Source organism: Juglans regia, chromosome 4 (assembly GCF_001411555.2).
Source record: "Juglans regia cultivar Chandler chromosome 4, Walnut 2.0, whole genome shotgun sequence".
Lineage (NCBI taxonomy): Eukaryota > Viridiplantae > Streptophyta > Magnoliopsida > Fagales > Juglandaceae > Juglans > Juglans regia.
This window is the reverse complement of record NC_049904.1, coordinates 7,725-79,813: the sequence shown is the minus strand read 5'-3', so window position 1 is coordinate 79,813 and position 72,089 is coordinate 7,725. Positions and strand designations below refer to the sequence as shown.

The following is a 72,089-nucleotide window of genomic DNA, read 5'->3' as shown; positions in this document are numbered from 1 at the left end:
TGACCCAAGCTTTGCATAATAGAGTAAACTTTATCAGCACCACCCAGCCGTATAAGCAAGTTGAAATCCCATGCAACCTGATACATAAAAGCATAGTCTAAGCAAAAGTTAGCTTACTTGAATACATATCATGATCACAAAATAGAGCATTTGTTTTTATTTGGTTTTCTTACATAAAAAGATCAACTAATACAGCACGTTGCAGCACTGCAGCTGAGTTAACTTGATATGGATTCAAAATGTGGTCCAGCCAACATAAATTTTTATGCTAGAGTCTAGACAGAGAAGCCATAAAGTCCTTTGATAATGTAAAGGGCATGTGCAAGGCACGTACTTGATTCCTCTTGTTAAATACACTCCATCCAGCCTTTACCGAAACTTGGGATAATAACATAATAGTAGAAATAAGAGCTGAAACATCATAAGAGTGTAATGTGCAGATTTTTGTACTTAAAGGACCTTGAAAATCTGAAGTATAAATACAAACCTCAAAGAAGTTAGGATATATTTGAGATGCTTTGAAACAGAAGGTAGCACAAATTAATCCACTCATAAGAGGATTTCATCCCAAACTCATTTGCATCTACGACAGTTATTGCCCTACATGTTCCACAAAAGGTACCTCAACTCATTAAGAATTTTAGCCAATATAATAAGAATTGTTTAACTAATTTCCGTGATCACATACTCCTTATAATTCACACACGATTTTTGAATGACTAATAATAAAAATACATTTTTCTTTTATGAGTAAGAGACTTTGGATCCACCGTCACTCTCTCCACAGTTGATTTGGAGAACCTCATCAATCAGGTCCGGGTCTGGTCTGGTAATTCATCATCCTCCTTTGCTATTTTTGTTCTACCTAGGAAGTCTCTCTCTTGGCTTATGGATTCTACTTATCACAATCATATGACACCCTCCTAGTCCTTGTTCACTAAAATGCATTTTGCACATCCATCACTTGCTATACACACTACCAATGGATCAACTATGCTTGCTCCTAGTATAGGCTCTATTTCTACATCCAACATTTCAATTTTTGAGGTGCTTTATGTTTCTAAACTTTCTTATAACTTGCTCTTCGTGGGGCAGTTGACTCAACTTGGCTACTGTGTTATTTTTTACTACTATGATTGTACTGTGCAGGATCCATGGACAGGCCCTAGAGTGGAGTGTATGTTTCCAATGAGCACTTTGTATCTTCCTTCAAGACCTCTGGGTCCACTTTTTGGTGTTTCTGCTATCACATATGTTTCTGCTAGTTTTTTTATTTGATACACTCTGATGTTTGGGGACCTGCCCCTATAACTAGTATCGGTGGATGTCGTTACCTTTTTATAGTCATTGATGATTTCACTCGTTACAGTTTGATCTATCTTATGCACTTTTGTTATGGACTATTGCATATTTACTATAATTTTGCAAAAATGGTTGAAACTCAATATTCTAAACTATCAAGATTTCAATATGACAATGTAATTGAATACAAACAATTTGTCGTTCAAAGTATCTTGCAAACATATGACACTATCCATCAAACCTCTTGTTCAGGCACCTCCTAGTAGAATGGACGAGCCAAACGAAAACTTCATCATATCCTTGACACGATTCAAACTCTTCTTATAACAACCCGATCCAGTATTATTAGGGATGAAATATGGATAATTTTACCAAACCCAAATTAGGTTTAATAGGCCATATTGGATAAGGCCACAAGCTATTAATTTATTATTATTGTCCAGAAATTAAAATTAGGCTCTTACGCTCAAAAGTTTATTTCAGTGGTATATGGAATTTTATTGAGTCAATAATTGGATTTAAAGTCCATTTAATATTTGTGGACTAAGTAGACCCTATTTAATTGGTATTAAGTCCAAGAATTAATTCATAAGTCCCAAAAGGATTTATTGGACGAGTTAAACTCATTTTAAAATTAAGATCGGCCATTAGAATTTTCCTCATTTTAAAATTATCACTGATAGAGGTCCCTTACACACTCTTATTTACTCCTAGTTCTATGTTAAATGAAATGCTAGATTATGTTTTCAAATTTCAACCTCTCCTCTCTATTGCTCACCACCTGAGTCCAAATCGAATTCTCCATCACCCTCCCTATCTTTTCGATAACCATGAGCATGGCACACTGATAAACTATTACTTTAATAATCCGAACATACCACAAGTTCCCCTCGAAATAATGAGTCTATTTGAAACTCTTCCAGTTATTAGAATCTTACCAAGTCTTCATCTGATCGACTTCGAGCGAAACACGTCATTGAACATTTTCCTTTATATATACACCTCCTCTTATGCAATCCCAAAAAACACAGCAAAGCACCCACACCCAAACAAATGATCACAAATCATGGCGTCACATACTTCTTCAGCCAAGTTACCTCTCAGAAACTGCATGAAGAAACAACTGGCCGACCATCACCTTCACCGTCGCACCACACCGATAAGCCACGTCCTCTCTCTCTCTCTCTCTCTCTCTCTCTCTCTCTCTCTCTCTCTCTCTCTCTCTCTCTCTCTCTCTCTCTCTCTCTCTCTCTCTGCATTATTGACTTCCTCTATTTAATGGCACTATTTTGTTTCTATCACCATTCCAAAGACTTCACTCCGTAGCATGTACCTTCCTCTTTCTCTATCGCTCGGTGAGCTTTGTCTTTGATTTTCTCCCGTTGCCAAACACATGCCTAAAATATCTTTAGGCCTCATTTGATTACACAACACAAACCATCTCATTTAATCATTATAACTTTTTCAAATTCTCACACAAAACACAATAAACAATTCAATTTTTTCAAATTCCAAAATAAAAGCAATATTAAAAAAATAAAATTTTAACAATATTTTATTCAACTTTCATTTTATTTCATCTCATTTGTGTAACCAACCGAGGCCTTAGCCTTTCCATAACACATGATCTGACTTTGTCCAGTTATTACAATTATGCCATAAAGGTTTGAATCACCATAACGCCCTCTAATGTATAGACCTAAATTACATACATGCTTTTTGATTAAATTACTTTACTACCCATTATTCCATAAGTCATAGCAATAGCCATTTTTGTGCCTCTTTTCACGTTCAACTTGTTATTACGATGGGCTTACTTTTATGGGCATAGTATTTATTAAGTTTGGATAAAATTGGTTAATTATTAAACTTATTTTTCTTAGTAGGTATTTAATTAAATAAAACATTATGACATGTTTTTTTAAAACATTAGTGACATATGATACTTCGTATAGGTAACGATTGTATTTTGGAATTAGTGATATGAGATAAGTAGTTTGATCATAAATTATAATTAGTATACTTTAGCTTTTTATGTAAGCTAATTTTTTGGAAGCCAATGTTTATGTACCACGCATGTTATGATATCTGCAAGCACACCATCATCATAATTCATGATCATGTTTCATTTTGCATATTATATATATATATATATTATGCATTTCACGTTGCATAAGACACATAAACTTTCATAAGATCAAGTGTAAGATATAGATTAAGATTAATTAGATGACCATTTAGATGCATGGTACTAATGTAGTCAGGGTAGATGTGCAAGCCACAGACACAATCATGATACACCACAGTATTCTCATATCAGATCAATGGTTCCCCTTGTGGCCACAGTATGTGTAGCTGGTGCACAATTTCGAACACAAGGTTAAGTGTGTTGGCCAGTCAAATAACTCAGATCAATAAGATAAATAAGATTATTCAAAGCAAGTCATGCATAGCATAAATATACATATGAACAATCATGACTTTAAATTCTCAGGATGAAATATTTTATGAAAAACCTTATATTTAGTATGTTTACGTTATGATGGATTTCTTATTGAGTTTTCAATTCATGTTAATTTATTTTATGTTTTTAAACCACTCAGGTCAAAATATTTATGAAGGTGGGGCAATAGGATGGGACTTGGCCTAGGGAGATAAAGCAGAGACCTAAATCATTCATAGAGAGTTTAAGTTATGGTTTGTATAGCATAGAATTCAAAGGAATTTTAATAAATACATCCGTGTACTCTATTATATGATTTTAGTATTTTAATACAAAACAATTTTATTTATTATAGAGAATCTTTGTACTTGGTGCTAAGAATAAGAAAATAAATTTTTAATTAAGGTTAGTAGTAGTACTCCGGCTCTCTCGAGTTCATAAAAATGACGTCGCTCTTAATGGTGGAAGAGCGAGGTTTTATACTTCTCCTCTCTGCTAAAGACCCTACACCATTTTGGGGGTGAAGCTATCCTTACTGTGGTTCATACTTCATACCATTAATTGCCTTCCAAGTCTGGTCGTGCTAAATCAATCTCCATATGAGCACCTATTTGGATCTCTCCCTAACTATCAACACCTTTGTTCCTTTGGTTCTACTTACTTTGTCCTTCTTCAGTATCATGTACACACAAAGCTGGAGCCCCCCGTTCTCACATTTGTTGCTTTTTTGGCTACGGTCAGACTTAAGGGCTATCGGTATTATGATCCTATTGCTCATTGCCTTCGCATTTTTCGTCATGTTGTGTTCTGGGACCATCACCTGTTTACTGAGGGATCCACTTTTAGTCCCTATATTTCTCAATCCTATACCTTAGAAATTTTTCCAAATGAGCCGTCCAATCATTCTTCACCTGTGTCCATGCATTCCACCTACTCATTCTTTGGACACTCTTAAGCTAGAATCTCCGTCTCTTGAGCTGCCTTCCTCTTTGGTTGCAGTCCCGATTCCTGCCTCACATGCAGATCACACAGCCGACCTTTCCCTTCGTCATTCTTCTCGAGAAAGATCTCTTCCTACCCATTTGCTTAATTTTCATTGTTACACTACCCTTGTTACTTCAATCCTATCATGAGGCCTCCATTAATCCTTTATGGACAGATGCAATGACTGAGGAACTTAATGTATTATCTAAGAACCACACATGGGATCTGGTTGATTTGCCCCTGGAAAGTTTGTGATTTGTTGTAAGTAGATCTAGAAGATCAAGACTCGCTCAGGTGGTTCTGTTAAAAGGTATAAAGTTCGACTTGCTGCCAAAGGTTTCACATAGAAATACGACATTGACTATGAGGAGACTTTTGCCCTAGTTGTCTGTCTCTCCTATTCACACTATCTTGCTTGTTGGAGCATTTCGTTAGTGGAAGCTCTTTCAGATGGATGTAAAAAATGCATTCTTGAATTGCGATTTGTGTGAAGAAGTATATATGCAGCCTTCGTCGTGTTTCTATGGCCTTAAGCAAGCCCCTCGTGCCTGGTTTACAAAATTCACCTCAACGGTTTCTCGCTTGGGCTACTCTCTCAGTTCCTATGATTCAGCTCTCTTCATTTTTCACTTTGACAGAGGTCCCATTTTGCTATTATTATATGTGGATGGCATGATTAGTATCGATGATGATCTTAACGACATTTAGGAACTTAAGGACTTCCTCAATTAGCTTGAGATGAAAGATCTTGCCACCTCAATTATTTTCTCGACTTGGATGTCACTTTCTCAGCAGATGGATTTTGCCTCACCCAAGCCAAGTATGTCTCTAATCTTTTGTCTCAAGCTAGCCTTATTGGCAGCAAGGTTGCTGATACACCCATCGAGGTTCATGCACATTTGACCCCTTCGCATGGGGAACTATTGTCTGACTTCACACTTTCTCGACAGTTGGTGTACAGCCTAGTTTACCTGACAGTCACTTGTCTAGACATTTATTATGTTGTGCATCAGGTCACCCAGTTCATGTCTGCCCCTCGATCAATCCACTATACTGCCATCCTACACATTCTTCAGTATCTTAAGGGCACTCTCTTACAATGTCTACTAGTTCTTCGAGCATCCTCTGATGCTGACTGGGCAGGTGATCCCACTGATCGATGTTCCACCACAGGGTACTGCTTCCTTCTCGATTCCTTATTAATCTCTCGGTGTAGCAAGAAATAGACTATTACCTCTCGATCCAACACTAAGGAGTGGTTCAGATTCAGAGATGAGTTGAGATGGTTTGTGAATAGTAGAATAAAAGTTGAATTATTTATTATATTTTGTGTGAAAATTTGGGAAAGTTGTTTTGGGATTTGAAAAAGTTGAATTGTTTATTATATTTTGTGTAAGAATTTGAAAAAGTTGCAATTATGAGATGAGATGAGTTGAAATGAGTTGAGATGAGTTGATGTGGGTTTTGAATACAAACGTCGCCTAAGGCTGAGTATTGTGCCTTGGTAAACACCACCGCTAAACTCCTTTGGCTCCGATGGTTACTACAGGATTTAGGTGTACCTCTCACTTCTTCAACTTCTCTTTAATGTGACAATCGCATTGCCATGCAGGTTACTCATAATGATGTTTTCCATGAGCTGACCAAACACATCCAAGCACATCTAGATTGATTTTCATTTCGTTCACCATCATTTGCTTCAGGGTTCTTTTCAGTTGCTCTCTGTCTCCTCTCAAGATCAGTTTGCCGACATCTTTACAAAGTCTCAACCTACGGCTCGATTTCATTATCTGATTGATAGCCTCGAGTTGGTTTCTCATCCACCTTGAGTTTTTTTTTTTTTTTTTGGGGGGGGGGGGGGGTTATTAGTGTATATGTAAAGTAGAGAATCTCACGTTGCTTGATAACCATCTTGTATAACCTTTGGCCTCTTATATACATGCTACATCGTATAGCCTTTAAGCATAGAATTGAGAAATAGAAAGAATTGCATTACAATTCTAACATCAATAAAGAAGCAAACCAATCAACAAGGTTAGGCATTCTTACTTCTCTCAAGAAGCCAACCCAATGAACCGATGCTAAGGTAAATTTGCAATTACCAAGTCGCATCCCTGCTGGTCGAATATTCATAACTAAACAACGATGAGACTTTCATGGTTAGCCCCCAAGAAATTGCTATCATGCTATGCATCCGATGTCTCATCTCAGCTTTTTCTTTCTTTCTTACTATACTTCCCAACCTCAATACGCCTTCCAAATCCATATTCAAGAAAAGATTAATACTAAAGCCTCACAAAAGTTCGATAAGCCCACCAAAAGCCACTTAAAAAATAACACTTAAATGACACATTAAGTGTCATTTAAGTGTTATCTTTTTTATATATGTGCTCATGATATAAAAAAGACAACCAAATGAACCATTTTACTCAAAAAGAAGAACAAAATTATTGTGGGACCAACCAAATAAGTTGAGAAAAAGAGCCACTGGAAAATGCCACGAAAGGAAAGAAGATGAATGAAGAAGTTAAAGTGTGCCTATGATTTAATGGTGTAAAATAACAAAAAAATTCGCATAAGACCAAAAAAAATAAAAAAAATAAAAAAGAAGCAATAACTCATATTAGGAGATAGAAAAAGAGAAGGAAAGAGTAAGGGACCTCCACATTGCATCCAAAACCAAAGGACTGTTGAAAGGATGCCATATTTTTCATCCAACAAGAAAACCCTAAAAATTTTATTCTCTCCTTCCACCAAGCAATCAAATAACGAAAACAATATGTGATTTAACATAAATTCCAAAAAGAATCTATTAGTTAGTAAATTGCTGAGTTCGGTATAGACATGAAAGAAAAATCGGTGAAAGCATGTTAAAAAATCACCTTTAGGTTTAGGCATATAATAGAAGGTCACAGTGGAGAATACTATACATGATGGAACCGAGAAAGGGAATAAAATAATTTAGAAGAAAGTTTGAGAGAAAGAAAGAGATTAATGTAAATATAGATCGATTGAGGTGGGAATGATAATTTTTGGAGATGTGTTGTGGTGCAGGCAATAGAGATGGTGTCATGAATCAAGAATTGAGCTGAAGATGGAGAGCACAATAATGAGAATAAGGAAAAAGAAAAGGGAAATGGCAGCTAGTTTCATTAAGTCTTTGTACTGAGTATGGTATCGTTTTGATTTGTAAGAACGATGTCGTTTACTATGCTGATTTCTTTAATAAGTAGAGTGATGTTGTTTTGTTATACTAATCTCTGTAAACATAAGGAACGACTTCTTATAGCATGATAAGGAAGTTTGTTATAGAAGGGAGAAAAAAAAGGAGGGAAATGCATCTCGGTTTTGCATTCAACCTGTTCTCGATCTCTCTCTCTCTCTCTCTCTTAATTCTTGGTTCTTGGAGATTGACTATGTCGAATTAAGTCTTCTGAAGAGGGCCCATTATAGTTGGTATTAGTTGTCATGGTGGAAGGAACTCAATCCTATGCTCAGTTAGCTGAATCGTTGAATCACCTTCAACAACAACAAGAAACACTACATAAGCAAGTTGAAGATACAATTACTATCTTGTTGCCGCAATAGAAGATTGCCCATGTAGATAGAGAAAATCAGGACAAGAGATTTAATGAAATGTTGCATTAAATTTCAAGAGTTTCAATCAATGCTTCAATGGGTAATGAAGCAACATGATGGAATTGTCATGGTAATCACACTTTTGGTAGGAATGATGATGTCAATGAAGGGGTCGGTGAGGTAAACCATTGGGAGACTTTTGATAGAGGATTTACCAAGGGAATTAAGCTGAAATTCCCAAGGTTTGGTGACAAGAACCCTTCGACTTAGGTGTACAGAGCAAACCAGTATTTCTTGTATCATTAAGTTCCTCCAAGGAGTTTGTACAAAGAATTTTCATAACCTCATTTTATGTGGATGAAAATGCACTGATATAGTTTCAGGATGTTGGTGAGGCAAGGGCTTTCCATAGGAGTTTGTGTAGCTTGTCCATATTAGATTTGGTTCATCTCCTTAAGATGATGCAATGGAGGTCCTTACAAGATAAAAGTATGTTAGTACGATAATTGCTTATAAAGCTAAATTTAATGTACTTTCTAATAAAATTAGAGGTATTTCTAAAAATAATAAACTTAGCTGTTTCTTGAGTGGTTCTCAAACCCAGACAAAAACCCATTGGGGCAAGCAAACTATGCTCCTCTCGAATGATGACCAAAAGATGCCCCAAAAAGTGCTCGTCCAAGGAGCGAGCATTCAAGAAGATTTTATGGTGTTTGCAAAAGGGCTCATCCATGAATCGCAAAAGTGTAAAGTGCTCATTCAATAGGAGCATGACAAAAACTCCCACAAGAAATCTCCATCTTAGAACCATCAAGTTGATGACACAAATACCCACAAAAAATCCATCTCCAACCCACGACAATGGCAACGCCATGGGTCTTTGGTACGAAAGTGAAGATATTTCTGGTTATTTCCACCACAGGTCGTGCCGTGATTAGATCCGATCACCTCGATGTGGTCGTCCATCTCTATCGTGTCTTACACCATGGTTGATGAATAAACATGACTCTGCAATTTCTTTGAAGAAGAAGAAGACTGAAGTAGAATGAGAAGAGAAAGAATAGAAAAAGATGGTAGATGTAGAGTGGGAAGTGTGAGAGAAGATGAAGATGAAGCTTGGTCTGGAGATTTCTAGTTGTCATCAACTAGTTTGATTTGGATCAGGGATGTTTCTGTCTAATTCGATTTGTTGTAGAGATATTTTAGTCAGTTCAGATATGTGGCAAGGGAATTTTAGCCTAATTTTGGTCTCTTGTAGGGACACCTAGGTCGGGTCAGCATCTATAGTAAGGGCATTTCAATCTAACATAACATTTATAGAGGGGCACTTTTGTCCAAGCGATCACATGAATTCCCATGAAGTAAGATCTAAACTCGCTATTTTATTATAGATTAAATATGAATTACGTTATTTGCAATAATGATCAAAGTCTGTTGTTTCATTAGCAACAAGATCATGAAATTGTCTTAATCATAGAGAATATTGTTTTTTAAGAGAGCACTTCCCTCATCTGCTTATAACTCTGGGTGCATGTTTTGTTTTGCGTTTGGAAACTTAGAAAATACTTTTAATAATCTAAAACTCTTTTATTAAAAAAATAGTATGTTTAATAAATTTATAAAAAATACTTCAAGGCTTTAAGGCTTTAAGCACTTTAAAAAAAGTTGAAAATTCATTTTTTAAAAAAAAAAAACACAAAATTGAAGCTTTTATTAAAAAAACTCTTACAGGAAATGTTAAAATTTATGGTAACTAACTTAACAGTGCTTTAGGCTTACCTTTACCAAACAGTAAACATTGAACATTTTACCAAAAATTAACAATTAAAAAGCCACATATAAAACCCATCGACCACCAGTTTAATTAGAACGTTGTGTTTTGTTATTTTGATGCCCTCATGTTGTCCGCATGGGAGAGTCAGTTAGCATTTTGTTATTTTCTCTATAACCAATATAAGAAAGAATAGGGGAGCGGGGGACCAGAGGTCTAGAGGGGATTTTATCGGTTGTCTTGTATCTGGAATATTATATCCTAGAGTTTGGGATTTGCCTCGAATCAATCCTATAGAATTATGAACAGTGAATGAATATTTTCCATTCCTTTCTCACAAATTACACTAGTGTCTCTACAATTTCCATTACAATCATAATATATACTGCCTAATATTATAAGATACATAATAAGTTGGTACCAGATCCCAATGATCCTCATGGCTGATGGAACGAGATTCAAACAACAACAAGAACTCCTGCAGCACCAAGTGGAGAATCATGAAGAAAACATCAACGACATTAAAGAGCGCATAGATCAACTAGCTGATATGATGATGACCCTTATAAGTAACCAGATCAATGGAGCTTCTCGGGAACCACACAATGAGCAAGAGTTTGAGCTTTATGATGCACGAAGGAGCTTCAACAGAGGAATCAGAATGGACTTTCTACACTTTGAAGGTGAGAACCCTGCTGCTTGGATCTTTAAAGCCAACCAATATTTGACTATCATCAAACCCCACCTGCTCAACGCCTTTTGATGGCCTCTTTTCACATGAATGGGGAGGTGCTGGTCTGGTACCAGGATGCCCTTCAGAGTGTTTTGTTCAACAGCTGGGAAGCTTATACTCGTGCCCTGCATACCTCTACGGTGGCTGCATACAAGGCTCAATTCGAGTCTTTATCCATTAGGTTTAGAGGCCTCTCGGATCACCACAAACTAAGCTAGTTTTTAGGCGGTTTGAAAGACGAATCTGCCTTCCAAATCGCATGCTAAACTCTATCAACTTGAATCCAGCGTTTGGGTTAACAAAAATACAGGAAGAATATTTAATGAGCACTAAGAAAACTTGGAACTCAGGGACTGATACACTTCAACATTTAGCTAAGTCTGGCCCTAGTTCACTCGGTCAGCAAGGATAAAACTCAACAATGTAGAAGAATTTCAACCCATAAAGGAAAGTATCCTCAACACAAATGGATGATAAGTGAAGGAAAGACCTATGCTACCATTACGATGAGAAGTGGAATCTGTCCCATTTGTGCAAACAACCCAAAATTTATTTGCTCCAAAGTTGTGAGGAGAATGGAGTCGAGAAGGGGATGAAGTGTATTATGACTCAAAAGAGGCAGAAGATACCTTGCAACCTGAGTCAGTGGTTGAACCTGAAATTTCAATACATGCCATTGCTAGCACACACAATGGTAACACAATGAGATTGGAAGGTGTCACAATTCCCGAATATTGAAGGACATGGGCTATGGGCCTTGGGCCAGTTTCAATTACAATTTCAATTCAACATGTATTTGGACTACAAGATAGCTAGTGGGCCTTGAGCCTTAGTTTTATTTCCCTGTATGTTTTTAATGTTAGCCTGGGCCCATGTAAGGGTCATCTCCTTTATGCATGAGCCAAAGGCTCTAGGGTTTGATCATCCAGAAAGTTATTGAATATTCTATTTCTCTCTTCTATCATCTTCTTCATTTCTTCAATGGAGGTGCTCCCCTCGATATAGAGGTGTGTTATAAGTGGTATCTAGAGCCAGCATTTCCTTGGCAGCTACTTCATCAATCCATGGAGATGGAAAAAATTATCTCATCACTACTCAAAATTAAAGAGATGGTCGAGCAGTCGCAACAACATTATGAAGTTATTTTACTGACATTCAGAGATGTGAAAAATAATTTTGAAAAATTCAAGAACAACTTCGACAAAGAGTTCACTTATCTGGAGCAAGAGCTCCATGCATTGCAGGAAGAGGAAGAGGAAGACCAAGCCTAGGGTCATCCCATCGATATCCTTTTTCTCAGAAATTCCCTTACGATCCTGAAACTAATTTTCCCACACTCAAATTCCCATCTCCGACTTTCGTTTCCATCACTTTCCAGAAATTATTTCTCCTCTCGTTCCCTTCCGTCAGAAGTTCCAAGCAAATGACCTCATCTAATTTGGCATCCTCCATGGCCAGGAGGCGTCACTCACTCACTCACCCACGGTCCAACAATTCCCAAACTCCCAAAACCGAGCTTCTCACTTCCTTAAATTAACATCCTCATCTCCTCAAGCAACTTTCGGGCATATGAGAAAGGAGATTCCTCAGATTTATTTATTTTCCTACACTTTCTCGAGAAACAAACACATATTTTCAAGGCCAACAACTCTTCTTCCACTCCTTTCTATCTTTCTCTCGTTCATTTCCTCTCTTTCCCGTGTCTTTCTTCATTTCCATTTTCTTGATTGCCGAAAGATTATCAGTGTGAGAGCTGCATATAATATGTTTGATAAAAGGCCAGAGAAACTACCAGAAGCTAAGGCACGACTCACAAGAGCTACGGAAGCGATGGAATACATAACTTTTCATGGTGTAATGTGTAATGTGTTTGATTACGAAAGTTATGTAATGTGTTTTATTTTCTCAGAAGTCACGGCATCCAATTTGAGCTCTCCGTCGAATACTAGCCCGCTTAGGCCCTTGAAAGAGAGTCGGGAGTTGATCGGACAATATATACCTTCTTATGGTGGTGTTGTCATAGCTGAAGAACTTGCTCCATATCTCGATGTAGAAACTACAGAAGGGACTACAAATGATGAATCATACATCTTACTTGCTCTTTTTCGGTTTGATGGTCAGCCTGAAATAGATGAAGAGGGAACTATCCTTTATCGTTTTCCATCTCTACGGCATACTACCCCTCGAAGGTGGACTGGTTAGGTTGGAGGGGTTGTGAAGTTTTTCAAGAGGAGAAAATGGGAATTCAGTAAAATTAGCACTTCACAGAAAGTTATGGTAATTGGGCTGGGTGGGCCTAACTACTTGTTGTCATTATTCTCAGAAGCATGTTAAAGGAAATTGCACTTAAACCTAGTGGGTTAATTAGATTTGTTTCCGATATATTGCCTCTCCTTCAGATCTATGCTGGTTCTTTCTTTGCAATTCCTTTGATTCGGTGGTTCTTCATCCGCAATGATAATGCTAAAATAGAAAAGAGAAATCGAGCTCGGCAACAGCATGCTCAGGAGCTTGAATTGCTTGATATTTCACTAAGACGGAAGCTCCTCAGTGCTCAGAACATGGCTTAGGAGAACTTCTTGCAAAATGTCAAGTTGCCAGAACCTGTTCTCTACATTGGAGGGATTCTGCAGGTCGAGTTATTGGGTCGAGGTAATTTTGAGGGATATGAGATGTTTTATACTTTGTTTGTAACCTCTGGTGCAGGGGAAATACTCTTGCATTTGCAAGTTTTAGGAGATACGAAAATTGCCCATCAACTACTTGATGTTTTGCCACTTAAAGTTGTTTTCAAACCTTTTGATAGAGGAAAAGGAAGAAATCCTTTGGAAATGAATTGTAAGGGCAGGGACACCATTGAGCTACTAGAAGAGCCCAAAGAATTTTTTGTAGCACATACTTTAGTGCAGGAGAGAAATTATTCGGGTTATATGGTGGAGAAAGGGGTGTGGTTAGATGTGGCTATCTACAATACACTTTGGTTTGATGTGGTGTTGGGTTCCCTTCACTCTGAGTTTGAACCCACTATTAGTCAGGGAGAGAGTCTTACTGCAGAGTTTGTGGCTAGTCAGCAAGGCAACGAATATTTTAATGAGGGTTCGGGACAATCACTTTCTCTAGAAAAAGTGTCACATAGGGTAAATGCTTGTGAATGGTTCTTCGTGGATAGGCCTGTCAAATATCATGGGAAATGGCAATTTCAATGTGTTTATGGGATTCAGGAACCTGTTGTAGTTGCTCTGTCTGCCCTGAATCTTGCTATGCAATTTCATGGTTGGCTATCCTTTTTCATCATTTTATACTACAAATTGCCTTTGAGGCTTGATAAGAAGGAATTTTATGAGTATACTGGCTTGTGGCATATCTATGGAATTTTATCGATGAATGCTTGGTTCTGGAGTGCTGTTTTTCACAGTCAAGATGTGGAGTTGACAGAGAAGCTAGATTTTTCATCTGCTGTGGCCTTTCTTGGGTTTAGCTTGATTGTAGCATTACTGTGAGCTTTTAATGTGAGGGATGAAGCTACAAGGGTCATGGTCGCTGTTTCACTACTCGTTATTGTGACAACACATATCTTGCATCTGAACTTCTACAAACTTGATTATGCTTTGAATATGAAACATGAGGAGGCTGTTGGTACCAAGAAAATTCTCTTTTTTGACTCGATTGGTGGGACAATGGTGGGCAAGGATACCGCACCTTGTGGAAAAGGTGCTTCTATGGGGGATGATTTGTCACAATTCCCGAATATTGAAGGACATGGGCTATGGGTCTTGGGCCAGTTTCAATTACAATTTCAATTCAACATGTATTTGGACTACAAGATAGCTAGTGGGCCTTGGGCCTTAGTTTTATTTCCCTGTATGTTTTTAGTGTTAGCCTGGGCCCATGTAAGGGTCATCTCCTTTATGTATGAGCCAAGGGCTCTAGGGTTTGATCATCCAGAAAGTTATTGAATATTCTATTTCTCTCTTTTATCATCTTCTTTATTTCTTCAATGAAGGTGCTCCCCTCGAAGTGGGCTATTTTTGTGTATTTCTCTTTTAAGTAATAGAGGTGTGTTACAGAAGGATGGATCAAGGGCATACTAGTGTTCATTCTAATTGATTCACACAACTTCCTGAACCCTTCTATAGCCAAGGGAACTCAGTTACAAGTGGAGAAATTTGAACAGCTTTCTATTCGAGTGGCTAATGGTGAAATTACAAGGAGTGTAGGGCTATGTAGGAAGGTGGGGCTAGCAGCAGATGGTAATAAGTTCTCTACTTCATTTTTTGTACTAAATATGAGAGGTTGTGATGAGAGTCCTATGGCTTAAAACTTTAGGCAAATTATGTGGGATTTCTCAAAACTATTAATGAAGTTTTCATTTAATGGAATGAAGTTGTGTTTATGGGGACTGCCCTTAAGAACTTGACATTTGAAGGTAGCCCCGAGCTGTTGAAGGATGCAATAAATAGGGGAAGTGGGTTACTTTTGTAGCTAGTACCCGAAACCAGTATGCAGCCAAAAAGGAGCCATGAGGGCATACATGAATTAATTCAAATGTTTATAGGGGTTTTTGATGAACCAAAGGGGCTCACACCCGCTAGAACACATGTAACGCCCCAATGGAAGACCCAAACCACATGGCCTATACTCCAAAAGGACTAGTCAATGATACAATTGGAGCCCACTAGAACCTTATAAAGAGCAAGAATTTCTCTTTCCTAAGCAATGTGGGATCCCATACACCACCTACCCTTATCCATATCATATGGGGTATCATAATCTACCTCCCTTAAATTCTCGACGTACTTGTCGGGCCTGTCCATTGTAGGTGGCACGACTCAAGTCCCACATTTCTGGTTGAGATAGGCTCTGATACCATTTGTAACTCCCCAATGGAAGACTCAAACCACATGGCCTATACTCCAAAAGGACTAGTCAATGATACAATTGGAGCCATTCTAGAACCTTATAAAGAGCAAGAACTTCTCCTTCCCAAGCAATGTGGGATCCTATACACCACCTACCCTTATCCATATCATATGGGGTCCGACACAATCTTAGAGGGAATTCTGTGCAGTCTGACGATTTCGTGTACATACAGTTCCGCCAACCTGTCTGTAGAATACGTCATCTGAATTGGAATGAAGTGAGTTGTCTTTGACAACCTATCGACAATTACCCAAGCTGCATCCTGTCCTCCTAGTGCCTTAGGAAAACCTGACACAAAATCCATACCAATTTCGTCCCAAGTCCAAACAGGTATAGGGAGTGGGTGTACAGAAAGAGTTAGGGACATAGTTGACTTATAGTATAGCCTTCCACCCTCAAACTGATGGACAGTCAGAAAGGACAATACAGAAATTAGAGGATATGCTTAGAGCCTGCATGATAGACTTCAAGGGTAGCTGGATTAAATACTTACCTCTGATAGAATTTGCGTATAATAATAGTTACCAGGAGAGCATTCAGGCTGCACCATATGAAGTTCTTTACGGCCGCAAGTGCCAGTCACCCCTCTATTGGGACGAAGTGGGAGAATGTAGAATCCTGGGACAGGAGATTATTCAAGATATTCATGAGAAAATAGCGGTCATCCGGAAGAAGCTTGCCATTGCACAAGAGCGACAAAAAAAGTATGCGAATCGAAGACAGCAAGATTTGCAATTTGAAGAAGGAAGCAAAGTATTCTTGAAAGTGGCGCCAATGAAGGGGATTATGCGATTCGGTAAGAAAGGCAAGCTAAGTCCAAGATATTTAGGCCATTTCGATGTACTAGAAAGAATTGGAGCTGCAGCATACAGGTTAGCCCTCCCACCACAGTTGTCAGCTATTCACGATGTCTTCCATGTCTCTTTGCTTCGAGAATATGTGCCAGACCCCACACATGTACTAGAGTACGAGTCTTTTCAAGTCCGCGAAGATTTGACCTATGAGGAATTTCCAATCGGAGTTCTTGCACAAAAAGCTCAAGCACTCCGCAAGAAGACCATTCCGATGGTCAAAGTGCTTTGGAGCAACTACAAGGAAAAAGAGGCTACATGGGAGCTAGAAGAGGACATGAGGATCAAGTATCCATATTTATTCGATTGAGGTACGTTATCTCGAGGACGAGATTTCTTTTAAGGGGGGAGATTGTAACATTCGGGTCTAAATTTAGGGCTTAAAACTAAAACTAGTATTTTATTTATTTATTTATTTATTTATTAATTATTTTATTGTCTTTATATTTTTATTATCATTTTGGAAATTGTGCTAACAGATAGATTAAATTAGTGATTCCTTTCCTCTTAAAACGTTCGTATACTCTATCCACTTAGTTCCCGTATTAGATCCGGTTTCCAGTTTGAGACCAACTCCAATTCCAACTCAAACTCTTCAAACCCTCTCAGAATCTGTATCCAAGTATGAATAGATTCTTAAAGTCTAGGCAACTTCAAATTTCAGCCAATCTCCTAAAGGTTCACGTTGTTCCCTCCCATCGCCTATAAGAAACTCACAAAGCCTCTGTGTTGCACATATTGAAATACCCAGAGAAACAACATTTTCGCCTAAGCCTTAATTCTGCCCAGCCATCGCCGACCACCCTAGGACGTCGGAGCACAACCCACGGTGCCAGAAAATGCCGACCAACCCAACCCCGTTGAACCCATTCCTTTCCGGTAAGTCCCCGACCAGATCTCTCCCTCCCCATGATTTTCACCGTCTCGGTCTAACTCTCTCTCTCTCTCTCTTGCATCGCACCACTGCCCAGAGGACCCAATCGCGTCGTCTTTGCCTTCTTCTCTCGGTGAGCATCGCATGACCATTTCCTTCGTTTCTGTCCAACTCCTCTGTAAGCAAAGAGAATATTTCCCCCGTAGGCCTAAGTCTTTCCTTATAACCAATTTTCCCATAATACCCATGCCCTTTAGGATGATTTCCCAAAATACCCTTAAAAACTCTTGTTCATAGGCCTCTGGAAATCCTATTAAAGAGACTTTCTTTAAAATTTCAATGTAATCTACAGTGCCTATGGGAGACTTCATGTTTTAAATCTGTGCATTACGTTGTCTGATTTCCTTTATGGGCTGGGTGAGTTCAATTAAACATATGATTTAAATTGGATTTGCTTTAAGTGTGGACTATGTTGTAAGAGTTATTGCTCAAAGGGTCCACATTTATGTTAATCAGGGGAAGTTTACAAACCATTTTACAGCATCAAGTCTAAAGGGATTTTAAAGTAGTTTTTTAAAGTAGTTTTTTTAAACTATTGTTGGGTCCATTATTTTGTTAATATTTCAATCGACTTTTAACTAAGATTTTTATAAATGATTAAGTTATGTTTAGATAGAAGTCAAGGAACATGTTATGAGTTTTGAATAAATATTATTATATATGATTCCAAGTATTTAGAATGCTATGACACATCTTTCTAGAAAGGTTAAGTAATGATTAGCACCTCGTATAGGTAACGCGCTACAAGTTAGAAATCAGGAAACATCGCTAAAAGGTAAATAATATGATCATATAAATGCATGCGTACTGTGAATATTATTATTATGTATGAAAATATAATGGGCTTATGATTGTTAACTACACTACGCTAAGAGACAAGTCAATGTTAGTTTCCTTTTCGATCTTTGATGAAATATGAGATTATGTTTGAATGAATGAAATTGTTGTTCAATTGATTGAATGTTACTAAAATCATATGAAAACCATGAGATGTCCATGTGGTAGTTCAAAGTCAAGTATGCCATGTAATGGAATAGTCAGATTATGCAAGCCATGTTCATGAAATGCTTAGATTATATATGCCATGTTTATGTAGTACTTAGATCATGTATGCCATGTTCATGTAGTACCTAGATCATGTATGCCTTGGAATGTCATAAAACATTCAAAGCATGTTATGTAATGTCATGTTATACTATGCCATGTACAAGAATATGCCATGCTATATCATATTATGCTTTGCCATGTACAAGAATATGCCATGCTAAATCATATTATGTTATGCCATATACAAGAATATGCCATGTACAAGAATATGACATGCCATGTCATGTTATGCTATGTCATGTACAAGATTATGCCATATTAGAAATGTTCATAAAGCCTAATAAAATCTCATGTATTAAGAAAGATAAGAAATGTAACGGTGCCATGGATTCAAGCGTGGTTAACCACAAGTTAAGTGAAACACGGACTCAAGCGTGTTTCGCTGCATGTTGTGTAAGTTAAGTGAAACACGAACTCAAACGTGTTTCGCTCCATGTTATGCAAGTTTAGTGAAACACGGACTCAAGCGTGTTTCCCTCTATGTTATGCCAGATAAGTGAAACACAGACTCAAGCATGTTTCATTCCATGTTATGCCAGATAAGTGAAACAGAGACTCAAGCGTGTTTCACTCTATGTTAAGACAAGATAACCAAGATATTATGCATTCACAATTACATGTTTTGATTATATATGCTTCCGCTTATATTAATAATAAAAATGTATGCTATGTGAGTCGGTGATGATATATTTACGTAAAATCTTTCAGAAAGTCATGTTACGTGTTTGATTGAAATCTATGGAGCTGTATGTATCTTATGAAGAGTATCATAGAAATTAAATGTATGTTAGGCAAAGATTATATTTTACGGTATGATGTACTACTTACTGAGTATTCGACTCATTATTTTTGTTTGTCTTCTTGTTTTCTTCCATGTCTAAATTCTCGCAGATGATGTCTATGATGATGAAGAGCTGGATGGCCAGGAATAGATCTAGTACAAAGACTTAGTGAATAAGTGATATTTTCACAAGAACTAAATTCCTTTTTATGTCATTCATAGGTTTAGTTATGTTCTTTTATATTCGTTCAGTTTCCAAAACAATCATGTTCATTTCAGTTTTATCGTTTTGATGAATTTCAATAAATGAGGTATTTCAGAATATGAATCTCTTTATCGGGTATTATGTTTTAAATGTTAGTAATATCTCTATCCTACGGAAAGGGGATGTTACAACACATGATAAGAGAATTGTACTTAAGGAAGGCACACCACTAATTTCTATTAGGCCCTATCGCTACCACTACCAAAATTCAAAAATTGAAAAGATAGTGAAAGACCTATTAGACTCAGAGGTGATGAGGCCAAGTACTAGCCCTTTTTTCCTCCCAGTGTTGTTAGTCCGCAAGGCGGATGGAAGTTGGCGCCTTTGAGTGGACTATAGGGCATTAAAACAAGAGTTTTGCTACACAACCTCCACCACACTCCACACTCCACATTATTTTAAATTTTTAAATTTTTTTAAATATTTTTAAAATTTTTTTTGAGTTTATTTTTTTAAAATTATTTCAAATTTTTTATTCATTATTCATATAATAAATATTTGATAAAAGAAAAAAATTTTAAAAAATGTAAAGTGTGGAATGTTGGGAGGTTGTAAAGATTTATTGTTAAAACAAGAGACGATAAAAGACAAATTCCCTATACAGGTGATCGATAAACTATTAGATGAATTATTTGGGGCTGTGGTGTTCTCGAAATTGGACTTACGATCTGGTTATCACCAAATCAGAGTTATTCCTGAGGATGTTGAAAAAATTGCCTTTCATACTCATGAAGGACAATACAAATTCTTAGTAATGCCCTTTAGACTAACCAATGCACCAGCCACCTTTCAAGGTTTAATGAACGACGTATTTTGACCCTTTTTTAGGAGGTTTGTCCTAGTGTTCTTTGACGACATATTGATTTACAATAGGTCATGGGCAGATCATTTGGTGTATTTAAAACAAGTTCTGGAGGTGCTTAGAGACAACAGGTTGTATGCTAAACTTTCTAAATGCAGTTTTGGGGTCGAAGAAGTTGATTATTTGGGGCACATTATTTCAGCCAAGGGGGTCAAAGCTAATGTTTCTAAGGTGAAATCAATGCTGGAATGGCTTGTACCTATCAATCCAAAGTCATTAAGGGGGTTCCTTGGATTGACATACTACTATCGGAAGTTCATAAAAAACTATAGGGTAACTGCAGCCCCTCTAACATCCCTTTTAAGAAAGAATGCCTTCAAATAGAATGAGGAGGCCACTCAAGCATTTTAGAAACTTAAAGAGGCAGTTTCTAATCCTCCAGTTTTAAGGTTATCAGATTTCTCTAAGATCTTCACTATTGAGTGCAATGCAAGTGGGATGGGAGTAGGTGCTATTTTAATGCATGAAGGACATCCTATCGCTTATATGAGCAAGGCACTAAAGGGTAAGGCATTGTTGTTGTCAACCTACGAAAAAGAGCTGTTGGCCCTAGTCACGACTGTGCAAAGGTGGAGACCCTATTTGTTGGGTCAGTCATTTACTATTAAAACAGACCAGCAAGCAATGAAATTTCTGCTTGAACAGAGGTAGGCACAGTGGCACAACAAAAATGGATTACCAAACTTATAGGCTATGACTTTTCCATAGAATTCAAGAGGGGAAGGGAAAATAAAGTAGCTAATGAGCTCTCAAGGCAGGATGAGAAGCTTGAAGTGGAACAAGGGTATTTGGCAATGGGGACATTTCCTACCCCGAATTGGATTCATGAACTTAAACAAAGTTACTCTGCCTCAGCTGAAATGGTGGATTTAATGGATAAGTTGCAGAATAAACAAGAGGCTTTTCCAGGCTACTCCCCCCAACAAGGATTGGTTTTGAAAAAAGGGCGAATTGTGGTGGTGGTAGATTCTAACTTAAAAAATAAGGTGCTAGACTACCAGCATAACAACCCACATGCGGAGCACACTGGATACTTAAAGACCTATCAACGAGCCAAGTGAGATTTTTTTGGAGGGGGATGAAAAGGGGTATAAAAAAGAAAGTCAGAGAATGCAACATCTGTCAAGTGAACAAAAATGAGACAATACCAACTCCAGAGTTAATGCGGCCCTTTCCTATTCCAAGCCAAGCTTGGATTGACATTTCCTTAGATTTCATAGAGGGACTCTCTCTCTCTCTTATGGGATGAGTGTTATCTTAGTGGCTGTTGACCGCTACACAAAGTATGGCCATTTTATGGCTTTGGCACACCCCTATGTTGCCCAAGGGGTGTGGCTCATGCCTTCATGGACTGGGTCTTCAAGTTACATGAACTTCCTAGGTCCATTGTGTCGGATCAGGATCCTATATTTTTGAGCTCTTTTGGGAGGAATTTATTTACACTACAGGGCTACTCACTGAATTTTAGTTCTGCTTAACATCGCCAATCGGATAGGCAAACAGAGGTTCTAAATAAATGCTTGGAGATCTACCTACGTTGCTATGCTGGTACTAAACAAAGAGAATGGAGTAAGTGGTTATCCATGGCAGAATGGAGCTATAATAACTCCTATCATACAACCACGAAGATCTCCCCTTTCCAAGCCCTTTACGGCTATCCACCACCACAATTACTGTCCTATGTGCTAGGGACTTCCTCAACTGAAGTAGTCGACCAATTTCTGAGATCTAGAGAAAAACTTAGAGAACTATTGAAAGAAAACATGGAGTGGGCTCAGAGTAGAATGAAAATATATGCTCACCGAAGGAGAACATAGAGGAGTTTCGAGATTGGGGATTGGATGTACTTACGTTTACAACCCTATCGTCAAAAATTCGTGGATATGCGTCGTTATGAAATTTTTGCCCAAGTTTTTTGGGCCGTTCCAGGTGTTGCAGAAGATTGGGATAGCCGCAAATAGGCTGAGCTTGCCACCCTCTTCCAAAATCCATCCGATGTTCCATGTGTCCTGCCTAAAAAAGAAGTTGGGGAGTTAGATCCAGCCCCTGCCAACACTGCCACATGTGGATAAAAATGGGGATCTTCAACCTGAGCCTCAAGCAGTGATAGATCTGCGGGTTAGACGCCAAGGCAACCAAGCTGTAATAGAGGTGTTGGTGAAGTGGACGGGAACATCCTCGAAAGACAATAGCTAGGAAGTTTTGTGAAAATTTCAAGAACTTTACCTGCACCTTGTGGGCTTAAGAGGGGGACTTGTTAGGTGCTCGGTTCTGAATACAGAAGAAGGATCGAGGGAAGATGAAGTCTGGAGCATTGGGGCTGTCGAAAGAGAGGAAGCCATGTTAAGCGGTCAGTAATCAGGGCCTATACGGTGTCGTTCACTAGTTTAATTAGAACGCTACGTTTTGTTATTCTGTTGCTCCTGTGTTGTTTGCATGGGAGAGTCAGTTAGCATTTTGTTATTTTCTCTGTAAGAGCATCCCCATCTCATTCCTCATACTACTATTATCCCTAAATTATAGGGAAAAATTTAGGAAAAAGCTCAAAAACCCCATCCCATCCCATTCCCTATATTAGGATTTTGATTTAGGAAATGAACAGTGGTTCCCTAAATACCACTATTCATCCCCTAAATCATTTTTTATTAATATTTTATTCAAATAAATAAAATAAATTATTTTTTCAATCGACTACATTTTCTCTTATACTCATATTTATTATACTTTTAAATAATATTTTTAAAAATAATTTAAATAATTACTAAAATATAAAAATAATAATTTTAAAAATATTATTAAACCCTTAAAAAAATAATTTAAATTTTTGTTTAAAATATTCACTATAATAATAGTTCAAAACATAAGAAAAAATATTAAGTAGTTAAGTTTGAAAATGGAAGTGAGAGAAAAAAGTAATAAATAAATAATAGAAGAATATTATTTTAATAGAATAGAGAAAGGATAGGGAATGAGATGTAGAAGGTTTTTTAAAAATGAGTAAAATTTAGGATAAAATTATAGGGAGTGTCATTTTTAGCTAAAATTTAGAGAAAAATTTAGGAAATCGAATGTGAATGCTCTAAGTAAGAAGGAATGGGGGAGGGGGACAAGAGGGGATTTTATCGATTGTCTTGTATTTGGAATATTCTATCTAGGAGGTTGGGATTTGCCTTGTGGAATTATGAACAGTGAATGAATATTTTACATTCCCTTCTCACAAATTAAACCAGTGTCTCTACAACTTCCATTACAATCATTCAATTTACTGCCCAATATTATAAGATCCACAACATACTTGATAAAGTCTACAACACACATCAGAAAATGAAAGATTAAGACCTTTATTATTATAGAAAGAATATTTCTTCTGTTTTTTTTTTTAATGAAAATTAAAGGAAAAAATCTTACTTATGATCCATCTTTAAAGTGAACTTTTACCATCTGAAATCAAATTGCCACATAGCATGTGATGTTTCTGAAGCAAGACTTGAGATAATGGCCACATAGCATTGGAAAAGGCTATTGGGCTTCCGAAGGGAGCTCAGTTACTGATGTTGTAGTTTCTTCAATCGCAATCGTCGCTAGGTCTGAAATCTGACCAATCTGGGTCATTTCTTTATTCATTGTTTGCATTTGTATCTGACTTGCTTCAGAGGGGCGACTTTGTGCTTCGTTGCCATTGAACCAACTACCTATTATTGATCCCACGTCTCCAGGAAAAAATAGTTCTCTGATTTTGCTACCCATCTTCATGTGGTGAAAATAAATTAGGTAAGAAAGAATGAGGATTTTCATATCTCAGGTGAAGCTTATCGATTGATCAAACGACGAAGCATGTATATCTAACCTGGGTCACAATAGCATACAAAGGCAAGGTGATGTAGCTACACAGCACTTGAACAATCACCCTGCATAAAGAAACTATCACATGAGCAACTGAATGATATGATGGGACAAGAACAAAAAATTAAAATATGTTCCATAATTTCCTCGTCCCTCAAGTATTACCCCATAATAAGTCTTGTTACAATGTAACCTACTTTTTCCATGATGCAAGAGTGGAATCCGTATGTGCTCTGCAAAGGAGTAAATGTGAAGAACTTAATAATGCAGTTGTATGTATGATGTACGGTTTTGGAACGAAATGTGAACTACGTAGCTAACTAGCTGATATATGTTTCCTCACCAAGATCCAGAAGAAGAATGCAATCTCAAATGAGTTCTGAAACAAAATGAAGTGTATTATGTCGAGAACAATGGCAGGGCGACCAAACCAAAAGTGATCGTTTGAAGGCTTCACTCTTACTGCTTCATGTTCTTTCTCCTTCTCCTTCCTCGCCATATATGTGACCTGCTGTGCTTCATGATCATCTCTCTTCATCTCTTGTACCCCCATAGCCAAACGTGTAATAACGTGTTCTAGCTTGGCACCCACAAAGAGTAGCAGCTGTCAATCCAACCATCTCAAACATTAGTCCAATTATGTCCATTCATAAATAACTCACAGTAACTGATTTCCACTAGGAATCTACCTAAGCCACTTACAATCAATGGCAAAAAGGACAACCAAAAATATGTGTGCCATCCTGCTTGTTCAATTTAAACAAGAGTAAGATTCAGAATTCCAATCATGAAATGAGATGTATAGGCACACAATCAAGATCTAAGCACATAATTACCTGCCACATTCAGTAGCAAAAAGGCCACAACAAAGAGCCACAGGTACCAGCTACAATGTGGCAATGTTAGTGTGTAAAATACAATCCGACGCTTGGAAAATAGTTCAATAATTAAACTATGCCTTTAGGTTTTACCTTATGCCTACAACTTTTTTGAAATCAACTTCAAGTGTCCGCATCATGTACTCGTGAAAATCAAAACTAGGATCGTTAGTGCAGTGCTCCTGCTCGGAAGCAAAAAAACAGATTTAAGTAACATATGAAACAAACTGGATATGCGTATGTATGTAGAAAGGATGCAAATTTGACCTTGATGAATCCTTGTCGCAGTACAATGTAGTCTGACTTGGTAACGGAGCCATAAAACTGTTTGAAGAATGATATCTACCAATAAACATAAAAAGTCTTCAAACATTATCACAAGCATAGAGCAATTCCTTGAACAAAATCTATTATACCAAATATCACTATGCAAGATGGTGTGTTTGTTATAAACGAGTTAATAATTTGAGCTGCCACATTTTATATGTATAATGCAGTCCAGACTGTGCATTGTGCTCTTAACATTGGTGGGCCAGGCCCTTAACATGAGAGCCAAGTTTGCAGAGTACACGATACTGCTGATGGCACATCTGGTGAGCTGGAAAGCATCGCATAGCAGAATATTGACCTCATCTTTTTTCTTCTACGCCATACATGGAGAGACACTTTAGTTTGCATTACTCTCTATAGCATTACGTACTAAATCCTATAAGTTAACTCATTGCCTGTTGTGTGCATTGGAAAAGTAGCGATTACCTCGACTTGTTTGGCTTGGAGCATCCAAAGAGTGCATTGATGTTACTGTTTTAAAAACTAGAAAATTTATAAATGACAAACAATGCACTGATGTTATTGTTTCGGAAAATGCTTTATCTCCCGCTGGAGATTAGTAGTGTATTTTTTATGTGTTTTTTTTAAGTTATTTTTTATATAGATTTTTTTAATAATTTTAAATAGTTTTAAGAAATAAAAAAATTCAGAATATTATTAAAAAATATTTTCTTAATCACGAAGTAAAATAAAAAATCATATTTTATGATTTTTTATTTTACTTCGTGATTAAGAAAATATTTTTTAATGATTTTTTTTTTACTTTCTATTTAAGGAAGTGTTTTTAATGATGTTCTAAATTTATTTTATTTTTTTAAAAATATTTTTTATAATTTTTTATTTTACTTCATGATTCAGTATTTTTTAATATATATTTTTTTACTTTCTGATTAAGAAAGTATTTTCTTAATGATGTTTTAAATTTATTTTATTTTTTTAAAATATTTTAAAATAATAAAATATCTATATAAAAAATTACTTAAACAAAACACATATAAAATAACACTACACCTCCAGCGGGAGCTCCCAGCGGGAGCTGTAGCATAATCCTATTGTTTCATGATGAAAAAAGTAGGATTTAGTAATTCCTACGTCTTAAACTTTCATCTTGCTTAGTTGGGAATTAGTTTAAATAAGAAAATAGCAGGTATAAAATTAAGAGACACACAGACAGACACTGAACAATATTATGAAAGTTTAAGACAACACTATGATAACAGTCATGCTTAAGAAATAAGCAGTGTACGATGTTTTTGTAATTTATAAAGAAATAACTATAATTTTTTGTATCAATGGAGTTCTTTTCTGACTAATTTGGGGATATTAAAGTATGAAGAGATAAGCTCTAAGCTCATCTAATTAATGAAAGAAAAGAAAAAATGCAGATACCTCAAGATTCATACTTTGTGAATTTCAATAAAATTGGGAAAGATAAATTCAAACTCACCATCCAACTAACAATAGCTGTCCTTTTCCAATATCCCATTGCATGATCTTTGACAAACTTGTTAGCATGAGTGCTACTGCCCCTTGTTGCACTTGGATCTGCATAAAAGATTATTTATGTGTTCATTCCAGTTAAAAAAAAAATTCAATTAGCTAATAAAGTATCATTCAATATATATTACAAATCTAGGTTCAGATTACCTCTCCTTGACTGCGCAATTTCCTTCGCAATTTCGTCCTCCCAGCGCTTCCACTGGCGTATCTACATATGCAGAAGAAAAATTACATAAACTATGAGATTCTTGTCAAAGAGCTTGTAAATAATGCAACAAATGGACAATAGATTAAGAGTAAAAACCACAAATTCTTGTCATGAACTAAAGCGATGCAGATTTCAAATTGCGACATTATCACGAACAAAGGGCACAAAGATACAGAAGGCATAACAGCTTCTTAAAAGAAAATAGAATTATAAAAACACTTTTTGCAGTGGAAACTAAAGTAAGAGGCATGAATAGATTACCCTGGCTCCCCCAAGAAACATTGTCGTGACACAGAAGATCACATGAACAACTGCCAATACAAAAATGAAAATGTGCAGTTGGTGTAATGCTTCCAATGATAACAATGGAACCTTTCCCTGAGTATGAAAAGAAAAAAAAAAACAAGAGATGTAAGTATGGATCAATTGAATATCCGCTTTATTAGATAGCTTATACTTCCATTTCAATGATAAACATCATTTTTGTCTTTTAAGGCGACACCTTTATATCATTTGCACTTGAAATGGATGGAATGCATATTATTCATTTTCACACGTATATATAGCACATCAATATTTACAAGCATCTTGAGAATAAAATAAGTTAGGTATAAAAAATAAGTTATAATCAAAGATTTTAACACACCTCATTTAGACAGTGCCCTGTATTAGTAACTTCAGACAGAAGCTGTCGTTGATTTCTTACAGCTCGATGAGAGTTATGTTCGGAACCATTTGAGGAACCCTTGTCCCTCTTGCATGGAAGCATGGAAGATGCAAGATGAGATGGTATGCATATACGACTTATCAAACCTTGAAAGACCGTTAACAAAAGGGAAATGAACCCTAGAAGCATCAGTTCTGTAAACAAGCATCAGGGGAGCACATTGATCAGGCTTAATTAGCAAATAATGTAAATATTTGTACATGCTGAATTTGCAAGTTAAAATGAGAGAGGGAGGATTATAGGGTTGCAAAAATGGCTATGAATGTGGCTTATGAATGTGGCTTATGAGAGAGAGAGAGAGCAGCAAACCTTCCATTAATTTTTGCAAGGCTCCATATAGTTTATCTTGTCCCTTATGCGTCAAGAACTGAATGGGGAAGCCAACACCAACAAACAACAAACTAATTAAGGCTATGGGCATTATGATAATAATGTTAGAGCTCACACGACAATTTGAATACCTTTCCAAGGTGATGAAGAGCTCGCTCAGCACAAACAGATATAAGAACAATGATGGAGCAGACAAGGGCAACTATCCATGTTGGCGTATACTCCAAGGAGCTACTGAGTTCCGCTTCCATACCCTTGTAATGCAGTTCACAACGAGGTTATCTTTGTATATATGACAGAGATGGTTGTGCTGGGGAGGCAAAGAATATGTAAAAGCTAAAAGGAGAACATTATAATGTGGACGCAAGTTGTTAATGCAATGGGAGGAAACAAACAACTCCCATTGATTCATGGTGACCATTCTTATGTAATGCACAGAATGTAGAAAAGTTAAAGTGGAAAGGTAACAAAGAAGCTCTTGCTTTATTCTTAACTTCAGTCATTCCCCAAGATTACAAGTCTGATTAACGTCAAAGATAACTTTCCCGAAAGGAATGACTTGGCCCTAGCAACCAACAGCACCAAGGGATAGATCGTACTACCATTGTTAGCCAACGTGTGGCAAGTAACTGATTGAAAATGAACTCTACCGTTCCAACTAAGATAATTAACCTATCCAATCTCAGTCGTGGGGAATACATACATGCATGGTGACCTATTCTGTCGCCAATGACAACGTAAGAGACAATATGGGAGTGCAAATGTAATTGTCTCCCTGCGAAACATTCAGCGGAAGACAAATTATAAATTTACAATCTAGCACGCTGGCTAAAATGAGATCGGGTGTCGTCTGCAGTTTGAGTCCTCTCTCCAATTAACCAGAGCGTTACCAAGAGAAAGTTCGTTGCCAACAACGTTCAAGAATTGAAAACTCATGTAATGGCTGAAATCAATTGGCACAAACCGAGAATATATTGACATGAATACCGAGATCTGCCGCGGGAAGGTCAAGATACCATTGGATGGAAATTTTATGGAAAATTTCAAAGCTAGGAAGAATAAAAAAGCAATACGACGAATAAAACAAAATTGATTCAGTAAGATAGAAATTGATTTGTGAACTCATTTCAAACTGTTAAATTCTTGTCTAAAGAATGATAATGGTTACATATATATTACATATACGAAAAAACTCAAAAGAAAGAGACATTCCCAAGTATCAGTGATCGATTCTTAACACTGGCCATGACCCTGGAATCCCCAACCAGGCCCCAACCCATTGCCTTTAGGAAGTTAGTCATTGCTTTCTTATGTGCATCTCCTTCTTCGTCGTAGCATTTCTCTTAACAATAAGGAGATACGAACACCATAAACTATTACTGCACCAAAAACTCATTAGTCATACAGCACACTTGGCAATAGAAGATGAGGTGACACAATAACTCATGGTTTCCAAGGTGCGGGAGGTGGTGGCGGGGTTGGAAACATGGGGGGAACTGCAGAGAAAATGGTGTTCTTGTCAATCCCAGTAGTCCCATCACCAGACAAAGCCACAAGTGCGGCAACTAAACCTGCGTTGCCAGCAAGAGTCGGCTCTGTGTAATTGTAGTTTGTACGAACATCATGGAAACCATCATGCTTGTCAGGGCCAGCAACCATAGCTCCAACCAATGTATTTGGGTTTGGCTTCGTACTGTCCCGCCATTTCCAGCCTCCTTTACAGTTATACTTGATCTTGTTCCTAGGGATAGATGCACCTCTATGGTGGGCGTGTCTTGGGTAATGACTACCAAAACCCACAATATAGCTCATCTTACGAGGGTTTTTTCCAAGGATGTAATCAATCTGCATGTAACACCACAGTAAATTGTCCATCATTTATCAGCACCCACTTATTATCACGTGACCAGAGTCAAGTTCCCTACAAGACCTTTTCTTATTGGTAAAATAAATTTATTGAAGGAGATTAAAACATCATGTACCTGTGTTTTGGCAAATTCACGCAACACTTTGGTTGAATAGAAATTGGGCCCACAATACCAACCAGGTGTATCTGCAGCTTCGAGATAATCACCATAGAGCGTAGCTAAAAAGGCTGCATTGACCACATATTGAAGAGGTTGAGGCCTTCCATGGTTTAACTGAATCAAACCCCCTGCAAAGACTCTCCAAAGAATCAGAACGAATTCCATCCACATTAAATTAGGGAAAGGATACTTAACATACCATTTGACAACCAGACTTGACTGAATTGAATAAAAATTATATTTTTGAATTGTTATTCAAATATTGGTATTTTCATAAATGAAATGACTTTTCAGCTGCCCTTTTTCTTAAAAAGAATTGAGAATTTAAAGAACAAAATGAAACAAAATAAATTTGATTGATTCAGTCAAATCTGGTTGTGAAATGGTATGCTTCCTAGAAGGATACTTACTAGATATGGAACAATATAATGTCAATGGAGTCCTCGCTTCAGATATAAGGTCAATGAAGTAAGAGGTAGTGTACCTTTGGTTCTATTAAAGCTAGTGAAAATGGGAAGGTATGAGCACATAATGATGCTGGTCTGATTGTGGAATGTCCTTAAAATTTCCTCATATGGATACCCAGGGCTCAAGAACAACCGCAAACGGCTTAGAAGAACCTAACCACAAGAAAATAAGATCCTGTCAGAAATAAACCCACATGTGACCAGAGAGCTATAAGGCTCGGTTTGGATTGAGAGGGGCTCTCAACTCATTTCATCTCATCATTACAAATTTCACAAATTTCACACAAAATACAATAAACAATTCAACTTTTTCAAATCCCAAAACAATAATAATATTAAAAGATTACATTATAATAATATTTTATCCCACTTTTAACTTTCATCTCAACTCACTATCCAAACCTAACTTAATATGGGCAGAGGCATGGGGAGGGGCTAGAAGAACCTAAACACAAGAAAACAGGACGTGTCATAGTTTGCAATTTATGATCTGTCACAACCATATTGTACGTTAGAGATCTTCAGATTGGTGAACATGTTAGATATGTGTGTGTGTATTTTTGCGTCTTCACCTATGTTTTATAGTTTCCTATCATTATATATAAAAAATATAAATTACATACAAAAAGATTGTTCGGGGAAAATATAAAGCCACTCAAACTTCCACCCAATCTTCAGCTACCCCTTCCTAACTCAACTAAAAGATTGTAACGTACCATCTCCCCTACAAAGACAAAATTACCACTATAAATTCTAACACAACCACAAAATATACCAACTATTTTTTTTAAAAATATTTTTCACATTTTTCAAGTTTTTGATTTTTCAATCTTTTTTCATGTTTTTAATGCTATTTTAAATTTTTTTATTCATCCAAAAAATTTCCCAATTTTTTCTTTTTCATAACTATTTTTTAAAGTTTTTATTTATTTTTTATTTTTACGATTATATGACTTTTATTTTTCTATCAATGGCATTTATGCCAAATTAATTAAGGAGGGAGAATTGCAATATTTTAGTAGCTTAAGGGAGTGATTGCCAAAATTGATAGTTAGGGGGTAATTCCAAATGAGATCGCAGTTTAAGGGGGCTTGGTTTATTTACAAAAGCTTTTTATTATAATATAAATTCAGCCCCAAAAGATAAATTTTTGACTTCTCCATTGGCTCTAAAGTTGGGAGGTCAAACCCAGAAACTCGTGAACTTGGTCCTCTAGACATACAAATGAAATTAGAATAATGATAAAAAAAAAAAAATACCAATGTAACACGCTGTAGAACTAAACTCTTCAAAGATTCCAGAATAATGCAATTCATAAATAGGTAGAGGCAGACCCAAGCCTCATTCGGGGCATCCATTCAACATATAGTTGTTACATTTGTTGATGACCATTTTCATATGACATGGTTGTTTCTGATGAAGGCACGATCTGAACTTCTTTTCATATTCAAAGTCTTGCGAGAAGAAATTAAAACTTCATTTAGACAAAAAGCTCAAGTTTTGCATTCTGACAATGCTAAAGAATATCAATCTAGTGCTTTTGCTACTTAAGTAATAAAGGAATTTTTCTTCAAACTTCATGCTCTTATACACCCCAACAGAATGGGGTGGCTGAACGTAAAAACCGCCATTTGTTAGATGTAACCCAAGCACTTCTACTGCACATGCATGTTTCTAAACTTTTTTGGAGTGATGGTATTCTTACTGCGTGTCACCTTATTAACCGTATGCCTTCATCAGTCTTTGATGGTTCCTCTCTCTTCTCCATTTTGTTCCCTTCCTCTCCATCTTTTTCTCTCCCTCCAAAAATCTTTGGGTGTGTTTGCTATGTTCATAACCTTGGCCCATGCTTTGGTAAGCTTGATCCACGTTCTACCAAGTGTTTCTTTGTTGGTTATTCCCGGACTCAAAAAGGATATCGCTGCTATAGTCCTACTCTTAGACGTTACTTCACGAGCGCTAATGTCACCTTCTTTGAGTCCATACCCTATTTATCGAACACATCTTCGGTTGTTAAGTGTGATCCTCTACCATTACCTACTCTTACCCTTTCTCCTGCACACTCACCCACTTTTACCCAACCAGCTTCAGTGCCTCCCCTTGTTCCTTTATAGGTGTACTCACGTCGCTTGCAGCTCCTGGCTCCCATTTCTCCACCAACTTTGTCTTCATATTTAGATCTTGAGTTACCTAGTACTTCGGACTCTCCACCTATTGCTCTTCGAGAAGGTACTCGTTCTTGTGTTACTCAACATCCGATTATCCAATATGTCTCTTGTCATGCTTGATCTCAAGTCTTACTTCTCAACTTTCAAAACTTTCTGTTCCTAAGACAGTTCAGAATGCTTTATATGATCCGGGATGGAGGACAACTATGAAAAATGAAATAGATGCTCTTCACCATAATGGGACATGGGATCTTGTTCCTCTACCACCTGGTAAACAACCTGTTGGCTGTTGATGGGTATATACAATCAAATTCCATCCTAATGGTTCTGTGGAACGTCTGAAAGCCGGCTTGGTTGCTAAGGGTTACACTTAAACTTATGGCATTGATTACGAAGAGACTTTCTCCGCAGTTGTCAAAATTTCTTCTGTTCGAGTATTGACCTCTCTTGCTGCTAATTTGGATTGGCCCTTATTTCAGTTGAATGTTAAAAATGCAGTCCTACATGGCGACTTAAATGAAGAAGTGTATATGGAACAACCACTTGGGTTTGTTGCTCAAGGGGAGTGTTGAGGTAATGTGTGCAAGTTATAAAAGGCATTATATGATTTGAAACAATCTCCCTGGGCATGGTTTGTGAGGTTCTCTAATGCTGTATTGGCATTTGGTCTTCATAGATGCCAAACAGACCACTCGGTATTTCACCTACATAGTGATGCAGGTCATATCTTGTTGGTTGTATATGTGGATGACATTGTAATTATTGGGAGTGACTCAGCTGGAATTGCTAAGCTGAAACAATTTTTACATCAGACAAAGACTTGGGCAAACTTAGATACTTTCTTGGAATTGAAGTCGGTAGATCTAAAAAAAGTATTAATCTATCTCAGAGAAAATATGTACTTGATCTTCTGGAAGAAACTGGCATGTTGGGTGCATGGCCTATTGACACTCCTATGGACCCAAATCGTAAACTCTTGAGAAGGAAGTTTTTTGGAGATCCAGGTCGGTATCAAAGACTTGTTAGAAAATTGAATTATCTTACTATCACTAGACCTGATATCTCTTATGCAGTGAGTTTAGTGAGCCAATTTCTACAAACACCTAGGGTCTCACATTGGGATGTTGTAATCCATATTCTTTGTTATTTTAAATGAGGTCCTGGCCTTGGATTGTTGTATAGACCAAATGGACATCTTAAAATTGAAGCTTATTCAGATGCTGATTAGGTAAGATCTCCTTCAGATAGAAGATCGAGTATTGGATGGTGTACCTTTGTGGGAGGTAACTTAGTTACATGGAAGAGTAAGAAACAAATAGGAGTAGCTCGGTCTAGTACAGAAGCTAAATACAGAGCAATGGCTCACACTACTAGTGAGCTGACATGGTTGCAACACTTTCTTCAAGAGATTGGGTTTCTAGCTCCCGTCCTCAATTATTTTGTGATAATCAAGCTGCAGTGCATATTGCATCTAATCCTATGTTCCATGAGAGGACTAAACAAACTGAGATTGATTGTTACTTCATTTGGGATAATATATTAAGTAGTGACATTTTTACACCCTTTGTGAAGTTTGCTGATCAACTTGCAGATATGTTTACCAAACCACGGTGTTATAATCAGTTAAAGCTTATTTGTTCCAAGCTATGTTTATATGATATATATGCCCTAGCTTGAGGGGGAGTGTTAGAGTACATAGTTGTAATTAGTGTAACTTATGAAGGTATAATTGTCGTTTGTATGTACTATGTATATGCTGTTGCAAGGTAGCCAGGACTCTATGGGATGAGGTGTTTAAAAGAATGGACCTAGCGTGGGTTATGCTAGAAACCGTGTTGGATTTATTGGCGTGCTAGATCTCAATTCAAGGTGTTCGAGAAATCAAAGTGGTTTGGAAGATGATCTCTGATCTCCATCTGTATTATGTGGTGCTTGTGGCAGGAGCGCAATGAGAGGACTTTTGAAGATAGAGAGATCTATGGCGGAGCTAAAACTTTTATTTTTTAAGACTCTTTGTACTTGGGCCATTACTATGGACTTTAATGGCATGGACCTTCATGACTTCTTAGTTTCTAATGCACCTACATAAATAGGGCTGACAGTTGTTGGATTAATAAATACTTGTTTTACTTATAAAAAAAATGTATATGTTGTTGCACATCAATGAATAACAAGTAGTATTCTCTCTCTATGTTCGACTATAGATTGTAAAAATTACCGCACCCAAAAAAATCTAGATAGTTTTGCCACCCTCCTAAATTAAACTTTTTGGTTCCACCCCTGTAGATAGCCCTCACCCTTGACACAAATAGACACGCCACGAATCCCATACAAATCCTTTTCAATACGATACTTTCCCATGCATTAAAATTTTACATGCTATAAAATGGGGCATATATTCATTTATGACACTGACCCATAAGAATTCATCACTCTAACTTTACACAGCTACAAGCAGTAGAAACAAACAAGAAATCAACCCCCAAATATGCACATAAACATTTTCTTGATGAGTAAATATACATAAACATAAAGTAAGAAATTCATGGAAAGTATTAACATGGGGCATGCAGGAAGAAATAACTGATATTTATTCCACGTAAGCAGAAATAACTGCAATCCAATCTAATAGCATAACACATCTATAACATATGAGCACGCAAAGAATTTTGGATTAAGGGTGAATCTCTCTCCGTCAGAATGAACATCAAATAAGCGGTAAATGCATCATTGCATTCAACCCACATTAAAAAAGACAAAAATAAGTTCAGACCTTAACTTCCTTGTTATGAAAAAGCAAAACACAGGTTGAAACCAAAAGTTATAACATGGTAACAAGAAACCATATTAAGTTACCTGAGCACCAGCAAGTTTGTTGTCCCAGCTCAGCACACCATAATCAGGCCCTCCCCAGAAAGCACCCGCATGTTTGGCCAGACCAGGTGTGGTGGCAAGCTGAAGATAGGAGGAGTTACCAGTTGCATAGTACAACCAGGCACCACCCCATACAAACTCATCCCAGTAACTAGTGGAATTATAAAACGGCGCAGCTTCTGATCCACCTGCACTGTATCTGCCCCTTTGTTCCCTTGAAAACTTGAAGAGTGTTCTGGCACCATGGACGAGTTTCTGTGAATAGGCCTTGTTGTCCTTGAAAACGATAGATGCAGCAGCTAGAGCAGCAGCCATTTCTGCAGCAAGATCTGAGCAGCTGCCACATTCATATACAGGTCGTTTATAATCAATGTCCTCAGGACGCATCCAGCAATAATGATCATTAGGAGTTGTACTCCCTCCAGAAGTATCTCCAACCCCAACCTGTTGAAAATGAGAGGAAAGCATTCATTACAAATGAAATGTTTTTTTGGTTATATTGCTAACTGTATGAAGCAGTTGCTTATTGAGTATTTGACTTAGTTTTGTTTTTAGTTGTTAACGATCCCAGGTAATGATCAATGTGAGGATGAAGCTGCAATAAAAGACATGGCTCAGGGTGAAGAGGCAAAGGCCTTGACCATTTATAAATATTTTAGTTTATGTTTTATAAGTAATTTAGAAAATTGTTAATAAGTGCAACCTATGAGGGAGGGGATGTTACAGGATTTCAAAAAATCATAGAATGTGCCACCCCTCTCTTCCTCATCCTTTAAGCTTAAACTTTATTCAAAAGTTCAAAGAGAAGCCGTATCACTGCACTGTGTTGTTGTAACGCTCCAAGAGAGGCCCGAGCCACATCTGGTCCCTACTCTAAAGGACTAATCAATGGTGCAATTAAAGCCAATTGGAATCATTATAAGAGCAAGCACTTTTCCCTCCCAAGCAATACGTGGTCCCAGGCACTAACAACACTTCTCACTCAGTATGGGGTATCATAATCTCTCCCCTTCCCATAAATTTTCGACATCCTCGTCAAGCGATTCCATGGTTGGTAACATTGCTTAAGTCCCACACTTCTGGTTGGGATAGACTTTGATATCATTTGTAACATTCTAAGAGAGGCCCAAGCCACATCTAGGCCTTACTCCAAATGGACTAGTGAATGGTACAATTGGAGTCTATTGGAATCCTTATAAAAAATAAGAACTTTTCTCCCCCAAATAATGTGGGATCCCATACACCACCTACACTCATTAGTTAGTATGGGGGGTATCATAGAGGCCTAAGGAGGGGTGAGTGTGATACCCTATACTAAGTGATAATGTAAGTGATGTATAACATCTCACATTGCTTTTTTGTTTTTTGGGGTTGGGGGGGGGGGGAGAAGTTCTTGCTCTTTATGTCAAAAGCCTATCCAGCCAGAATGTGAGACTTAAGCCATGCCACCTATGATGGAATGGTCTGATGAGGACATCGGCAATTTAAGGGATTGTGATACCCCATGTTGATTGATGAGGGTAGGTGGTATATGGAATCCCACATTGTTTGGGAGGGAGAAGTTCTTGCGTTATAATGATTCCAATGGGAGAGTTGACTATTTTTTTGGAGTAGGGCCTAAGTGTGGATTAGGCCTCCCTTGGGGTGTTATAGCTTCATTCTTTTTTTTTTCTTCATCAAGCATGCAAGGAAAAGTGTTATCAACTCTCTAGGCTGCCTGCTGCAAATCTTGAATTGGAACCTCGAGGGAAGGCCACCAATCACACTCCACCCTCCCTACAATTTGAGGAATGGGATGATTTTTCATCAAGCTTTTGATTCCAGCCATTTCACCTTTAACCTAGCCGCTTGAAATAGGTTTCAATGGATGCTCTATTTTCTTATGCATTCCAACAGCCAATTGTTGAACCTTGAAGAGTTCTAAGGGGCTGAGGACTCGTGTACAACCTATAGAGTCCAGTTTTGAGTGAGTTTTATCGAGCTTCAGCCTAGAGTCAATCCTCTCTCAAAAAATTCTTGAAAGGGACCTTGGCGAGGACTTTCAATGACGCTTATGGTACACTATGATAAATGTTAGATGATTTAGCGATTTAGGGTTAAATTCTTGGTGTAAGGGACTCCTATACATGCCGCCCAGATTAGAAGGGCACTATTTTTGTGATAATACCTCCAAAAGAACTTGCCTTTGGCTCCATCCCTTAGATAACATACAAGAATTGAGAAGTCCTCCATTGAATTGAACGAGCCTCTGCATGTAAGACATATTGCTCACAATTTGGGATCCTCATTTTGGTCAACCGGCTGTGGAAGCTTTTACTCGAGGGGTGCTCTTGTACCAATAAATATCATCAATGATCCCATATAGAATGGACATCATAGAAAAGCAATAATGGCTATAAATGAATCAGTTTGTATGATTGTTCAGCCGATACTCGATCTATTTAACTCAAACCGAGCTTGACTCATGGGAGAAAAAAACTCTAACATCAAAACAAAAACCTGATTGATAAGTAAATGACACATACTCAATTAAGCTCAGCTCAACTTGGCTAAGACTCGTTCGTTTCATGCCCAACTCGACTCGTTAGCTATGCTTGACTCAATTAAAGTTTGGTCATACATCATTGAATATATATATAATTTATTCCTGTATATTAAAATTTTTTATATGTATATAGATATGTATGTGTATAGATTAAATTTAATAATATAAACATAGCAACCTTTTCTAATTATATATATAACACGTATCCCGGTTATACGTTAGTTACTAAGTACTTAAGTGATTAAATTATAGTAGATATTTTATAATATATATAATAGTTAGTCTAAGATACTAGTATATAGGAACCATATAAGAAATGTTGATATATTTTTGTTCTATAATGTGTATACTAACACCATACAAATACTATGTCACATTGCAAAACTAATATATATATATATATATATATAAGAAATAATTAACTGATGTGGACATATAGCATATGGTTATTAGAGATAAACATTGACTAGTCACATATTGTAGTGGATAGGTTATATAAAATGCTTATAATTAGCCGTCTATAGTAGTTAAATATTATTCAAATTTTTTCCATTTTTTTCTTTCATATCATGTTTATTATTTTACCCCAATTGTAATTATTTAGGTTGAAATCTAGAAAGGTGTAAGGCAATTTTTTTTTTTTTTAATTTCCAAGTTTTCATTGTGTTGAGGGAAAAATGTGTTAATTGGCATATTCTTGTGAAAACCTATGTAAAGTTGAGTTGTAACAAGTGTTGATGCATTGGTACATGAAAAATATTGAAGTGTGCTCAACATGGCTCGACTGGCGCTCGACTGGCGCTCGAGCGGAACCTTCCAGAGAGGTTCACTCGATGAGCGCTCGACATGGCGCTCGAGCGGAACCTTACAGAGTGGTTCGCTCGATTGTGCGCTCGACTAAGCGCTCGAGCGGAACCAAGACAGAGTGGTTCGCTCGAGGTGAGCTTGACGTAACGCTCGAGCTGAACCCATCCAGAGTGGTTCGCTCGATGTGCGCTCGACGTGGCGCTCGAGCGGAACCCAGACAGAGTGGTTCGCTCGAGGTGAGCTTGACGTGGCGCTCGAGCAGAACTCATCCAGAGTGGTTCGCTCGATGTGCGCTCGACGTGGCGCTCGAGCGGAACCCATCCAGAGACATCCAGAGACGCTCGCTCGACACCTCGCTCGAGCGGTTTCAGAAGATAACGTGCGCTCGACCTTCGCTCGACACCTCGCTCGAGCCAATGTTCAAAGACAACCTAAAATTCATGTTTTGGGCGCCGTGACTTGCTGGGACTATAAATATAACAGATCATTTCTGTTGTGTGGTGTGGAAAAACAGAGCAAAACCTTAAGTGTTTCAAGAGCCAAAGAGAGAAACCTATTCCTCACCTTGTGAATCTCTTTTGGACAAACACAAATCCACCACACCACTATCAAGATCAAATCTCATTCAAAGTCCATTGAAGTGGACGTTTTGTTGGCCGGAAGGTTTCCGGAGCTGCTATTGATGCAGAGATCGAGAGGTTCTCGTGGAAAGCTATAGAAGGTCGGAGTTCCGACACTACATGCGTGTAGAGAACGAGTGGGTCACTCGTGATGTTGCAAGCCAAGTTTAGGAACTACAAAGGTTTTGTGAGTGTCTCTAAATTGGTTGTAATGAACTTTTTCTATAGTGGATTTTAGGTGGTGGCTTACACCAGGAGTGGTTTTAGAATTTGAAGACGTTCTTCAAATGAGTTTCCACTTCGTGACCAAATCCTTGTGTTGATTATTTGCATGATTTGTGTCATCTTTTATTTGCTTCTTAGCATTAAATTTTATTAGTCCACATAAATTGAACTGCACCTATTCACCCCCCCTCTAGGTGTTGTATGGGATAAAACCACTACTTTTTCAATTGGTATCAGAGCGGGTTCACTCCGCTAGGATTCAGTTCCTGAGTGTGTTCCTGATATAATGGTTTAAATAGATAAGTCTCAATCTCTCACATCACCATCATATTTTGATGGAAACAACTATGCTTATTGGAAAGTCTGAATGAAAGCGTTTCTAAAGTCTGTGGATGAACGAGTGTGGGTTTCCATAACAAAAGGATGGAGAGAACCAGTTGTTATCATTGAGGGAGTTCAAACTCCCAAAAGTGTGGATAATTACTCTAGGGATGAAATAAGTGAGTGTGGTTGGAATAACAAAGGCCTGAATGCGATTTTCATGGCTGTGTCCCAGGAGGAGTTCAAGCGAATCTCCATGTGTGAAAATTGTAAACAAGCTTGGGACATTCTTGAGGTTACCCATGAAGGTACCAAGGCTGTTAAGAATTCTAAGCTTCAAATGTTGACCACAAGTTTTGAAGAACTTAGAATGAAAAATGATGAAACTTTTGATGCCTTCTATGCCAAACTCAATCATGTTGTCAATTCTAGTTTTAATTTAGGGGACAAAATCCCTGAGAATAGAATTGTGAGAAAAATTCTCAGATCTCTTCCTGAGAGATTCCGTCCCAAAGTCACTGCCATTGAAGAGAGCAAAGATTTGGACAATATGAGAATTGAAGAGCTGGTGGGCTCTCTACAAACCTATGAGCATACTCTTCCTGTGGATAAGAAAAATAAGTCCATAGCCCTCAACACTATCAATGAGTCATCTGATGAGTCGTCCGATGAGTTGGCTATGAGTGACAAAGAAGTAGCCTTTTATGCTAAAAAATTCAGGAAGATGTTTGTATCTAGAAATAGAAAGAATTGGGGAGATAAGAAGAAAAGGTTTGAGAGAGTTAATAGAAATTCCAGTTCAGGAAAGAAGGAAATGAGCTCTAAGAAATATACTAGAGCCACCAAAGACAAGGTACAATCTGATATTCAGTGTCATGAATGTCATGGTTTTGGGCACATTCGCCTTGAGTGTGCCAATTACAAAAAGGCCATAGAGAAAGCAAAGGGTGCGTCTTTGAATGATAATGATTCTGAGACAAGTGACTCTTCTAAGAGTCCCTCTCCAAAGAAAAATCGCAACTACATGGCATTCACTTCTTCTGTTGGTGGCCAAAGTCACAGAAGTGAATCAACGTCTGAAAATGAGAGTGTATCCGGAAGTGAATCCGGGGATGATGATGAGTTGGAGGAAATCTATGAGAAGTTGTACAAAGAATGTGTAAAATTGAGAAAACTCAATAAAGCACATATTGAGAATATAGATATTTGCAAAAGAGAAAATGAGGATCTCCAAGGTAAATTGAATGAAGCAAATTGTCTAACCGATCAGTTGCAAAAGAGGAATGTGTCACTCGAGGATAAAGTGAAAATGCAGGGAAGTGAGTTGATTTTGTTAAACGATAAGTTGAAAAATTTGTCTACTGGGAAACAAAAGCTTGACAAAATCCTAAACTCAGGAAAGTCCTTTGGTGATAAGAGAGGTATAGGATATATTGAAGGGAAATCTGATGTGGCTTCAACTTCAAAAATCCCATGCAAAAGGGTAGGAAAAATAATGTTTGTTCCTGCTTCGAATGAGAATGGCAAACCTCAACTTTTGAAAAAGGGTAAGAAACCCCTACATGTACAAAAGCCTGTCCCACCTCCCAAAAGACAAGGAGCTCGCAACACAAGCCCTATATGTCATCATTGTGGGAAGGTTGGTCATGTTAGACCAGATTGCTTCAAGTTAAAAAATCATCATACCCCTACCTTCTCTAAAAGTAGGATTGTCTATCCTTCTAAAAAGAGTAAGAAGTTCTTGAATGCTTCCAGATATGTTTCACCCTCCATGAGACATGAAGTTCACAAGGCAAACCACGTTTGTCACAATTGTGGTAAGATTTGTCACATTCGACCAAACTGTTTTGAGCTTAGGGACCATCCTAAGAGAATTGAAAAGCCCTACTCAAGAAAAGGGCATCAAAACTTGTGGAGTCAAGTCATGGTCTTGACCAAACAAAATGAGATTATCAATGTGAAGTTAGACCAATTGACTACTAGACAGAAGGTTGATAAGGTGAATCATCCAAAAGTGAGACAAGTGTGGATGAGAAAGGGGGAGGAGCAGACCAGACATGGTATAGACTGATGGTCATGCATTCATGCATTTTTTTTGTTGTATAGTTGTTCATCATTTTTGTTCTGTTTGTTAAAAGCATGTTGTGTGTGTTCCTCAAAAATCATGAATAATGTTTTGCACTTGCGTGGGATAAAGAGTGTTCGTGATGTCAATTCTGAAAATTTTAGGTACTTATATCTTTTGAAAATTGTATCATGTACCGTTATAAGTTACAAAGGTTTAAAACATATGTACTATTTGTAAGTTGTGACATGCTTCACACACTACACTTCCAGCTCAAACAATTGTTGTTTTGCCACCAGTGAGTTCTTGGGGAGGCAATCAAAGATGTAAGGGAGCTCTACGTGTATACAGAATTGACCACGGGCTAGATGACCTCATGATTATATATCAAAATTCTTCCTATGAAAATTCTCTAAAAATAAAAAAAAAATAAAAATAAAAAAAAAAAGGAAGGAAGAAGAAGAAGAAAAAGAAGAAGAAAAAGAAAAAGGGGTCATATTACTCAATAGGCCAATCCTAATGCATGAATTCAAACAGAACTATTTAGGTCCTAGCAGCATTAGGTTTTACTTTCTGTATCGTGGAAAGGCTCCCCATGCACTTATGGTTTCTTGTTTTAGCCTAACCCCACTCACAATTTTGGTTGAAACTTCTTGATTGAGTTGGGACTCACAAAACACGCATGTTCATCTTACATGTGATACTCTGTTTTTACTACTTGCGTAAATTGTGATAATATGATGCTCTTTTACATTTGATGTGTTTTTCAAGCTTCAAAATTGACTTCATTAATGCTTGAATCACTGGATGAAATTTGAGTTTTGAGAATTTTGGGCTTCCGCTCGAGCGAACTTAACTGCCACTCGAGCGAAAGTGCTTTAAAAAGCCCGCGCCCCTTTCTTTTTCCCCAGCCCCTTATTTCCCCTCTGCACTGTTTCCGCTCCCCACCCCGTGCGATAACCTCTGTCTTTCTCTCCGTGTGTTTTCACTTGATTTCTCTCAAGAAATCCCATTCTAATCACGGTAAGTCTCTAATCTTTGATTCTTATCAATCATTTTCGGTTTTTATTTTGAATTTCTTCATGCATTTTCCATATACATGCATTTCGGAATTTAGGGCTTGATTTGGGGATTCCGAAATGGAACCTTTTTTGTTGGTTTGTTTGCTGTTTGGATGGACCTCTTGGTTGTCCATTTTCATTCTCTTTGTATTTAGGAGGTTTTTAGAACCCCAAAGGGGTTTTTCATTTGGTTTGTACCTAGATGCACTCCAAGTGCTCGGTGAAATGCATCAATGAAGTTTGATTTCCTATTTTCATGTTGCATTGATATTGCATTGTCCCCATGGTCTTTTTTTGTCTATCCTAGTATTGGGATAGTGTTTCGCATTGAGGCTTGGGACCTCCATTGGGTTTAAAACCCAATCTTGGCTTGGTTGAGTTTGAAGTGCTCAAAAATGCAAAATGGGTTGTTATATTGTGTTAGTGGGCATGTGCATTGTGCATTATGCATTTTGACATAGTTTTAGCAACATTGCATAAGTTTGGCTTGGTTCACAATTAGGCATGTGCATTCATCAAGCATTGGGCATTTCACATTACCTTTAGCCTTGTCTAACGGTCATTGATTTTGTCCAGCTTCTATCATGTCTCGAAGGGTTCGTTCACGCCAAAATCCTCCAGCCCCCGCTCAAGCACATTTTCGCAATCCTCGTGCAAGAGAACTCTACACTCAAAATTTTTCCACCCGTTCTCTTATTGTTGAGCGGGAAGTTCTCCTTGGTGAGCTTTCTGAAACTGTCATTCCTCGCATTTTTGAGTCTCGCCAGTGGCTTGCCTTGACCACTGGTCATCCCACTCCTTCTGTGGAGTTGGTTAAGGAGTTCTACTCCAATATTGATGCCATCGCTGATGATGGCTCTTTTGAAGTTAGTCTCCGGAACATTGTTTTCCGGGTGACTCCGGGCATGGTTGCGGACTTGCTACATGCCCCGCGAGTGGCAAACCCCACTTATCCATATACACGGACTTCTCCTCCAAGTCCGACTGTCATTGTTGAATGTTTAATCGGTCCATTTTCGAGTTGGGATGGTAAGACACCCATTCTCACCTCTCATTTTTCACCCGAGTTTCTCATTCTCAGTAGGATAGTCCTTACAAACCTTTATCCTACTGGTCATCAGAGTGATGTCGGTCCTGACCGCGCCACTCTTTAGTATGCATTGATAAATGATGTCTCCATTGATCTGGGGAGTCATCTGTGTCGGGTCATGCTTGAGGCGTTTAATTCTCCGAAATTACGGACTGACTTGCCTCTCGCCTGCCTCATTACTAGGTTAGCCCTCTCTCAGACTGTTATGCTTCGTGCCAATGAGCCTAGAGTTCCTCTTAAGGCTCCCATTGGGCGTAGGACCATGCAGTTGAGTCGTGCTCACATTACCCCTCACCCACTGGATGTTGAGCATCCTCCTGCATCCTCCTCTCAGCCATCCTCATCTCAGCCATCTAGTTCACAGCCTCAGGGCCCGGCAGCGGGATCAGTCGATCCCAGCCTTCAGCAGGTTCTTGAGTACCTTGCCCGGCTTGAAGCTCGGTTTGAAGCCCGATTTGATCATCTTGATGCCAAAGTTAACAGCTTTCAGCAGCTTGTGACTAAACGCTTCGACGACATTGAGGAGCGGCTTGATGAAGAAGATGGCAGTCAATCTGGTGGGGACAGTTGACACCCTTGGAGTTTGTGACAAAAATGGGGAGTATAGATTAAGGGGGAGTAGTATAGAGATTTAGGGGGAGTAGCAAGAAAGCTGTTGGGGCAGCTTTGTTTTGTTTTGTGGGGGAGCAGCTATTTTTATTTGTATCACATGCTGCTCATGCTACTATTGTTTGTCTAAATTGAAAAACAATGTATGTTTTAATTCTTAATGAAAAGTCTTTTCTAAGAACTGTGCTACAAGTGTTTATGCTTATGAGATTATTTCTTGCATATTGTTATTGGTACGTTTAACCGTTTGTTAAGTTTGCAGAAATATCTCAATGTGCTCAAGACTTTTTGCCTGAATAATGGGAATCCTGATTTGGGTGTGATAGGATTAAGTCCTATGTATAGGTTAGAGGTTTTGTCACAGAAATGCCAAAGGGGAAGATTGTTGAGGGAAAAATGTGTTAATTGGCATATTCTTGTGAAAACCTATGTAAAGTTGAGTTGTAACAAGTGTTGATGCATTGGTACATGAAAAATATTGAAGTGTGCTCAACATGGCTCGACTGGCGCTCGAATGGCGCTCGAGCGGAACCTTCCAGAGAGGTTCGCTCGATGAGCGCTCGACATGGCGCTCGAGCGGAACCTTACAGAGTGGTTCGCTCGTTGTGCGCTCGACTAAGCGCTCGAGCGGAACCAAGACAGAGTGGTTCGCTCGAGGTGAGCTTGACGTAACGCTCGAGCTGAACCCATCCAGAGTGGTTCGCTCGATGTGCGCTCGACGTGGCGCTCGAGCGGAACCTAGACAGAGTGGTTCGCTCGAGGTGAGCTTGACGTGGCGCTCGAGCAGAACTCATCCAGAGTGGTTCGCACGATGTGCGCTCGATGTGGCGCTCGAGCGGAACCCATCCAGAGACATCCAGAGACGCTCGCTCGACACCTCGCTCGAGCGGTTTCAGAAGATAACGTGCGCTCGACCTTCGCTCGACACCTCGCTCGAGCCAATGTTCAAAGACAACCTAAAATTCATGTTTTGGGCGCCGTGACTTGCTGGGACTATAAATATAACAGATCATTTCTGTTGTGTGGTGTGGAAAAACAGAGCAAAACCTTAAGTGTTTCAAGAGCCAAAGAGAGAAACCTATTCCTCACCTTGTGAATCTCTTTTGGACAAACACAAATCCACCACACCACTATCAAGATCAAATCTCATTCAAAGTCCATTGAAGTGGACGTTTTGTTGGCCGGAAGGTTTCCGGAGCTGCTGTTGATGCAGAGATCGAGAGGTTCTCGTGGAAAGCTATAGAAGGTCGGAGTTCCGACACTACATGCGTGTAGAGAACGAGTGGGTCACTCGTGATGTTGCAAGCCAAGTTTAGGAACTACAAAGGTTTTGTGAGTGTCTCTAAATTGGTTGTAATGAACTTTTTCTATAGTGGATTTTAGGTGGTGGCTTACACCCGGAGTGGTTTTAGAATTTGAAGACGTTCTTCAAATGAGTTTCCACTTCGTGACCAAATCATTGTGTTGATTATTTGCATGATTTGTGTCATCTTTTATTTGCTTCTTGGCATTAAATTTTATTAGTCCACATAAATTGAACTGCACCTATTCACCCCCCCTCTAGGTGTTGTATGGGATAAAACCACTGCTTTTTCACATTGATTCATAAATTTTTTATAATCTTATAATTCAATATCGAGTCTATATGTTAGTTGTAAGAATTTCATTAAATTTAATAATATTTTGCATCTTTTTTACTTTTAATTTTTTTTTTTCTGATTGGTAATCAAGAAGTTTTATTCATAATTGGCAAAGTCCAATTACACAGGGAGTATACATGAGAAAATATTAAGATCCAAGGGGAATTTTTTTTTTTTTTTTAACTTTTAATTATTCAATTTCATTCAAAAAAAAAAAAAAGGTTAAAAAAGTATGAGCAAAGCTTGAGAAATAACTTGACTCGACTCGAGCTCGTAAAACATGAGCAAAGCTTGAGAAGTAATTCGACTCGGCTCGAGCTCATAAAAGAGCATGACCAAAGCTCAGAAAATAACTTGACTTGACCCAAGCTTGTGTATTGATCAGCTCGAGCTCGGCTAGCTCCCAAATCGAGCTCAAGCTCCAGCTATTTAAGTCAAGCTTTACTCGACAAAAAATCCACTCGGCTCGATTACAACCCTAAATTAGTAATAGTAACCATCATACTGCAAGTACAGCTCTCGGACAGCCCCTAAGGGGAGCTGTCTTGTCCTTCCTAACAGACTAAGGCTGGTACACACACAGCATGAAGCATAGTTCAATGGCAGGAAACTAGGCTGCAAGCACAATCTGATTCCTAGAGGGAATTCTAAAGGGAGGGTATCGTGAAGTCGGGATGGTATTTTTGGGTAGAGTTTTAGTTCTACTGGAAACAAGGGGTTGGGGTTGGTGTATTTTGGTTTGTTTTTCATGGGCTTTTTGGGTCATTAGGGGCTTTCTATTATGGACAAAGTATTTTCTTATATACATTTACTCCTTTTGATATATATCATATTTTTACTTATAAATAAAAAATAAAAAATAAATGATATTCCTATCAGCTATATGGTTAAATGAATGACCAAGTATGTAGATGTACCTGCGCAGCGATCCTGTCTATGGTATCAGCGGAATGGTTGAAAGTTTTGAGAAGGTAATCAGTCCCCCATTTTATTATCTCTTTAACATGGTTGAGCTCCCCAGCAGCTTCATATTTGGCACTGTATTCAATTACACTCCAGCTCAACATGGTCATGGCAAACGAGGCCGGGAAGTTGAACTTGATAGCATCTCCAGCATCATAATAGCCACCCACCAGATCTTTGTAAAAAGTGGCGGTGTTGGACTTGCCATCATCCAGACAGGAGCTCCCTCTCCACGAGACGTTATTATGCTTTGGCAGTTTCCCAGCTGCGATTATGAAGCAAAAATAAATAAATAAACAAAGAACGAAGTAGTTTTCTAACTTGATAAACTATAAGAGCAGGTCCAGTGGTTAAGCCAAGATTTTACTTCCGTGGTGCAAAATCTAACTAAAATAAACGAGTCCAAAAATAAATCTATATGTTTTTGTATAAATGTTTTTTTACCTTCTAAAAAAATATTCTTTACGTCAACAAAAAACTAATATTAGTCTCATACAAGTTTTCATAGTCTGAAATTGCTTCATCTCTAGTCCTATATCCTATAAATAAAAAAAAAAAAAAAAATGCATTGCAATGGTGTTTACAATTAATATAAAGCTTTTCCTGTACAAAAGTAGATTGATCTAATGCTGTTTTTGGTACAACTTTTTACTTCGGAAAAAACATAGCAAAAATTGTTTTCTACAAGTTTCCGTATTCTGTAATAATCAACCCATCATTAATTTTAGAGTAATTCTACGTATAATCGTGAAGTGCGTAATCGTCGCGTAATCGCTTTGAAAAAGAGTGGAGTCCACTATTAAAAAATTAATTTTTTTCATGTAGATCCCATGTTTAATTCATTTTTTTCAAAGCGATTGCGCGGCGGTTACGCAATTCACAGTTGTAAGTATATTTTTTCTTAATTTTATAAAAACTTGTGTGAGTTGTGTTTACGATTAATATTTATATGGATATTTTAAAAAAATAACTTATAAAAATAATATCATTTAAATATTTTAAAACATAATTATAAAAATGATATAAAAAAATACGTGCGTCTATGTACTCTTTTATCAAAGAAAAGCAGATCTACTTAGCACGAATAGGGCAAAGTAAGATTACATCTTTGGGCGTTGAAGAACATGAGAGCCTTGTGGAGGGCGAGGGTGTAGTTGTCAGGGGGAGGATGTGAATGGCGGTGGCGTGGTACGGTCTTGACGATTAGGGTGATGAAGCCAGCCAGGAAGGCAGAGACAAGCAGCGTGCCGACAGTCCAGACGAAGATCTTGCGGCTGACGATGATGCAGCCCAGATCCACGTACTTCTTCTTCTTCTGCTCGCCAGGGCCCAGCAGCCAGCTCTGCTGGGTTTCGTCGAGAGGCCGAGACAGGGCCGCCCTGTCCAAGTCCTGCAGATTACGGCTCCGGTCGTCGTCTGTGGCCGAGTCCGCGGCGTTTATCTCAAGGGGCCCACCCCATGGATCCCTGCCGTACATGCTTAGCTTTTAATTTATCTTCCTTCCAAGTTGCTAGCTTCCCACCCAATTATTACTAATGCCGGAGCGGCTTCACACCGAATACACAAAAGATCAGGAAGGCGCGGATTGAGGTGCTCAGATCCAAGACAAATATCACGATAATATCTGAACATATATAGGGGTATCGTAGCAGTAGCGTTGCAGTACAATTTGAAAGGAAAATATCAAATTGAAGGAGAGACACGCAGAGAGTCCCCACCCTTTAAGCTTTATTGGAGAAGGAAGAGTGAGGAGTAAGACAGGTATTCAGAAATTCAAGAGTAAAAAATTGTAGGATCGGTGGGTGCGGATGACCTGGTGACGGTGGGCAGTCAACAATTATGTGGTAAGGTATTGTATGCTTCTGGTTGATGACACTGACCTTCGAACCAATCGATAATGCCATTCGATCAGAAAAAAATTACCATTAAATGTTAACATTGTAAAAGTGTTTAATGTAATGTTTTAATTAAGGATTCGTTTCTTTTTATAATTCTTCTCAATTCAATTCAATTCATATCATCTAATATAATCTAATCATTATAATTTTTTTAAATTTTTATATAAAATAAAATAAATAATTCAACTTTTCTAAATTTTAAAATAAAAATAATATTAAAAAACTATATTTTAATAATATTTTTTTAACTTTTATCTCAACTCATCTCATTTATAAAAATAAACGAGGATCTTTTTAGATTAAATTCTACTTTTTTTTTTAGTTAACCTTCTTGCAGGTACAGAGTTGTTACTCTTCTCTCAACGACGTCGAATAGTAGCTTGCTACGTAGACTCCACATCAACCTACTGGTAAACCATGATTCAGAGGAAGAAAAAAAAAATTTTTGCGACGTGCGTCCTCCTTCCCCCTAGGATTGTTCACCGACTTGATTCGGCCCGAAAAACACCATTTTCGACCCGACCCGAAATAGGTATGTTTCATTCGGTTATTACCCGTTTGGCCGATTACCCGACCCGACAGTAGTAACGGGTATTTCGACCCGACCCGTTACTTTTCCACTTTCCCCTTCTTCTCATTCCCACCGCACCTCCTCTGCAAACATCATATTTTATACACTCCACTACAAAATCAACTTACCAAAATATTGATGTAAAAATACAACCCTAGGCCCTAAGACAGCAACCCTTCTACTGGAAACCCAGTACAAACCCTAACCCTAACACCTCATAATTAACCCACCTAATAAGATAAATCACCAAGTGCTTTTTCTTACCTTGGATTAGTTTTTTTCGGTGCTAGTAGAGAAAGCTTCCACAATCCAACCAAGATAGAGAGTGAGCAAGAGAGACTTAGTTAGAGAGTGAGAAACACAGAGAGAGAGAGAGAGAGCTGCAAGAAAATTTTTTTTTTTTTGCTTGGTCTGTGAGAGAGATGCAAGAGACTAGAGAGAGAGCTGAGTCTGTAAGAGGCTTTAGGTTCGAGCGAGAGAGAAGAGAGACTGAGGGAGGCAGATGGTGAACAATCCTACGCAAGAGAGAAAGCCGTGTTATATATTTTACGACCTCCTTTTTGTGTGTAATTCGAGTATCGGTTAATAACTGAGTGTTTCTAAACGTTTCGAGAATTTTTATTTCCGAGTCGGAAACTAAATGGTTCGGGTAATTTCGGGTCGGGTCGTGTCGATAAAACAGAATTAATATTCGGCCGGCTTTTTTTTTCAGTCCTACTTCCCCCCCTCCCCTCTCTCTCTCTCTCTCTCTCTCTCTCTCTCTCTCTCTTTCTCTCTGTGAATTGCCTTTCCAATAAAACATTTGAGGAGCAGTGGACATCGTCGAAAAAAATGTGAGGAGCAGAGGCCACCTTCGGATACCCATCGAAGAGCAGGGCCCTACCGTCGGAAAACCTTCGAGGAGCAGGGGTGGAAATCGACCGAAACCCACTCCCTTTCTGGGATTCCTGTCCACGCGATCACTCTCTCTCTCGTAAGTCACCGTAGTTGCGGGTCTTGAACTTACAGTTCAAAGAGTGATCTTCGTTTCTGAAATTGTGTTTAAAAAACTAATTTCCAGTTCAATAATTTGGTCTTGTTTGTTTGAATTTTCTAATTATGATTTTGATAGAAACATGTTGTAATTGATACTGTGAGTATTGTGATGTAATAAGGATTCGGTGGAGTTATTAATGGCAGCTGCAAGAATGGAAATTAGAGACGCATGAAAGGTGTTTGATAAAAGGTTTCAAAGAGCCACAAGTTAAAATCACATTCAAACACTATACGATATTGCTGGTGCTTTTTATTCCTAGTCATTGGATGAAATTCTTGCTTTAATTTCGACTATTTTAGTTCAGTTTGAAAATGGAATAAAATCAAGGAACATTGAATTCTCACAATTCCCTTCAATTCATTGGCTTGTTTTTCAGAAACAATATGATCAAGGGGCCAGGAATTTTTTCACATTCAATTAAACATTGTTAAAAACTAGCAATTCAGTCAATGTGGCTGCAAATGGACTGTAACTCAAAAAAAAAAATGTCACATTCAGTTTACTCATGTTTTCTTTCCTTTTAATTTTTTCATTTCAGTACCTTCACTTCAGATCCACTTATTTGGTGTACACATTGATACTTGAGAACCCAGAAAGTTGCATCAGTAGGCATGAGAAACACTCATTCTCTTCATCCATTTATTTTACTTCGTTTTCATGATAAAGACACCTACTTTTAACTCGTTCTTTCCTGTAGTTGGCCCAAGATTATCTGTCAACATTAGATTTTCCTCCCAAGTACTGGTACAACACAATAATTATATTTAGCTTATGTGCTTCCAAAATTTTTATTATGTACTTATCCAAAATCTGCAGACCTGATGATTTATACCAACCAAATCCATACAGCACTACTACTACTTGGGCAAGCTTTATTGCAGTACCGAAGTCAAGCGATATGAAACACACTGACAGCGGTGCTAGTTCAAGTTCTTGGACTTCAAGAGCAAAAGACCAACCTGTTTTGGAGAGACCAACAAGGGAACATTAAATGCAGAAATATTGTCATGGTTTTGTATTGTTGTGGTTTGTGTTGTACTTATTTTGTATCCGAACGAGCATCATGTATGTCGGGTTATGCTAAGATCCCATGGTTATTAGCCAGTTTGTAATTAAATTTTGTAGTTCTCCAAAGAGCTACTTTTGGAATGTATCTAGACCATTTTTAAATATAATGAAAGACTGTTGCATTTTGTATCTAGACCATCTTTTGTATTACATTTTGTATAATAAGATGCATTTCTTTACATCTTCTGAACAGGATATTGCACAAGAATATTGCAGTAATATTTCTGTAGTCAACCCAACAAGTAGTCAAATAATTTTCTGCAATCAACCCTACAAGTATTCAAATACATAATGATCGTTGCTACAAGTTCAAATATAAAAAGATGCCAACACTGAAAATATATTCAAAATAATTTGGTGATTTAAATTAATATATGCTTCTGCTATAAAACAGATCATGTCAGATTGTTGCTAGAATTCATGTTGCTAATGCTAATGCTAGTTGGAGTATAACTTGGGCAAGCTAGCAAACTAACTAGTCAGCCCTAACCAATATGCATTGTCCATCTGGTTATCTCCAAAATACAATGACTCCAAAAACATAGGTCCAAATACATTAAGTTTCACTCCAAATGTCCAATTCTCTAAAATATTGTAAATTCCTTCAATAGCTCCAAATAAGCCTTTGAATGCACTCTAATATTTGAGCCATCACCGCAGTTCTCAAATTCTTCACTCTCATTAATTGTAACATTAAAAAAAAACAATTACACTCCAATTTAAACAGCATCATCACGTTTTAAGCACCAACTTAAACACCAACCAACCTCATGTTTGAAGCGACGGATCCAAGCTTTGAGATATGTTCCTAGTTGTATTTCCAATATCCCTACATTAAATATAATAAACCGTAAAAAAATATTTAAGTAGTAATTAAAACACAAAATATGAAAAACACAAATTTGCATTTTATAAACAAACCTCACTTAATGACAGTTGTTCTTAGCATGACCTCCAGTTGTTTGAAGTGACGGATCCAAGCCTGAAGTCTTGTTCCCAGTTGTATTTCCAAGATCTCTACATAAAAGATAATAAACCATAACCAATTATTTAAGTAGTGATTAAAAGACAAAAAATTAAAACACAAATTTCAAAACTTTATAAACAAACCTCACTGAAGGACAATTGTTCTTAGCATGACCCTCAGTCTTGCAAATGCTACAACGCATTTTCTTCGTGGTTTGAGTTTCTTTCGAGTTTTTTGCTCTCAACGATTTTGGTCGGCCTTTTGTTGGCACCCGTGGAGGATCCAACAAAATTTGTGTAAAATTTGATACAACTTGTGATCGTAGAATTACATCATCAACTTATTTTTTCTCATAGTTGGATCATCTTGTGTCATTACAACTCCATCAAAATTTGGTATGTCAATAATAGCCCGGCTCTTAGCATTGATGCACCATCTCTCTAGAATATAATGATGTTGCAACATATCTAATTTTGATTTCCTCCCAAGGACACATAGAATATGCCTACAGGAATCCCCATAAACTCAAACATATGACATGTACATATTGCCTTTGCTTCTCCACTCTCCAAAGTCACATAATAAGTAGGTTTATCTTTGTCATTCGGTGCGACTTCGTATATCTTACTTTCACCCTCTTTATCAACTTTGGTTGATTTGTACCGTTGGCTATTGAATAGCTCATCTTGAAAGATCATGAAAGACTTCCTTGTATAGACTGAGGCCGCATCTTCTTCAATTTTCCATAACGTTTTCATAATTTCCTGTGTCGATTTTGTTCGCACGTCCTTCTCTTTCTCCTTGAAATAATGTGCATCTAAGGCTTTCTCGTATTGATGCACAAAACCACTCACCATCGTGCTTGAACGAACATAATCTTTAAAAAATTTATTCATGCTTTCGCTCTTTTGAGTTGTTGACATACCAGCAAAAAACATTATTCGCAAGTAAGCTGGAACCCACTTCGTCGGTTGTAAAGATTTTGCAGTCAATCATTATCTATTAGATCATACTTCGCTAGTATTGCACTCCATTCATGCTCAAACTCATCCGTCGTTATTGTCTCATGGATACAATGACGGAACTCGTATTAAAAGTCCGAAAACTTGTTATAGATATTTGCCAAATGTTCTGGAAATTTTTGCAAAATATCCCATAAACACAACCTATGAGTTGTATTTGGGAGTACCTCACCAATGGCCTTTGCCATTACCTTGTCATCATCAGTAATTATGGTTAAAGGGGCACGCCCAAGTATTGTCTCTTACCATGTTCTCAATAACCACACATAAGATTCGGCTGTTTCATTAACTAACAACGCACAACCAAACATTATAGTTTGGTATGATGGTTAACTCCTGAAAAGGGCACAAATGGCATTTTATAAATATTTGTCAACTACGTCGCATCAAATGTAACAACATCCCCAAAATATTGATATGCTCACCTTGATTTTGCATCCGTCCAAAAGCAACTGCCCATACATCCATTCTCATTAACTTGCATGGAATACACAAAGCCAGGTTCTTTACACTGTCAATCAAGGAAGTAGGCATACAACCTTTGTGCATCTCCTTCTTCAAACAATTTCCTTCTTTTATTTTCCAAATAATTCTCGACGTCCTTAACAATACATTCGATGTTAAAATCACCACCTGATTCTTTATTCAAAACTGACATTATTTTTCTTGTTGGTATACCAGACTCATTCAAAGTCATAATAATTTTTTTTTGGACATGCGTCACTCCTCTATGTCCACGAAGCAAACTAGTACTTATTGGTGTAAGTAGCTCATGGTTGTGTTCAACGACAAACTTGAATACTGTCCACTTCTTACCATCCTTTTTTATACATATTGTTACTTTACATCCAATCTTTGTCTCAGCAAGTTTAGAAATTTTTTGTTCTTTTTGTTTCCGACTTTCAAGCCAAAATCCCTCACTTGAGCAAACATACTCTACTAAAATTAGTTTTCTGTCCTCTTTTGATAATCGAGTATGGTTGGTCCTCATTGCAAAACCTTTTCGTCTTGCATACGCCTTGTAAAAGGCTTGGGTGTCTTTTACCTCATCGAACTCCTTCCCAACAAATGGCTCAAAAAGATCACTACTCAAGCTAGAAATCATATTTACTCCATCTTCATCTCCCACATTATCTCTATCTTCCACATTCACTCGATCTTCCATATTCACTCTATCTTCCACCCCTCAATCTTCCATATTCACTCCATCTCCGATATCCACTCCATCTTCCACATTCACTTCATCTCCCACATTTGGCACATGTAGCACATTCATATCACATTGTTGTACTCCAATTGCAGCCCCGATACTATCATCTTCAACTTCTCGACAGTTTCTACTCATCATTATCTCAACTTCATCACTATCCGAACTTGATAAAAAATCCTTCATTAAAACATAAAACAATGACAAAAGTTAAAGTTGACAGAAAATCCTTCAGTTGAAGTTAGGTAATGGTATTTTGCTCAACAGTGAAGGAAAATATACTGGAATGGTTTTGTGTAATACTAGAAACAAGTTTATGCAATGAACTATGAAATTCTATTAGTTTTGTATGAAAGTCTTAGACAAACTGATCTGTCATCAATTATGATCAGCTACTTAGTCAAACTAATTCCATTCACGTTCTCTTGGCCCTTTCCATTTGTCTATTGTGTTTTGTAAATTAATATATGGTCTCTCATTAACCACAACACAAGAGGAAATGGACAATAATAGTTTCAAGTTCTTTGTGCATTCTTTGTTTCCTCCAGATATCAACTATGACATTGTTAATATATGATCTCTCATTAACCTCTTTCTCAAATTTTTCTCTTGCAGAAACTCCAATCTATCTAAATGCAGAACATCAAAATACGACTGAAACATAGGAAGTAAAAAAATAAATAAATATGATCTGAAAACGCAAACCATGTGTGACGGCAGGGCTGCAACTGGCTGAAGGGTGCGACGGGCTACGCCGGGCTGAGATGAGTTGCGACGGCTGAAGGGTACGACGGGCTAAGACGAGTTGCGACGGGCTCCCAAGGGCTGAGACGAGTTGTGGAGGTCTGGGTTGCGACGGGCTGTGGAGGTCCGGGTTACGACGGCCTGAGACGGGCCTGAGACGAGTTTCGACTGGCTGTGGAGTGCAGAGGACTTGAGACAAGTATCGGCAACGTGGTGGGCAGTGGAGATTCGGGAGGAAGTGCAGAGGGGGAAAAGAAATCATGTGTATTTGATTTTTGCTATCCTACAATGTGGTTCATGAAAATTACATGGGGGTTGCTAACGTGTATAAAATTTATTCGTTACCGTTGAAAGCCCGAGAACGGCTTACCCGTTCTGAAGAGGAACTGTTTTTTTTTTCAATGGTTCCATAACTGATCAAATTCATCCCTCCATTAAAATCTCGAATAGTTGGACTTATTAACGTGACATGCCACATGAAAAAGAAATGTTAAAATAAATATTTTAAAACTAAAAATAAATTATTGATGCAGCTTTTGGTATGCATGTTCTTCCCCCTTAGTCCTGCGACCAGAAAGTGAGACTCGGAGACCTCAGTATGGAATACTATATTAGGTATATGAGTGTAGAAATTGGAGTTAGAGAGTGTGCAAGACGTACCTCTCCATCTAGTAATAGTAATATTTTGAATACCGTATCAGTTACCGTTTCAAATATTATTTCGGAATAGTCTATATATGAATAAATTATATATATAAATATATATAAATAATATTCTAAAATAATAGTCTATATATTAATAAATTATATATATATAAATTATAAATAGTCTGATTTGAATTGGGAGGTCAAAAAACGAGCTTGCAGTTTGAAGAAATGAAAAAAAAGGAAGAAAAAAGTAAAGGCAGAAATATTGGTAGGTACGGGCCGAAACGGCCGAAATTCTGACCGATACGAAACTATTCCCTTCTCTGTACCGGCTACGCCATAGAAACGGTATATTTCGACTGTATCGGTTGGTACGATACGAAATTCAAAACTTTGATTTATAGACGTTGGGTAGCAATAATGTTCCCTCTTTGAGTGTTTAATTTTCGTGATGTGACAGGGTAATGTCCTGAGTGTCTTCTTTGGAGCATTTAATGTAGTAACCCCTCTAGATATGTAGTAATCCCTCTGGGCTTGATTTGACTGTTAATAAGTTCGATTTGGTAGGCATGTTCCACTTGGATTGATCATTGTAGAATTATACTCTGTCGGGAAAGGGTTAGTTGGGTTAATGTATCATTAGGGTTTATCTTATGGGTCAGGATTGACATTAGGGGGGCTATGGTCAGTTGGCCCAATTGATGAGTTCAAACGGAGCATTCCACGTATATCAACTCTTTGATCGTCTTCCCCTTGTCGTCATATGATTATCTTGTGACAGTGGCCTTTAGTCACCCGTGGTTCTTTGCTCGCTTCCTAGATACGTTTATCCCTAACAGTAATCCCGTAGATTCCTGCCGCATGTGTCGGTGAGAATTTTATCTTTTCTCTCCACATCACCCCTTTCTTTCTTTTAACCTTTCTTATTCTGCTCTTATGTTATGTAAGTACCCTTCTCTCTTCAGACCCTTTCACACCCTTCGCACTGTCCTAGACTGCTCTCCCATTTCCCCGAATCGACTCATTCTCTCAATTGAATGGCTCCCAAAAATTCTTCTCGCTTCTCGTCTTGATCTTCTCAACCATGCTTGTCCTCAAAAGAGTCCCATGGTGATCATTCCTCAAAACTGGAAGCCTTCAAAAGTTGTCGTTAGACTGCCACCACTACTTAAAGCATTGGCAATGACCTAGCCATTGGCAACAAGTCCCATGGTGATTGTTCCTCGCAACTGGAAGCCTTCAAGAGTTGTCGTTAGACTGCCACCACTACTTAAAAGCATTGGCAATGACCTACTTGAAAAGTGTTGAATTTTGAGTAAAACTTGAGATTTTGGCTAAAGCCAAAACTTTTGGAAATGTTAATCCACATTGGACTAGTCATCCCAAAGTCATAATAATAATATAATATTATATATTTTAATAATATTTGTTTGTATTTTGCAAAATAAATTTTAACAAAATAAATTATTTATATTATATCTTGTAACTTTATTTAAAAATTTTCATGAGCATGCCCACGAGCATTTGCAAGCATACAAGTCTTCTTTAGCTAGACTTTTCTACTTCATTACAATTTGTACTACTCCGACTTTTATATTCATGATAATAAAGAAAAAGAAAAAGAAAAAGAAAAACACTGCTGATATTCATATTCATACTAAAACGAGAGCTAATGCCCTCTTGTGTGTAGAGAGTACATCAACAGTAGATCTACCAACACAAAACAAAACAGTTTCTACAAATGTCAAGGGCAGAGATAAAAGAACCACAATATAATGCTTGTCCTGGTTGATCATCACAAAAGTTATATCTAAGGGTAGAGATCACCACAATTAGAAGGATCATCAATTACTGATCTTAGGCCCCAATACACTAGAAAAATGCATCAAACGCCTTTCATGTAATAAGGTTTACCACTTAGGCCAAAACCTTTGGTCTGGTAATTGCACACTCAAACAGATTTGAGAACTACTAAAACAATTATATGATCAAAAGTAGGAGAATCACTGGGAACCATATCGAAAAAAAAAACACAAAGCATTAAATCACTGGAAACAAGCATTAAATCATCCATACCTGATGCTTCAAACACAATGACAAAATCAATCAAAACAAGCATTAAATCAAAATATAGACAAATACAAACACAGATTCTCTTATTAGACAAATCAAAACAGGAAAAATTGTGAGACACGTGGTTTTGGCAGTCTAGGGCGAAAATTGAGTCCTCAAAGTCCAGATACTTTGTGTTGCGATTTTCTTTGCAAATACACACACCGAGTATTCCTACTTCGTTGATCGAGAAAAAATTTGGAAAAAATGGAAAGAAAAAATATGCTTGGAAGAAGATGCGAAAATGCAAAGCTTGCGAAGAAGATGCGATTTGCGAAAAATGCTTGGAAGAATATGCGATTTGCGAAAACTCTGTTCTTGGAAGAAGAAGAAAATGATTTCCTAAAAGGAGAGGACGAAGGGAGAAAGGAGAGGTGCGATTGGCGTAATTGAAAAAAGAAAGAAAAGGAAATTAAGGAAGAGAGAAAACACAAAGTTATTTGTGCATTTCGGCGTGAGGAATTGAAAAAAAGAATGGTGCGATCTTTCAGATTGAGGAACTGAAAAACGAGGGAAGGAAGATGTTTGTTGGGAATAATTGTAGAGTAAAATAATAGTTTGGAATGAACAGTGACTAGTTAAATTTAGAGAAAGATATATAATTAATGTAGCTAAAAAATGGAGCTTTGGATGTTTGCCTAGTCTAATGCACTTTTGAGCTACCTAGCCGAATTTTGACTAGCCATTAGGATTTGGCTAAGCCAATGCTAGTGCTCTTAGGCAGAGTTAGACTTTGTGAGGGGACACTATGGAATCCCTGAGTTAGTAAGGTTGAGTCTTCCCAGGCCTCATGACGACATCATGAATTCTAAGGGGGTCGCCGAGCATGCTGGGCTATATGTCAGCATGTTTTAGGTTAGGTTGCGGCTTCCCTTCTATTGCCCAATTTGCAATGTCTTAGACTTCTTGGGGGTGGCCATTGCCCAACGCTTGGCAGGCCTTGGAGGCTGCTGGCGAGGAAAACCTCGACCTCACTCCTGGTGAGTTCTTCCAGACCCATTGTTTCAAGTGCCACAATGGGAACCAATGTAGCTTTCGCTCGCAAACGAGCTATAGGGTTATTCATTTGGAGTCTCATTATTCTTAAGTGAAAAATTGGGACTGGAAGTTCCTTTTTGTCTTCGAGGTTGGATAGGAGTTTCCTATTTGTGAGATTGACCATCTCGAGTTCCCAGCAAAGGCCTCATGGCACCATGTTCTTGACAGTTGTGATTTTGAGGTTACTCTCACCAAGGGAGTGCAAGAGCATGCAAATCTTATTTATGCATGGGATAGAGATAGCCAAAATACGTTAGCTTGACACGATTTTCACTCCAGAGAATATTGACAGTTTCTTGGTGTTGTTAGATTAGTTGTGAACTATTGATCATTAAGTGATGGGCTTGGTGGGGCACTGATAAGGCTGGTGGTCACTGATAAGGCTGGATGGTGGGGCACCGCCCCCACCACCTCTTGTCCACCACCCCACCCTTGCATGGCCGGCACGGTCAACCTAACTCACCGCATGTGAGGGCGGGGGCCCTGCCCATTGGGAGAAAAGGGTGCTGGGGTGGGCTAGGCCTAGGCCCTCCCGCATTTACCCCGCACCGCTCTGGCCAACCCATTTTCATATATATAAATATATATAAAAAAAATTTTAAATATAAAACGACGTTGTTTCATCTGCTGTGGCCTTTCTTGGGTTTAGCTTGATTGTAGCATTACTGTGAGCTTTTAATGTGAGGGATGAAGCTACAAGGGTCATGGTCGCTGTTTCACTACTCGTTATTGTGACAACACATATCTTGCATCTGAACTTCTACAAACTTGATTATGCTTTGAATATGAAACATGAGGAGGCTGTTGGTACCAAGAAAATTCTCTTTTTTGACTCGATTGGTGGGACAATGGTGGGCAAGGATACCGCACCTTGTGGAAAAGGTGCTTCTATGGGGGATGATTTGTCACAATTCCCGAATATTGAAGGACATGGGCTATGGGTCTTGGGCCAGTTTCAATTACAATTTCAATTCAACATGTATTTGGACTACAAGATAGCTAGTGGGCCTTGGGCCTTAGTTTTATTTCCCTGTATGTTTTTAGTGTTAGCCTGGGCCCATGTAAGGGTCATCTCCTTTATGTATGAGCCAAGGGCTCTAGGGTTTGATCATCCAGAAAGTTATTGAATATTCTATTTCTCTCTTTTATCATCTTCTTTATTTCTTCAATGAAGGTGCTCCCCTCGAAGTGGGCTATTTTTGTGTATTTCTCTTTTAAGTAATAGAGGTGTGTTACAGAATGATGGATCAAGGGCATACTAGTGTTCATTCTAATTGATTCACACAACTTCCTGAACCCTTCTATAGCCAAGGGAACTCAGTTACAAGTGGAGAAATTTGAACAGCTTTCTATTCGAGTGGCTAATGGTGAAATTACAAGGAGTGTAGGGCTATGTAGGAAGGTGGGGCTAGCAGCAGATGGTAATAAGTTCTCTACTTCATTTTTTGTACTAAATATGAGAGGTTGTGATGAGAGTCCTATGGCTTAAAACTTTAGGCAAATTATGTGGGATTTCTCAAAACTATTAATGAAGTTTTCATTTAATGGAATGAAGTTGTGTTTATGGGGACTGCCCTTAAGAACTTGACATTTGAAGGTAGCCCCGAGCTGTTGAAGGATGCAATAAATAGGGGAAGTGGGTTACTTTTGTAGCTAGTACCCGAAACCAGTATGCAGCCAAAAAGGAGCCATGAGGGCATACATGAATTAATTCAAATGTTTATAGGGGTTTTTGATGAACCAAAGGGGCTCACACCCGCTAGAACACATGTAACGCCCCAATGGAAGACCCAAACCACATGGCCTATACTCCAAAAGGACTAGTCAATGATACAATTGGAGCCCACTAGAACCTTATAAAGAGCAAGAATTTCTCTTTCCTAAGCAATGTGGGATCCCATACACCACCTACCCTTATCCATATCATATGGGGTATCATAATCTACCTCCCTTAAATTCTCGACGTACTTGTCGGGCCTGTCCATTGTAGGTGGCACGACTCAAGTCCCACATTTCTGGTTGAGATAGGCTCTGATACCATTTGTAACTCCCCAATGGAAGACTCAAACCACATGGCCTATACTCCAAAAGGACTAGTCAATGATACAATTGGAGCCATTCTAGAACCTTATAAAGAGCAAGAACTTCTCCTTCCCAAGCAATGTGGGATCCTATACACCACCTACCCTTATCCATATCATATGGGGTCCGACACAATCTTAGAGGGAATTCTGTGCAGTCTGACGATTTCGTGTACATACAGTTCCGCCAACCTGTCTGTAGAATACGTCATCTGAATTGGAATGAAGTGAGTTGTCTTTGACAACCTATCGACAATTACCCAAGCTGCATCCTGTCCTCCTAGTGCCTTAGGAAAACCTGACACAAAATCCATACCAATTTCGTCCCAAGTCCAAACAGGTATAGGGAGTGGGTGTACAGAAAGAGTTAGGGACATAGTTGACTTATAGTATAGCCTTCCACCCTCAAACTGATGGACAGTCAGAAAGGACAATACAGATATTAGAGGATATGCTTAGAGCCTGCATGATAGACTTCAAGGGTAGCTGGATTAAATACTTACCTCTGATAGAATTTGCGTATAATAATAGTTACCAGGAGAGCATTCAGGCTGCACCATATGAAGTTCTTTACGGCCGCAAGTGCCAGTCACCCCTCTATTGGGACGAAGTGGGAGAATGTAGAATCCTGGGACAGGAGATTATTCAAGATATTCATGAGAAAATAGCGGTCATCCGGAAGAAGCTTGCCATTGCACAAGAGCGACAAAAAAAGTATGCGAATCGAAGACAGCAAGATTTGCAATTTGAAGAAGGAAGCAAAGTATTCTTGAAAGTGGCGCCAATGAAGGGGATTATGCGATTCGGTAAGAAAGGCAAGCTAAGTCCAAGATATTTAGGCCATTTCGATGTACTAGAAAGAATTGGAGCTGCAGCATACAGGTTAGCCCTCCCACCACAGTTGTCAGCTATTCACGATGTCTTCCATGTCTCTTTGCTTCGAGAATATGTGCCAGACCCCACACATGTACTAGAGTACGAGTCTTTTCAAGTCCGCGAAGATTTGACCTATGAGGAATTTCCAATCGGAGTTCTTGCACAAAAAGCTCAAGCACTCCGCAAGAAGACCATTCCGATGGTCAAAGTGCTTTGGAGCAACTACAAGGAAAAAGAGGCTACATGGGAGCTAGAAGAGGACATGAGGATCAAGTATCCATATTTATTCGATTGAGGTACGTTATCTCGAGGACGAGATTTCTTTTAAGGGGGGAGATTGTAACATTCGGGTCTAAATTTAGGGCTTAAAACTAAAACTAGTATTTTATTTATTTATTTATTTATTTATTAATTATTTTATTGTCTTTATATTTTTATTATCATTTTGGAAATTGTGCTAACAGATAGATTAAATTAGTGATTCCTTTCCTCTTAAAACGTTCGTATACTCTATCCACTTAGTTCCCGTATTAGATCCGGTTTCCAGTTTGAGACCAACTCCAATTCCAACTCAAACTCTTCAAACCCTCTCAGAATCTGTATCCAAGTATGAATAGATTCTTAAAGTCTAGGCAACTTCAAATTTCAGCCAATCTCCTAAAGGTTCACGTTGTTCCCTCCCATCGCCTATAAGAAACTCACAAAGCCTCTGTGTTGCACATATTGAAATACCCAGAGAAACAACATTTTCGCCTAAGCCTTAATTCTGCCCAGCCATCGCCGACCACCCTAGGACGTCGGAGCACAACCCACGGTGCCAGAAAATGCCGACCAACCCAACCCCGTTGAACCCATTCCTTTCCGGTAAGTCCCCGACCAGATCTCTCCCTCCCCATGATTTTCACCGTCTCGGTCTAACTCTCTCTCTCTCTCTCTTGCATCGCACCACTGCCCAGAGGACCCAATCGCGTCGTCTTTGCCTTCTTCTCTCGGTGAGCATCGCATGACCATTTCCTTCGTTTCTGTCCAACTCCTCTGTAAGCAAAGAGAATATTTCCCCCGTAGGCCTAAGTCTTTCCTTATAACCAATTTTCCCATAATACCCATGCCCTTTAGGATGATTTCCCAAAATACCCTTAAAAACTCTTGTTCATAGGCCTCTGGAAATCCTATTAAAGAGACTTTCTTTAAAATTTCAATGTAATCTACAGTGCCTATGGGAGACTTCATGTTTTAAATCTGTGCATTACGTTGTCTGATTTCCTTTATGGGCTGGGTGAGTTCAATTAAACATATGATTTAAATTGGATTTGCTTTAAGTGTGGACTATGTTGTAAGAGTTATTGCTCAAAGGGTCCACATTTATGTTAATCAGGGGAAGTTTACAAACCATTTTACAGCATCAAGTCTAAAGGGATTTTAAAGTAGTTTTTTAAAGTAGTTTTTTTAAACTATTGTTGGGTCCATTATTTTGTTAATATTTCAATCGACTTTTAACTAAGATTTTTATAAATGATTAAGTTATGTTTAGATAGAAGTCAAGGAACATGTTATGAGTTTTGAATAAATATTATTATATATGATTCCAAGTATTTAGAATGCTATGACACATCTTTCTAGAAAGGTTAAGTAATGATTAGCACCTCGTATAGGTAACGCGCTACAAGTTAGAAATCAGGAAACATCGCTAAAAGGTAAATAATATGATCATATAAATGCATGCGTACTGTGAATATTATTATTATGTATGAAAATATAATGGGCTTATGATTGTTAACTACACTACGCTAAGAGACAAGTCAATGTTAGTTTCCTTTTCGATCTTTGATGAAATATGAGATTATGTTTGAATGAATGAAATTGTTGTTCAATTGATTGAATGTTACTAAAATCATATGAAAACCATGAGATGTCCATGTGGTAGTTCAAAGTCAAGTATGCCATGTAATGGAATAGTCAGATTATGCAAGCCATGTTCATGAAATGCTTAGATTATATATGCCATGTTTATGTAGTACTTAGATCATGTATGCCATGTTCATGTAGTACCTAGATCATGTATGCCTTGGAATGTCATAAAACATTCAAAGCATGTTATGTAATGTCATGTTATACTATGCCATGTACAAGAATATGCCATGCTATATCATATTATGCTTTGCCATGTACAAGAATATGCCATGCTAAATCATATTATGTTATGCCATATACAAGAATATGCCATGTACAAGAATATGACATGCCATGTCATGTTATGCTATGTCATGTACAAGATTATGCCATATTAGAAATGTTCATAAAGCCTAATAAAATCTCATGTATTAAGAAAGATAAGAAATGTAACGGTGCCATGGATTCAAGCGTGGTTAACCACAAGTTAAGTGAAACACGGACTCAAGCGTGTTTCGCTGCATGTTGTGTAAGTTAAGTGAAACACGAACTCAAACGTGTTTCGCTCCATGTTATGCAAGTTTAGTGAAACACGGACTCAAGCGTGTTTCCCTCTATGTTATGCCAGATAAGTGAAACACAGACTCAAGCATGTTTCATTCCATGTTATGCCAGATAAGTGAAACACAGACTCAAGCGTGTTTCACTCTATGTTAAGACAAGATAACCAAGATATTATGCATTCACAATTACATGTTTTGATTATATATGCTTCCGCTTATATTAATAATAAAAATGTATGCTATGTGAGTCGGTGATGATATATTTACGTAAAATCTTTCAGAAAGTCATGTTACGTGTTTGATTGAAATCTATGGAGCTGTATGTATCTTATGAAGAGTATCATAGAAATTAAATGTATGTTAGGCAAAGATTATATTTTACGGTATGATGTACTACTTACTGAGTATTCGACTCATTATTTTTGTTTGTCTTCTTGTTTTCTTCCATGTCTAAATTCTCGCAGATGATGTCTATGATGATGAAGAGCTGGATGGCCAGGAATAGATCTAGTACAAAGACTTAGTGAATAAGTGATATTTTCACAAGAACTAAATTCCTTTTTATGTCATTCATAGGTTTAGTTATGTTCTTTTATATTCGTTCAGTTTCCAAAACAATCATGTTCATTTCAGTTTTATCGTTTTGATGAATTTCAATAAATGAGGTATTTCAGAATATGAATCTCTTTATCGGGTATTATGTTTTAAATGTTAGTAATATCTCTATCCTACGGAAAGGGGATGTTACAACACATGATAAGAGAATTGTACTTAAGGAAGGCACACCACTAATTTCTATTAGGCCCTATCGCTACCACTACCAAAATTCAAAAATTGAAAAGATAGTGAAAGACCTATTAGACTCAGAGGTGATGAGGCCAAGTACTAGCCCTTTTTTCCTCCCAGTGTTGTTAGTCCGCAAGGCGGATGGAAGTTGGCGCCTTTGAGTGGACTATAGGGCATTAAAACAAGAGTTTTGCTACACAACCTCCACCACACTCCACACTCCACATTATTTTAAATTTTTAAATTTTTTTAAATATTTTTAAAATTTTTTTTGAGTTTATTTTTTTAAAATTATTTCAAATTTTTTATTCATTATTCATATAATAAATATTTGATAAAAGAAAAAAATTTTAAAAAATGTAAAGTGTGGAATGTTGGGAGGTTGTAAAGATTTATTGTTAAAACAAGAGACGATAAAAGACAAATTCCCTATACAGGTGATCGATAAACTATTAGATGAATTATTTGGGGCTGTGGTGTTCTCGAAATTGGACTTACGATCTGGTTATCACCAAATCAGAGTTATTCCTGAGGATGTTGAAAAAATTGCCTTTCATACTCATGAAGGACAATACAAATTCTTAGTAATGCCCTTTAGACTAACCAATGCACCAGCCACCTTTCAAGGTTTAATGAACGACGTATTTTGACCCTTTTTTAGGAGGTTTGTCCTAGTGTTCTTTGACGACATATTGATTTACAATAGGTCATGGGCAGATCATTTGGTGTATTTAAAACAAGTTCTGGAGGTGCTTAGAGACAACAGGTTGTATGCTAAACTTTCTAAATGCAGTTTTGGGGTCGAAGAAGTTGATTATTTGGGGCACATTATTTCAGCCAAGGGGGTCAAAGCTAATGTTTCTAAGGTGAAATCAATGCTGGAATGGCTTGTACCTATCAATCCAAAGTCATTAAGGGGGTTCCTTGGATTGACATACTACTATCGGAAGTTCATAAAAAACTATAGGGTAACTGCAGCCCCTCTAACATCCCTTTTAAGAAAGAATGCCTTCAAATAGAATGAGGAGGCCACTCAAGCATTTTAGAAACTTAAAGAGGCAGTTTCTAATCCTCCAGTTTTAAGGTTATCAGATTTCTCTAAGATCTTCACTATTGAGTGCAATGCAAGTGGGATGGGAGTAGGTGCTATTTTAATGCATGAAGGACATCCTATCGCTTATATGAGCAAGGCACTAAAGGGTAAGGCATTGTTGTTGTCAACCTACGAAAAAGAGCTGTTGGCCCTAGTCACGACTGTGCAAAGGTGGAGACCCTATTTGTTGGGTCAGTCATTTACTATTAAAACAGACCAGCAAGCAATGAAATTTCTGCTTGAACAGAGGTAGGCACAGTGGCACAACAAAAATGGATTACCAAACTTATAGGCTATGACTTTTCCATAGAATTCAAGAGGGGAAGGGAAAATAAAGTAGCTAATGAGCTCTCAAGGCAGGATGAGAAGCTTGAAGTGGAACAAGGGTATTTGGCAATGGGGACATTTCCTACCCCGAATTGGATTCATGAACTTAAACAAAGTTACTCTGCCTCAGCTGAAATGGTGGATTTAATGGATAAGTTGCAGAATAAACAAGAGGCTTTTCCAGGCTACTCCCCCCAACAAGGATTGGTTTTGAAAAAAGGGCGAATTGTGGTGGTGGTAGATTCTAACTTAAAAAATAAGGTGCTAGACTACCAGCATAACAACCCACATGCGGAGCACACTGGATACTTAAAGACCTATCAACGAGCCAAGTGAGATTTTTTTGGAGGGGGATGAAAAGGGGTATAAAAAAGAAAGTCAGAGAATGCAACATCTGTCAAGTGAACAAAAATGAGACAATACCAACTCCAGAGTTAATGCGGCCCTTTCCTATTCCAAGCCAAGCTTGGATTGACATTTCCTTAGATTTCATAGAGGGACTCTCTCTCTCTCTTATGGGATGAGTGTTATCTTAGTGGCTGTTGACCGCTACACAAAGTATGGCCATTTTATGGCTTTGGCACACCCCTATGTTGCCCAAGGGGTGTGGCTCATGCCTTCATGGACTGGGTCTTCAAGTTACATGAACTTCCTAGGTCCATTGTGTCGGATCAGGATCCTATATTTTTGAGCTCTTTTGGGAGGAATTTATTTACACTACAGGGCTACTCACTGAATTTTAGTTCTGCTTAACATCGCCAATCGGATAGGCAAACAGAGGTTCTAAATAAATGCTTGGAGATCTACCTACGTTGCTATGCTGGTACTAAACAAAGAGAATGGAGTAAGTGGTTATCCATGGCAGAATGGAGCTATAATAACTCCTATCATACAACCACGAAGATCTCCCCTTTCCAAGCCCTTTACGGCTATCCACCACCACAATTACTGTCCTATGTGCTAGGGACTTCCTCAACTGAAGTAGTCGACCAATTTCTGAGATCTAGAGAAAAACTTAGAGAACTATTGAAAGAAAACATGGAGTGGGCTCAGAGTAGAATGAAAATATATGCTCACCGAAGGAGAACATAGAGGAGTTTCGAGATTGGGGATTGGATGTACTTACGTTTACAACCCTATCGTCAAAAATTCGTGGATATGCGTCGTTATGAAATTTTTGCCCAAGTTTTTTGGGCCGTTCCAGGTGTTGCAGAAGATTGGGATAGCCGCAAATAGGCTGAGCTTGCCACCCTCTTCCAAAATCCATCCGATGTTCCATGTGTCCTGCCTAAAAAAGAAGTTGGGGAGTTAGATCCAGCCCCTGCCAACACTGCCACATGTGGATAAAAATGGGGATCTTCAACCTGAGCCTCAAGCAGTGATAGATCTGCGGGTTAGACGCCAAGGCAACCAAGCTGTAATAGAGGTGTTGGTGAAGTGGACGGGAACATCCTCGAAAGACAATAGCTAGGAAGTTTTGTGAAAATTTCAAGAACTTTACCTGCACCTTGTGGGCTTAAGAGGGGGACTTGTTAGGTGCTCGGTTCTGAATACAGAAGAAGGATCGAGGGAAGATGAAGTCTGGAGCATTGGGGCTGTCGAAAGAGAGGAAGCCATGTTAAGCGGTCAGTAATCAGGGCCTATACGGTGTCGTTCACTAGTTTAATTAGAACGCTACGTTTTGTTATTCTGTTGCTCCTGTGTTGTTTGCATGGGAGAGTCAGTTAGCATTTTGTTATTTTCTCTGTAAGAGCATCCCCATCTCATTCCTCATACTACTATTATCCCTAAATTATAGGGAAAAATTTAGGAAAAAGCTCAAAAACCCCATCCCATCCCATTCCCTATATTAGGATTTTGATTTAGGAAATGAACAGTGGTTCCCTAAATACCACTATTCATCCCCTAAATCATTTTTTATTAATATTTTATTCAAATAAATAAAATAAATTATTTTTTCAATCGACTACATTTTCTCTTATACTCATATTTATTATACTTTTAAATAATATTTTTAAAAATAATTTAAATAATTACTAAAATATAAAAATAATAATTTTAAAAATATTATTAAACCCTTAAAAAATAATTTAAATTTTTGTTTAAAATATTCACTATAATAATAGTTCAAAACATAAGAAAAAATATTAAGTAGTTAAGTTTGAAAATGGAAGTGAGAGAAAAAAGTAATAAATAAATAATAGAAGAATATTATTTTAATAGAATAGAGAAAGGATAGGGAATGAGATGTAGAAGGTTTTTTAAAAATGAGTAAAATTTAGGATAAAATTATAGGGAGTGTCATTTTTAGCTAAAATTTAGAGAAAAATTTAGGAAATCGAATGTGAATGCTCTAAGTAAGAAGGAATGGGGGAGGGGGACAAGAGGGGATTTTATCGATTGTCTTGTATTTGGAATATTCTATCTAGGAGGTTGGGATTTGCCTTGTGGAATTATGAACAGTGAATGAATATTTTACATTCCCTTCTCACAAATTAAACCAGTGTCTCTACAACTTCCATTACAATCATTCAATTTACTGCCCAATATTATAAGATCCACAACATACTTGATAAAGTCTACAACACACATCAGAAAATGAAAGATTAAGACCTTTATTATTATAGAAAGAATATTTCTTCTGTTTTTTTTTTTTAATGAAAATTAAAGGAAAAAATCTTACTTATGATCCATCTTTAAAGTGAACTTTTACCATCTGAAATCAAATTGCCACATAGCATGTGATGTTTCTGAAGCAAGACTTGAGATAATGGCCACATAGCATTGGAAAAGGCTATTGGGCTTCCGAAGGGAGCTCAGTTACTGATGTTGTAGTTTCTTCAATCGCAATCGTCGCTAGGTCTGAAATCTGACCAATCTGGGTCATTTCTTTATTCATTGTTTGCATTTGTATCTGACTTGCTTCAGAGGGGCGACTTTGTGCTTCGTTGCCATTGAACCAACTACCTATTATTGATCCCACGTCTCCAGGAAAAAATAGTTCTCTGATTTTGCTACCCATCTTCATGTGGTGAAAATAAATTAGGTAAGAAAGAATGAGGATTTTCATATCTCAGGTGAAGCTTATCGATTGATCAAACGACGAAGCATGTATATCTAACCTGGGTCACAATAGCATACAAAGGCAAGGTGATGTAGCTACACAGCACTTGAACAATCACCCTGCATAAAGAAACTATCACATGAGCAACTGAATGATATGATGGGACAAGAACAAAAAATTAAAATATGTTCCATAATTTCCTCGTCCCTCAAGTATTACCCCATAATAAGTCTTGTTACAATGTAACCTACTTTTTCCATGATGCAAGAGTGGAATCCGTATGTGCTCTGCAAAGGAGTAAATGTGAAGAACTTAATAATGCAGTTGTATGTATGATGTACGGTTTTGGAACGAAATGTGAACTACGTAGCTAACTAGCTGATATATGTTTCCTCACCAAGATCCAGAAGAAGAATGCAATCTCAAATGAGTTCTGAAACAAAATGAAGTGTATTATGTCGAGAACAATGGCAGGGCGACCAAACCAAAAGTGATCGTTTGAAGGCTTCACTCTTACTGCTTCATGTTCTTTCTCCTTCTCCTTCCTCGCCATATATGTGACCTGCTGTGCTTCATGATCATCTCTCTTCATCTCTTGTACCCCCATAGCCAAACGTGTAATAACGTGTTCTAGCTTGGCACCCACAAAGAGTAGCAGCTGTCAATCCAACCATCTCAAACATTAGTCCAATTATGTCCATTCATAAATAACTCACAGTAACTGATTTCCACTAGGAATCTACCTAAGCCACTTACAATCAATGGCAAAAAGGACAACCAAAAATATGTGTGCCATCCTGCTTGTTCAATTTAAACAAGAGTAAGATTCAGAATTCCAATCATGAAATGAGATGTATAGGCACACAATCAAGATCTAAGCACATAATTACCTGCCACATTCAGTAGCAAAAAGGCCACAACAAAGAGCCACAGGTACCAGCTACAATGTGGCAATGTTAGTGTGTAAAATACAATCCGACGCTTGGAAAATAGTTCAATAATTAAACTATGCCTTTAGGTTTTACCTTATGCCTACAACTTTTTTGAAATCAACTTCAAGTGTCCGTATCATGTACTCGTGAAAATCAAAACTAGGATCGTTAGTGCAGTACTCCTGCTCGGAAGCAAAAAAACAGATTTAAGTAACATATGAAACAAACTGGATATGCGTATGTATGTAGAAAGGATGCAAATTTGACCTTGATGAATCCTTGTCGCAGTACAATGTAGTCTGACTTGGTAACGGAGCCATAAAACTGTTTGAAGAA

General features: G+C 37.9%; 3 protein-coding genes across 3 annotated transcripts in view; all 3 read right to left on the bottom strand.

Moving 5' to 3' along the window:
* Positions 1-23,902: 23,902 nt before the first annotated feature.
* On the bottom strand, positions 23,903-28,699 carry LOC109001822 (MLO-like protein 13). Its single transcript, XM_035689077.1, has 14 exons — positions 28,480-28,699; positions 28,328-28,385; positions 27,938-28,152; positions 27,553-27,669; positions 27,231-27,291; positions 27,031-27,128; positions 25,521-25,595; positions 25,347-25,435; positions 25,212-25,261; positions 25,078-25,118; positions 24,719-24,979; positions 24,541-24,608; positions 24,380-24,440; positions 23,903-24,279 (listed from the first exon to the last, which is right to left on the bottom strand). Exons 1-14 carry the CDS (start codon positions 28,597-28,599, stop codon positions 24,052-24,054), a joined length of 1,542 nt encoding a protein of 513 aa, XP_035544970.1. The 5' UTR covers positions 28,600-28,699; the 3' UTR covers positions 23,903-24,051.
* Positions 28,700-29,437: 738 nt separating this feature from the next.
* LOC108999468 (endoglucanase 25-like) lies at positions 29,438-49,812 on the bottom strand. Its single transcript, XM_035689019.1, has 6 exons — positions 48,935-49,812; positions 47,785-48,095; positions 35,867-36,328; positions 30,860-30,995; positions 30,331-30,503; positions 29,438-30,193 (listed from the first exon to the last, which is right to left on the bottom strand). The coding sequence occupies exons 1-6, from the start codon at positions 49,305-49,307 to the stop codon at positions 29,792-29,794; spliced, it is 1,857 nt and encodes a 618-aa protein (XP_035544912.1). The 5' UTR covers positions 49,308-49,812; the 3' UTR covers positions 29,438-29,791.
* Positions 49,813-70,242: 20,430 nt separating this feature from the next.
* The window catches only part of LOC109017616 (MLO-like protein 13), a 4,957-nt gene continuing 3,110 nt past the window's right edge, over positions 70,243-72,089 (bottom strand). The window contains exons 7-14 of the mRNA XM_035689083.1: positions 72,021-72,089; positions 71,847-71,935; positions 71,712-71,761; positions 71,578-71,618; positions 71,219-71,479; positions 71,041-71,108; positions 70,880-70,940; positions 70,243-70,779 (exon numbers count right to left, since the gene is read on the bottom strand). The exon at positions 72,021-72,089 is cut by the window's right edge and continues 6 nt beyond it. Coding sequence (XP_035544976.1) covers positions 70,552-70,779; positions 70,880-70,940; positions 71,041-71,108; positions 71,219-71,479; positions 71,578-71,618; positions 71,712-71,761; positions 71,847-71,935; positions 72,021-72,089 — 867 coding nt within the window. The 3' untranslated portion in view covers positions 70,243-70,551. The remainder of the gene's footprint in view (positions 70,780-70,879; positions 70,941-71,040; positions 71,109-71,218; positions 71,480-71,577; positions 71,619-71,711; positions 71,762-71,846; positions 71,936-72,020) is intronic.

Excerpts from the sequence above, each read along its gene's own strand:
- LOC108999468 (XM_035689019.1), bottom strand. The coding sequence starts at position 49,307 with ATGTACGGCAGGGATCCATGGGGTGGGCCCCTTGAGATAAACGCCGCG. Across the intron at positions 36,329-47,784 it reads TAGACAGGATCGCTGCGCAG|GTTGGGGTTGGAGATACTTC; the intron begins GTACATCTACAT and ends CATTTTCAACAG. Across the intron at positions 30,996-35,866 it reads ACAAACTTGCTGGTGCTCAG|GTTCTTCTAAGCCGTTTGCG; the intron begins GTAACTTAATAT and ends TCTTGTGGTTAG.
- LOC109001822 (XM_035689077.1), bottom strand. The coding sequence starts at position 28,599 with ATGGAAGCGGAACTCAGTAGCTCCTTGGAGTATACGCCAACATGGATA. Across the intron at positions 24,609-24,718 it reads CATTCTTCTTCTGGATCTTG|AGCACATACGGATTCCACTC; the intron begins GTGAGGAAACAT and ends ACTCCTTTGCAG. Across the intron at positions 24,441-24,540 it reads GTAACAAGACTTATTATGGG|GGTGATTGTTCAAGTGCTGT; the intron begins GTAATACTTGAG and ends TTCTTTATGCAG.